Below are 60790 nucleotides of genomic sequence, written 5' to 3' on the forward strand. Positions count from 1 at the left end.
TGCGACATTGCTATGCCCCATAATTCAAATAAGAAATTATTTTATTGCTTGTAATTACAATTTATGCGGCATTGTTGGGGCACAAGAGGGTGTGTTGCAACTTCTTGAATGCAATAGTAAAGAGGGTTCTTGAGATGGGTGTCGTCGTGGGGAATAAGTATATGCATATAAAAAATACGATATGAGGATCCGTCATTTTGAGTGCCGTTATTCGTAGATTCCTCAAAAATAAGTTGAAGGTAGTTTTGCTTCATAATAGCAACAAGAGGCCCTCTAAGCAGTTGTCATGAAAGAAACATTCAATAAACAGTAATGCTTACAAGTGGAATATATGTGGTGACCTAAAGGTCATAGGATTGTTACTACGGCTTCAGAGTGGTTTTAGTAAGTAAAACAGTTCGATTCAATCCAGGCCAGGCTAACGTGAAGAACCTCTCCTTGATCCCAAAAAAGTTTTGTTGCTTCCATTGCAAATTCAGCTTGCATTGATTATAAACTTTGTAAAAGCATTAGATAAAAAAGGAGTAGTATTAAAATAACTAAAACAATTTTTTCCTAAGCTAAGGATAAGGTTACGCCAATATTGATATCATCGGAAGCAACAACCGCATCGTTAGTTCTGCTTTCTCCAGACTGAAAAGTAAGCGAAGCGTATGGGTCTGGTGGTGAATGAGGACAAGACGAAATATCGCCTGTCATCAAACAAACAGTCAGCTCACTAGCGTCTTGGCTTCCACGTCACTTTTGACATAACTTTGGAGTCGTAGATAATTTCGTCTACTTGGGAACCAGCATCAATAACACCAACAATGTCAGCCTCGAAATCCAAAGCAGAATTACTCTTGCCAACAGATGCTAGTTTGAACTGAGTAGGCAAACTCTACAAGTCCCCGTCCTGATGTATGGCGCTGAAGCTTGGACGATGACAACATCTGATGAGTCGAGAGAAAGGTTTTACGCAAGATTTATGGTCCTTTAAACATAGGTAACGCGAATACCGCAGACGATGGAACGATGATAGGTCAAGAGGCCGACCTGAACTCCGCTGGAAAGACCAAGTGGAAAGTGACCTGGCAGCACTTGGAATTGCTAAATGGCGCCAAATTGCAAAACGTAGAGATGCATGGCGCACTCTAGTGGATTCGGCTATAATCGTTTAAGCGGTTCCTACTTATTAAACATTATGTAATGTTGAATTTGCATTGTTTTGGGCCGGACTCACCTTAACTTTCCGTCACTCGCACTTAAAAATGTTAAACTCCGAACTTTTTAAATTTATTTAATGTTTTAAAGTGGAAACACTTTTATTTTCTTTAATTTCTTTAGCTTTTTTGATTACAGGCGAAAATGGTAAGTATAATACGGTAAGTTAACAAATGCGAAAAAAATTCACGCTTGGTTGCTGAAAATCGAAGACAGATGGACTGATGCGTGATCTCGGATCGACTTAAAAATGAAGAAGGTAATCAGCGGGATACTTCATCTTTCCTTTTGGGGTGGTGTCATCATGGGTAATCTAGTGATGTGGTGAGTCTGGTGAATGTTGTTTATCGGTGTTGTGCATTTGGATAAATGTTGTGTGCTAGTGTGGTGTGTTGATGTTTGGTGACTCGTTAAAACAATTGTTTCTGAGATTTTATAAAACAGAAAAATAGAAACCCACCAAAAACTTGTAAAATATTTGGTCGAGCATTATGGGAAAATGGGCTGTCGCCTGTCCCTTAAAAATCACTTCCTCCACGCTTATTTAAACTTCTTTCCCGAAAATTGTTGGAGTTAGCGAGGAGCAAGGAGAAAGGTTTCACCAGAACATTCTAACAATGGAGCAACGATACCAAAGCAAATGGTATCCGGCAATGACAATGAGGGGAGATTTCTGTTGGTTCCTTATGAGGAAAAGCGGGAAATTTTTTAACACATCAGTCGCAAATTTTCAGTTTTGTTGAGTAGTGTAATTATGTGATACCACTTTTTGGATCTCAGTGTTTTTACTTAGCAACATTGGTGTCTTTCAAAATTCGTTTTTATTGTTCGTAACAATTGGTATCATTGTTTGAAGCCTACTTCGTAGTTTTCGAGAATTTCCATGGGGTTTACGATCGGAAAAAATAACCAGGAGGCAGACGGGGTGAAAGCTTACGCAATTCGGAGCAATCTTGCCATCGCTTTCACGAACGATATCTACACCACGTGCCTTTCATTGTCTCGTAGTCTCATTAAGACTGTCTTAATATCGGAAAGATAGATGTAACAACTTTTTTGACAATAAAGCTACCCTAGCCAAGAGCTATTTCATACAGTACTGACTAAAATTATACGGAATAGATGGAGGTCACCTCAATGTTGAAGCTTTTTGCTTGCGAACATTGAAAATCATGATCGCTATAATGATTTAGGTGGAAATAACTTCTAATCTATAAGTCCGTATGTTCACCGAATGTGAAAACACAGCGGGACGGCTGGAAAAACCGACAGGGTCTTCGAATAATTTGGTACAGGAAAGATTTTAGTAGAACATGGCAATTACCAGTTTAAGTTTAACTGAATTATATAGTGTTAAATAAATTTAAATATTTCATTCAACCCAGCAATTTATTTGTTTTGAAGTCCTCTAGTTTAGCGTAAGCATGCTCACAGATTAATTTAAACTGTCTGTTTTCGGCTTTGCCGCAATCTCACTACACCACGTGAAGTTACTTAGAGCTGATAATATTCCATTATAAATATTCGATTATGTCATCGCGCCGACCTCAATTCTATTTGCCAAACACTTTTCAATTTATTGTTGTTTTCAGAAAAATTTAATTTATTTTCTTGATGTTTGAAATAGATTTGCATACGCTGCCATACACTTTAATTAATATTCATTCAGTAGAAGATGGAATTGATATAATCAATCTGGGTTTCAACATTGCTCAGTCGTCAGTCAGCGTCAACACATCTAGCATCTATCTAGCAATCTATCTATCTACATATGTAAATGCGGTAAAGGCGTACACGCACATTCAATTTCACTGGCACGCACACTGCCACACACACGAATGCGCAGCGCTGAAGCAAAACTATCATCACTTTATGCATCATACATCATGTAATTTACATATACACATGTGTGTGTGTGAATTTACAGTTACTTACGTGCGCCTGAATAGTGTACGTTCCAAACGTGAAGATTACAAATTGAAGTCTTGATAGCCTTGAATCATATTGCTTGACTGATTTTTTAGAACAATTTATTTATTGGCGCCAATATAGCGCACATCACACACACGCAACGCTTGAATTGATCACTCATACATACATATAGACGCACGCACACACACGAAGCTATTGGAGGTTAGCTTCCTGATAAGCCAAGTTTTGTTCTAAATTCAAGAGGGTTAAAGTGCTTTCAATGTTTTTTTGTTGCTTCTAAGTAAGAATAATAAATATATGTAAATAATCTGAATTGGAACGATGCTAGACCATATTAAAAACAAAAAACAATTTGGCAAAACTAAATGAATTAATAAATAAAATAAAGTGACAAGAGTATTAATGAACGGGCTATGCGCGAGTCTCGTACAAACATACTTATAGTTACCTAATATTATTCTGGTATGCTAAGAACGCTTAAGTTCAACACAAATGAAGCCATCTTTTAAAAATAAAATTCGCAAATTTCTTAACCTAAGGTTATCGTTGCGAAGAGTGAATCAAATGAAATAATCATGGTTCTACAAATACTATCGCTTCCGGAAGTATCCGTCCGTATTTCAGAAGTATTTCGCAAAAAATAATGAAATTCAAACCTAATAAATATTTACAATTACATCCCATAGTCCAAATAAAATTAGCTAAATGATAAGGATATTGAGAGGGTTTGCAGCTTTGTTTTCAATTTGTGCATTTTCCTTTTTTTAACGAAAAATGTCTCCGAAATAAAGTAAAACGCAATGTTTAAGGTTTCGTCAATTAGTTATTTTTGTAGGTAAACACAAACCAACAGATAAGAAAATTTACAGTTTAAATCGGTGAAATCGTACTTCCGGTCCAATATGTTCTAACACTTTTCAAATTTGTGGAATCCTGAGATTGATTTGTGATTTAAGAGCTGCCTAGAATGTTGGGGATGGGGTCATACATATGTAGACGTTACGCAAGTTAAGAAAGTTTCTGTCTGTCATTCAATTGGGAATGGCCAGAAACGATTCTTCTGCATGTGGCTCAAGTAGCTCATGACTTCCGGTTTTAACCAAGTAACCTCTGGGTAGCCAAAAGACATCCGTTTGAAGGCGAACCCAAGGCGAAGGCGAAGCCCACTTCTACGGTTGGGCGTAGGGTTTGGGAGCCATCACATACCAAAACATCCCCAATGGAAGACTGTACAGAGTCTCGGACGAGAAACACCCCTTTATTGGAAAAGTGCCTCTGCCCAGCTGATTGATGTCCTCATACAACTAGAGGCTGAGATCACCGCCATGCAAGAAGTGTGGTGGATGGGACAACGACGGAAGTAGATGGGTTCTTGTGACATCTACTACAGCGGCCATGTAAAGGAGCGCATATTTGGTGTTGGGTTTGTGGTAGGAGAGAGACTTCGTCGTCTAGTCCTGGCATTCACCCCGGTGGATAAACGTCCAACCACAATCCGCGTCAAAGCGTAAATCAATCAGCATATCGCTGATTTGCGCCCATGAAGATTCTTTCTATGAGCTCCTAGAACGTACCTATGAGCGCTACTCCTGACACGATGTCAAAATCGTGCTTGGCGTTTTAACACTAGGGTGGGCAAAGAAGGTGTCATTGGTTCAACAGTCGGAATCACGAAACATCGCAAAAGGGCTTGAGTCTAATCGATTTCGCTGGGGCTCGAAATATGGTTATGGTTGTCTCCTGATCGATACACGCGCCTTCAAATGATAATGTTATGATAGACGGAAGACATATCTCCTGTGTTTTAGACGTGCGTACTCTCCGAGGACCAAACATTGACTAGGACCATTATCGCCCGTCAATAAACACAAGGAAGGTTCGACGCCGAAAAACTGCAATCGCAACTGAACACTATCAACAAGGTTTCAAGACAAAAAATTATGATAAACACGTTAATTGAAAGTAATGGAAGTTATAGCGTAATTACTGGATCATCAGATATATTCAGCTTTATCCAGAATATTATCACATAACTTATTATGTATTTGAAAACTAAAATTTCTTGTTTTCCAGTAAAAATTATGTTTATTCGGTTTATTTTGTTTCGAAATGCTCAGCCTAATTTCCTGAAAACCAATACAATATACAATGCGGATGAAGGAGGCACTTCACAAAACATTTGCCAACGTGTGAACAACGCGTTATTCGTAGGTATTTCGGTAGCATTTTGACTATTTATGCATTTTCTAACCTCCCATTAAAATTGAGAACTCACCTTGAACTATCCGCACCACATTAGTTGCCTAAACTAAATTATGCATGCGGCAAAAATGTATTCAGTCAATCAAAAGATTACATTTCTTATTTTTGTTTTCCTTTTTATTTTGGTGTTTAATTTGCAAACGCCCTTCAATTTCACGAGCGTTTAATGCAAAACTAAACATAATCTTTGGCATAATTAGCTTTTATATATATTTGCTTGTATGTATGTACATAAATAAAAGTATATATAAATGTAAGTATGTATTAAATATAAAAAATAAACTTGAGAAAGGCTATACAAATGCGCTGTTTCTACTTAAAAAATATTTAAAATAGAAAAAAATTAAAATCTACTTGGCTTGGCTTGAATTAAATGAGTACACCATGACAGCGATTTAAATATGCAATTATGTGCGACTGACTACTTATGCACAAGCTTTGGTACTATACACCTATTTATTTTTCTATGGATGTATGTAAGGCCATTGCATCATGGTGTGTCGATTTTGAGAAAATTATCGAAATTTTTGCAACTTACATTAATTGTTAGCATTTCTACATTTTTATTTATTTTCTATGTTTTAATATTGCACATAATACGGCCTAAAACTAAAGATAAATCAATACTATTTTATTAAAAAAAAAAGAAAGTAAAACAAAAAGCTAAGTTTAAGAGTGATTTTTACAGTTTTGTTTGAAACTTAGCAGAGTTCAACTTTTAAAATTAAAGACTAGACCATCTCGTCCGTTTCAGTGTGAATACAAATATACAATTTTAGAAACTCATAAATACTTACAAAATGAGATAATTAATGTACGTGGTGCCATCGCAATCATATACAGTTAATTAAACAATTAATAATAACATTTTATACTAGCATACATAATTAATAAAAAATAGATTTGGTGCAAAAAGCTGTCTAAAATGTTTACAAGTACGATTATCTATATATAATTAAGATCATTGTGTGTGTGTCTACTTCTAAGATTCATTAATTAATTAATTTTTTTTTTTGGTTTTTTTTGAACGAATAAATATTCATGGAAAGCTACCTCAACGTGTACGTTGCATGAAATACTGTACTGTTGCTTAAAAAATCTTTCAAAAATCGCATGTGAATATTACTTATTCAAAAGTAAAAAAATTAGTTCCCTTTAAAACTAAATCACTATTTTATTCGGGGAAGAATGTGCAATGCCAAAGAGCATTCAAAAATTTACAACAAGAATTAACAACCTGTAGTAGCAACATTGTAGCACAGGGTTGTATTCGCTCTTTAGCCTTCGTGAGATATTTAGAAGCGTTTTTAGGTTAGAGTGTGGGATTTTTTATTGTTTTTTTTTTCTTGTTGTACGAATATATAATATTTGAGTACCTTGCGTATTTTAATTTGCTAAGCAGTAAATATGTTTCAAACGTTAATGCTTTGTGCAATTTTTAGTTGCTGTGTAAGAAAATTTGGTTTCCAATTTATTTTTCTTTGAAATAGATGAGCATTTTTCAATGGTAAATTCATTATTAGATTCACTGGGTTGTTAATCTTATCATAAAACTAGCCCATACATTTGTTCAAATATTTCTAAATTGTATATGTAGCAGCTTAGTATATATACATATTTATTCCAAATTTGACAATAATTTTTAAATAACATAATATATTTATGATTTCAAATATTTTCAGAAATTTGTATTACAATTTCTGCCAATCCAAGGCGATTATCGCATAGCTTTGCTTATTAACTTTTTACTTATGGCATAGTTTGTAATCAACTAAGTCTAATCTTTTTATAATTATCACAATCAGTTTTCTACTAAACTACCAGTGTAAAATTGTTTTCATTTAAATCATTTTTATTCACTTTGCGTTTGGTCCAATAAGTCTCGCCACTTCAAATGCTTCCAAACTTCTAAGCAAAATATATTATAAATAACGGTTAATAGGGCAAGGAAATTTTGAACTGATAAATTGTCGCGGAAAGTTGACAAAAGAACAAGTCTGAAACTAACGTCAAAACTAAAAGTCACTTTTATCATAGCTGTAGGGAAGGTACGGACTTCTCTGCACCGCTAAAGAAGTCTATTAGTGGTGGTATAAAATTACTTCAGTATACCAATTTTTTCTACATGCCCGCAGATCACTGAGTGATGGTCTTAATTTGCTTAGAACTTTGCTAGTATTTGACTGCGAGCTATAGTATTCCATAAAACTCGAAATTTACTTTTTTGATCAAAATCAATCCGAAACATTCACGTCTTTTCTATGTAAATTTTTTATTAACCCGAATCTTGCCATAATTATAGCGCAGCTTCGGTGTTTTCAAACATACCAACAGTCTAACTTTTTCAAAATTTTCATTGTCTTTTTGAACTATTTTCAACGTTTACATGCCCTGCTTTAAGCCAAGATTGCATAATTACTGGTCAATTCAAAAGGGCTGGTCTTTGTCGAATGTGTAAAATTATTTTTTGGCGAAAAGTCAACCGGCTGATCTTGTACCTGCTGTGGATCACCATTTGCCGTGTTACAATATTGCAGTGGGATGTGCGTTGCCGCATTACCAATGCCGATGGGTCCAATTGTATGGTCGCGGTAGATAATATCACTTGGCGTTGCCGTCTGTATGACACTGATGCGCTTGAAATGCTCATACTCTTCCTGGGACATAGGGCTTGTGAGCATTGTGTATGACTTCTCTTGCGTCACATTCGTCTTCGTTGTGCAGTTAGTGTTATCGGTTAGTGTCAAAATGGTGGTGATTTCAAGTGGCTTATGCATTGACTCCGGCAAAATTTCGCCATAGGCAAGTGTACCGGCCTGACGTCGATCCTTCTCTTTCTGCAACAGTTTTGTGGCCAGCGTGGACTTGGCAGAGTCCGTCAACGAGGTGGTCACGCTTTTGGCAGTTGCGGCGTTCGTTGAATTTGTTAAGTTTCTGACTGGGCGTGTCTCACCGCGTTCGCCATTGCGTTGGTGGTTTTTCATACACGAGGACTCTTCGTGCTTGTACAGATACGACTTCAGTGCAAACGCCTTACCACAACGAGCACAGGTATGTGGCTTCGTGTTTGAATGGGTTTGTATGTGAGCGCGCAGATTCGATTTATCCGCGAAGGCTTTGTTGCAAACACTGCACTTGAAGGGTTTCTCGCCTAATCGATTAAAGAGGGAAGGTGAGGTGAATGCTTATTAGACAGGGTTTTCTAGCAATTGCATGTTTTCAAGACCTACCGGTATGTGTTCGTATGTGACCTTGCAACAACCAGGGTCGAGAGAAGCATTTACCACAGTATTGGCATTCGCAACCCTGGTTGTGTGTACGCACATGCATGCTGAAGGCGGGCATTGAGACGTAGACTTTCTCGCAGTACGGACATCGTCGCGCCTTCTTGTCCATTATTGACCTGTAGGGGAGAATATTCCTTAATTTAACTACGGTTTATATGGTTATTGGAAATATTTTGTAATACCTGTGAGTTTGTCGATGCCTAGCTAAATTGGACGATGTCGAGTACTTCTTGCCGCATTCTGGACATATGTGTTCGTCGTCGAGCAAATTAGCACCATGGCTACTGCCCTCAGTGCCATCGCTCAGCTTGCTGCCCTCTGAATTGCTCGAATTACTTGAAGAGCCCATGAAATGTTCGTCGCTACTACAGCTAGGTAAGCTGCTGCATGAGTGCTCATCGTAACGTGAATGATCGGAAATTGTGGAACGACGCAACTTTTTTCGATCAAATACCTTGTGGCTGTAGTAGTTGGAATCGTCATCGGAGGAAGAGTAGAACGCTGTACGCGGCACCGTTAATGAGGTGTTGCAATTACGAAGGTCCGTTTGGTTATTTTGAAATTCTGTGTTGCCGTAAGGAACATTTTTGGCGCTCAACTCCTGGCTTTTGTGCCACAAGCCATTAGTGGATTCAGGTTTTGTTACATTTGTACGTCTATAGCAGGGGTCTGACATTTGTACGTCTATTGCAGGGGATGGGATATTTGTCTCATCAGCGAGATATTCCAAAGTCTTGTGACGTTTTATGTAGTCTTTAATTTCTGTAATGTTTGTTGTGCTAAGTCTCCCGGCAGCCAGAGTGACCTCAGCCAACTGTGTGAGATTGTACAGCTCCTCGGGTATTGCGGTTGCTTGTTCCTTCGTCATTTTAGCTTTGCTTTTGAGATTCGTATTGTTCTGAAAATAAAAACAAAGACATTGATATAAATACTTCTTAAGGATGGTTTGATTTTAATAAAATCTTAACTCGTGAAAATGTGAAAACTTAAAAGCAGATACGTGAACTCCAGTTTAAATTCTTTTATTTCTATTAAGACGCTTTTTTGATATTTGTCAGTTCAGGACTCTCATATAACTATTATTTTTGATATTTTAGTTTAGATTCGGCTAGGTTCATAGGCTGGAACTCGCGATATGTGTCGCTAAGGTACCTACTTGGACAGCTGAAGATGCCGGTCCATTGAGATGCCAAAAGATTCCTAAGTATGGATCGCAAAGAAGGCCTTCTTAAGTATCGCCGAAGCGCTTTGAACCTATCACAAGTTCGCATCAGCAAGTTCGCATGGTTCACCAAAAATAACGGTCTAAGTGGATACATTTTGTAGACCCCAATGGGTTTTAGTATCAAAAGTGAAGGAAATTGGATTCGATCTTGGTATAAGCCCACATTTATTTTAAAGTTTTACGGACTCCTGAAGATATGTTTTCTGCTCGTAATCTATACATTATTTTTGTTATAATTTAGTATAGTTAAAGATAATTCAAGGGTAGTGGCGTTATCTGATTTGGATTACTAATAAACTATTCGATGTTGAATTCATCCTACATATACTATAGCATATCTGTTTTGTGTTCATGTACGGATTAATCCCACAAGCTATAATTACTATTTTCATTTTACAGAAAATGCGTTTTGCCCCTTTATTGTCTATGGAAGTGTTCATAAAAGTGAGTATGTGGTTCAATTGCATCTATAAATCAAATCAATTTTCATTCGCCTCAAATATTTCTTTCAACAACAATAACATATTATTTTTTATGAAAACATACACAAGCCACATGGGGTCTTGGTGAAGCCATACTGAATGAGCGACCAGAAGCAAAGCCATTTGAATTTCACAATGTACAATACTTGTGTACGTACTAAAGTGTGATACCGAACCACTTGTACATGGACCCCCTTAAAGACTACATGTCCAAAATGAATATTGCTTTTGCCACAAAGCTCGAAACCCCGACCATAGTCACACCATAACCAACGGATGTGCACATACATACATACATATCTACACACAGTTGACCAATAGTGATCACCACTTTGCCACTTGGTCCACAACACGTTGCTTCTCGCGAGTGTGCCCAAACAACCGCATTGCCAAATTGCTAAGTAGCGAATTTTGTTTTTGTGCGCAATCAAAAATTCACAAGAAGCACATGACGCAGTCAACGCGGTTCAGCTGTTCTGCCGATGCTTTAGCCAACGCTTGGCGAGAGATATGTGAAACAACCTGCTAAATACGAAAAGTGCGTCATTTTCCTTTAGACGCCCATAATTTAATGAGTTGAATTGAGGCCAAATCGGTGAGACGACGGCAACCAAAAACAACAAAAAAACTGATCAACCCTGCACACGACAAGTCGGCGATAGACGAAACATACACAGTGGGCGGCTCGACTGAGCCTTTTCGGCGAAACGACGAGTGTGGGAAAAACCAAAACAAGAAAAGTTCCCCGTGCGTTCATCCACACTTCGCACACTCATAAATACATTTGTGTATCTTCGCAGACTCTAACAAATTGAATGCTTATAAACAACACACCATTAAATATAAAGATCTGTGGTCACTCTGCTGATGATTGGAACTTACATACAGAGGATTCGTGGAAATTTCACTTCCGACACATTTCATCCAAATAAAAGGTGCTTAAATTTATTTGTATTTCATTTGTGTGGTGATAATAAAAGGTGTGCTGTTTTTTATGCTGAAAGATATTGTGGTATATATATGTGCGTCTATTAGAAATTAAAATATTTGCTGTCGGCACAAAAATAATTTAATCGTTTATAATTAGCTCTCAATTTTTTTTTTAGATTTCCAAAAATATGTTTCAAAACATAAATGTATAAGTTTATCGAGGCAGAGCTATCAAAATGTTTTAGGGAAGATTTACTAAGAAATGGCGCTATAGTTAGACGTTACCAATAACTTTCCCCCAATTCAGCTGTAACTGAATATTTGTAGTGACTTCTTGATTGTAGTTAGAGGATTTAAAGATTTTGATTAAAGAAAGTATAAGTTATTAGTCCATTATAAACCACTAGGAACATTTTTTTCCAAAAAACATCACCATAATGATTAAATAATTTTCCTAAGTCGAGTTTATATCACAATTGGTATTTTATAACTATATGGTGCCGAGAGTGGGAGAGTTAAAACCATATATCAGATCTTTAGTTTCATGCATCAGAATTCCTTATCATGGTATCAAACATGAAGATATATTTACTACTAATGCCTTCCTATTATAGTCTATTCGATTAAGTATGGAGTCCTTAGCAGCCTCTTCGCACAGCAGTTAATTCATCAATTAAAGTGACCTTTACTCGATTAGAGCGCTGATTTATATTTACCATTCAAAAGAACAGGGAAAAGAATTACAAATACGGTCTTTGTCGCAGAGTTGCATTTCATTTTCAAGTTGATTAAAACTCAATTAAAAATTAATGTTGATTGTTATTTTTTAATCGAGCAGAGACCGGTTAATTGATCAATTAGCTCCTGTGTGAAAAGGCTATTACCAACTTCTTATGAAAAATAAATCCAAAACGTTTAACAGCTGATCGGTAATCGAGTAGCCGGCTGTGCGGAAGGCATGGTTTATCAATTAAAATCTCAATATATTAAATTAATTTGGCTGTGCGAAAAGGCTATTAAACGAAGCTGGAATATAAAATAACAGATTACTGCCTAGAATTATGCTGAAGTATAGCGAAGAAGAATTATTCTGCAGTGAGAACTTTGCTGGATTGATAAAATAAAATGAGAAAGAAAATGATTGACAAAATAAATATGAAAGAATTGAGTAATAATATACATAAATAGCACCGATTTCAGAAAATATTTTTCTACATTTTAATTAAAAAATGTTTCAAGTAAAAAGGTGAACGAGAGGGCACCCTAATGAATTGGCATTTGTTTAAAAAGGCTTTAATTTGATTTTTGTTATTTATTTCGCATTTATTTATATACACACGAGACACGCGTGTATGTATGTGTGCACATTTGTATGTATATTAAAATAGTATGTTTTTAAAAGCTTTCACACCACTTCGCATACCTGTTCGATTTTGTTGGCAACACTTTTTGGAACATACATATTTCTACTAATTATTTGTGTTATTGTTATTGTTTTATTTTTTTTTGCTCGTATTTTGCTTTTAAGACGCAAACCGGGAAACACACGCGGTACACACGCTGTCAAATTTTCCTCAGCTACCCTCCCACTAGCATCTACGACATACTTATGGTGTGTACACGCGCATATCTCAGCGCACAACGACTGGTAGCAACAGCTGACATCTGGGAAATTTCTAAGACACATTCGAATTTACATATATCTTATATAAATATAGTATAATATATGGATGGTTCTTTGTGACCATGTCCATTTTGCTATCTACATACGTGAATATCGTTGGGGGCGGCATAGTTTTTGTTGGAGTCCGGTAATCTATTTGATGTATGGCAGCGATTCGCATGTTTCTCTGACAGCAAAATTATTAATTAGATTTGTCATGAAGACGAATTATTAAGTGAACATGAAACAAATGTGTGTAGGTATGTATGAACATATGGACTCACACAGTGAGGTTTCGAAAAGAATTACAGCCTATGTTTCTCGCTTTGCTTAACCTCAAATTATATTGCGCGAGTTTAAATATAGCTTTTGAAATTCTAGGAAAAAGAAGTTATCAAGGCCCCAGATATCGAAAATGAGGACCTCTAAGTTTTTGGCTAAATTTTTATTGAAATTAACGGTAAATCTCACAGATATTCTAAAGAAATTCCAAGAAGCTATGCTTCTTCTTATGCCAAAAATGGCAAAATCGAGTCAATCTTTCCTCTAACCCCCATATATATCTTATACGGATTTTCAAACTTCCGGTACATTACTTCCGGTACTTTATGCTGAATATGTGGAACAAGTTGTGAGTTATCCTAATAAAATGACCTAAATAAATTGCGAGAGTATAAAAAATAAACTCTTCGAAACTAATTAGAATTCCGGCAGGGTATGCACTGCAATAAATATGTATGTACGTAAGTATATTATCCATATGAAACATCTTTATATACGTATATATGTAAGAAAGCTTGACCAATAGTAGGAAGTGCGATTTCAAAAAAAAATTATACATACAAAAATACATATGTATGAATTTGCAGAAATGAAATTTAATAAATTTATAATATTAATTAATTTGCTTCTAGGAAATTTGTCTTTGTTTGCTTCGCATTCAACAAGAATATATTTTAATCACCAGCACATATGCAAATATACATAAATGAAACGGTACTTCTTGGAAAGGCTACAACAAAGCCATTAATTGATTTCCGTGCTTTGTTTACATTTGAATTGAAGACACCTTTCCTTACCAATCTACCATTCAAGCAACTAAATTGTTGTTGTTCTTTGTATGTATTGCTACTAGTTGCAGCAAAGCAATGCAAACAGTGTAAATGGAGAAAAACAAAAACACAAAACAGTTAAGCAAATAGAGCGACATAAGTTCAAAATCCTTTTAATGAGTATAAACAAATGTAAACGACTTGCAGGCCACCAGCGCTTGAGAAAGCAATAAACACGTATATATAACAACAACAACAACAACATAATAAAATACATGCGTATTTCTTCTGTGCATGCCGTGCTACTGTTTGCTTGTTGGTGGTGTTGCCGATCGGCGACTTCGTTGCAGTCTATTTTTAGCAATTGTTAATTTACATTTTAGTTCAAACTTGAAAAACATTGAAATCGAATTAAACAGAGCCGCTACCGTTATACGCAATGCACACGCACACACACACATTTCAATAGATGTATGTGTATGTGAATGCAAGCGCATGTTTTCCAACACAGACATGGTTTTAAATATGTATGAATGTATATGCATAAATGTGTGCTTGTAATAAGAGCAGCGGCACTTGGACGATCTCAGCTACACGGCCACCGCGGCCAATGTGACCACCTTGGACCGCCTGGAGCGTTTAATGCGCACAGACTAAAAACCGACTTTTTCACTTCTACTTGTGCAACTATGTACACATGTATATTTGTATGTACGTACATAGCCTGCATTAACCACTGTAAACTGGTAGTTGAACCCTGAACTATTTGTTTACACAATTTCCATTATAAACCAAAGTCAGCACGACTTCTGTTTTGTGTTTTAAGAAGGAATATGTTTTTTCATACGATAATTATCCTTTTAGTTTTTCCCTGACATTGACCTCAACAATGCTTAGATGTTAGTTTTGCTTGGTACGTTGGAATATATGAATGTACATACATATAGTATAAGACTACATGTATTTGCGCCAAAAAGTATGCCTTTCTAATATATTAATGCTTGATAATGGAAGCACGCCGAATTTAGAGTGCAATTTGAAATTTAGTGCAAATTCTATTCTAAAATCTTATATAGCAAACTACAATATTTATAGCTATATGCCAAATAATGCACTAAACGCCTTAAAATATGCAAGCCAGCAAATTATTTTCTTGTTTTCATCCACTGACGGATTAAAACTCTGTGATAAATTAAACTAAATACTTTTAGATTCACAAAGAATAACACACACGTTTATTGCGCTTTGTTATTAGAAAGCATTCGTTACATATTCACATGCGCAAAATCATTAATTATCTACACAGGTATCCACATTTATTTACATACATACATACATACATATGTGTGAACAAACATATAGTGGGCATACAAAATCGTAAAATACAATTGAAATTTCATTTGCGAAAATCTGCTTTCAACGCATTTGGTTAATTATTATGAGTCGAATAATTTAAAGACGCAATCACATTTATTACACTTGACATTAATTGCGGCAACGTAAATGCAGCTGCAGGCGTATATGCAACAACAATCGCATATATGTACATATATACATAAATATTCGCGAGTATACCTATAAATGTACATTTTTCAAACGACAAGCGACCGTTGTGATTAGGATTTACAATATGAGTACTTTAAGCTTAAAATGAGGCAAGTGTAGTACGAATTGTATGTACATATATACCACCAAACCATTTAGAAAGCAATCAAAATCACAAATTGTTTGCAATTGTCCGAACAATGGTTATGTGATATCTGTCTGATCGACTATATGATATATAAAAAATATATGCCAATTTAGGTTAAATGTATATATTTCATAAACAACTGGAGTTATATTAACCAAATCTATGAAAATACTCGGCATTTTAACCATAACTAATAACAATTACTACTCCTTACATAACAGTGTATCATAAAATCTCGATCCACTAACTAATTTCATGAATAATGGAGAGTATGATATCCATGCCTACTTTCCTTGCAACGATCTACATATTTAATTCCGCCAGTTCACTTGAACTTATTAAAATGCTAAGAATGAAACTGCAAGGAAGCTTTATATATTATATTTCATATCTTTTACAAATTTCAGGATTCCTTTAATGAATAAACAGCGTTTCTAATATCCAGTTTACTAAAAAAAATAGAAATCGAAAAATCGACAGAAAAAATATTAAAATTTAACTGCTCTAACAGCGAAATATTTGGTACCAAAATTAAGTATCAAAAATAAGTATCTTCTATTCGATAAAAATTAATAATAAGCGAGGTATCTTAATATACTCTGACCGAATTCATGAAGGTTCAGTCCAAAAATCTACCGAGGTCGATTGGAAATAATCGATAGATTAGTATATGTCTCCTGTTGGGTCCGCTCGAACTTAACCCTTCCTTACACATAGTTATTGAAATATTTCAAAATGTCAAAATATTTAGCACAGCACCGAAATGTCAACCAACATACACTCTGTATGAATATATATAAATATATGTATATATATATATACTATATGTATATATATATGTATTTATGTATCACATAGTATTTAAAACATTCATTATTCTATAAAACAAATATTCATAATTCACTAGACAAGTGCGGAGGTCGCAATTTGAATTTGAAATTGCTTCCTATATTTTGTCTTTGGCTGCAATTAGGACACTACTTTATGTGCCTCTTACATTTAAATACAAACCCGTGTACTATATACAATTGAAAGTGGGGCACTATAACCGAAACATATTTACATACATACATATATGTATGCAGAATAGCACATTTTCAAATTAAATTGTATCGGCAATTGCAACAGCTGATGACAATTGTAGAACATCTGCAGATAATTTATCTGATAAAAGATGATTACGGTGCAACATTGAAGTGATCTGAATACAATAATATATTCTTTTTATTCATATTATAATATATATACATATATAAGGGAGCTTGAGAAAGGGTACAATGGGAGCATAGACAGAGAGTATTATTTCTGAGTATGCAGTATATTGAGTAGCGTCCCTTTTTCCAGAAGTACTGCTCCCTGTGGGCCTGTGATAATTTTGAATTTCAAGGCAGCTTTATGTAAAGTCAGAAACTCTTTCTGTATAGTTCTAGTACCCTGTACGACGTTAGCATCAAGTGGTGACGACAAGTTGTATTTATTATTTTTTGGTTTTTACTCACTATATATGTATGAAAGTTTATGTTTTTTAAATAGACATAGATAGATAGCAGACACTATAATCTTTCGGGAAGAGAATATTTACACTTTATTTTCAGAACAAACTTAAGCTTGCATTAGAAAAATTAACTTTTAGAATAAATAGTTAGGAGCCAAGTTGAAGGGATATTTACAGGATAACCTAATATAATATAATCTCCTAGTCACCAAAGTAGGAAAAGTGAATACTTCGGTGAAGGTATCCAAAATTAATTATGACTAATCATGTTTTCTCAGTTTATGATTTAATAATTACTCATTTTACTTTTTTTAATTTTTTTTTTTTAACAGGAATAAGAATGTATGTATTGCATTCGCTCGATTCTCAGTACATCAAATACGTACGATAACAGTTGTAGTCAAACTAATGTAAAGATTCTTGATTAAGACCTTTTAAGTCAAATTAGTCAACCAGTGCGAACAGATCTTGTCAAAATTGTACTATTTATACAATTTGTTGTAATCGGAAATTCGGAAAGTCTATCAACACCTTGTAAGAAGCATTCTACGTGAACATACAGTTGAACTACCATAACTCCTCAACTCGAACTGTTGAATTGGCAATATAAGTTGAATTTCATACAATTTACCTTCTCTAACTCGACATTTTTTTTAGGATTATACGGTGATTTGAGTTAAGGAAGTTCAACTGTATTTGAATGACTCGCGTCCGGTGTCATCTATCGATATACATTTGTATGTATTTATGAGCAGATTTCTTTGGTCGATCGTCATTAAAATCGGTTTATTTCGAATGACTTTTTAAAAAGCATTATATATGCTCTACAAGGATAGTCATACAAGTCTACAATAAAATCTCTAAGGCACAATACAGTAGATGAAATTGAAATTTGTCAATATAACTTCATAGCCTTAATGGACTTCAACCGTAAAAAACTTTGAAATGCATTTAATTAAAACCAATTTTATGACCGCACACCACAAAAATAATCAGTTTTATGGCCACCTCAATTCCCTAGCCAGTGATAACTAATTTCACAACAATTCCTAAAAATCGATGCGCTGCTTCCAACCATTACCGAGAAAAAATATTTGACCACTACAAGCGTATAAACGTGCCTATACTCAGTGTTTGTGTGTGTGTGCGCATTAGCGTGAAGATTTAGCAAAACATTTATGATAAATATTTACAAATTTAGATATTTACGAATATAATGTTATGCAAAGCGATATTATTGCCAAATCATCGTCGCGATAAACAGCGTGTTGTTTGCTTGCTGTGGAAAAAACGAAGAAAATTGCTACTCAAAAACGCATAAAGACACTTACCTGTATAATGGAGACAAAATATGTCGGAAATTATTTGAACTGATTTTCAAATTATAATTTGCGATTTCAATAAATATTTCTGCGAAAATGCGCTGCGCACACAGGCAGAATTTAGACGGATGATTCAGCGGCGTGGACGGGAAGTGGCCAACGCGGCGAAAGTGTGAGACCGCGTGTGCCAAAGCGTTGACACTCCGAGACACCACCAGCACAACACACGTCTGCGAAAATCACAATGTCACAATTCAAGTTTTTTTTCACTTTGTACTTTATAATTTTTTTTGTGTTTTTATTAAAAGAAGAGTTTAGTTCTGTTAAGAGGTCTTTTATTTGCTTTTGGAAAGAATAAATCGCACTGAGGTTGTTGTAGGTCGAGAAGTTCCACTGAATTATGAAAATCTAAAATCGCCACACACAGGCATTGTCAAAATGTTCGCAATACACAAACATGCATGTACTGAAATTCACTACTTCGTCGCACTTTTATTGGAAAATATTTTCTAATTTCCACCGGTTTCGCACAAAAAATAATATTTTTTAAATCTATATTTATTTGGTCTGTTTTGCCTTAGCTCAGTATTGGACTGATCGCTGCTGGTCGTCGTCTGGTTGGTGATTTGATTGTGTGCACACGTTTAATCACTTGGAAATCTCGAAAAGTACTGAAATGTTTTTGAAAATACCACTTACATTTTTACATCTCGAAAATGTTTCCGCCGCGTCCGTCCCCCGACGTGCCGCAGGCTGCAGGCTGCAGGGGGATGCTGATGATGGCGTTGGTGTTGACGCTTAACTATGCCACGAATGACGGTGGTCGATCGCCGTTGTCTTCGTCGCCGTCGTCGTTGCTGGCAGCAATTGGCGGTGGTGGCAATGTGGATGACGGCAACGCCGATCATTGCTAACGATACGGTAGCAGCTGCGCAGCGCACTTAGTATCCTAAGAAAAGGCCTCCCTCGTGCTTCTGTCTTGCGGGAGACAGCTGAGAGGATCGTGCGCTGCCAAACAAGTGTGATATTTTAAAAATAAATCCGAGTCAGTTTTGCTCGAGAGAAAGCAATTCTCAAGCATGTATATATTTTCATAATATTCGTGTGTATGTGTGTGCGCGAGTGAAGGAAGTGCTGTTGAAGAGGTGGAACAATCGGGGAATTTATGCATGTAAAAGAAGTCAAAGCACAACAAAGACATGTCTTGGAAACGATCATGTAAATATGTTTATACAAACATGTGATCTTCTAGGAGCACAGCTATTTCACCACGAATCATGACACCCTTATGCCGCAAGTAATGGCATAGGCGTTGGGTTGTATATGCATTCCTCGCCCTCCCTCGCCAACTGTTCATTTGCTCAGTTGGCGGATCGCCTCTTTTGTCTGACACTCAGTACATGGTACGTGCCACGACTCAACGGCAGTGAGTAAGACATCGCAAAAGGAGCAGTGCGCAGAATCAATGCGAGCAAAAAATGTGGGGGAACTGAGCTAAGGTTGTTCTGGCAATTGATTGCCGATCGCAAGCTAATGCATCTCTTTTAGCGCTCATCGTGTCCGCGAGCGTCAACAGTGTCGAAAAACTCAGAAAAACATTCCAAACAATCGAGGAAAGGTGAAAACTCGCCGGTCTCTGATCTTCGAAAAGCATTTCCAAGCATTTTTGTTATTGCTGTTTTCATTCGTGTGTCTTTCATTTCGTCTAGAGGTAGTTGGCTTCATTTTTCACTCATTTTATTTGCAAGTTTTCACATTGCTTGCTCATTTTGCCAATAGCTTGTAGTTAGGTGGTTATAAGCCAAGTGCCAAATGTTGTTCTTTTTTTTTGTTATGATTTTCTTTGAGGCAAAAAATATGCGCAGCACGCGTTTTTGACGGTTTCCACATTAGCGGGTTTAGATTATTCGGCGCAATGTAAATTATGCGAGCCAAAATTTTAAAATTCAATTTTGGTCGCAAAGGGTCATCCGGTTGCAAGTAGTAAAAGTAGAGCAAAATTAAGATATACGTTTATTAATAAGTTTAATAAAAAAATTCAAAATTAAAGCATGAAAAGCCTTCTTCAACTTGACACTCTTACGGGCAAATAAATACTTCCACAATCAGAGAAGGTTCAAAGGAGACCTTTGACTTCTTCCACTTACATTTGTTAGAACCACATCAAAACAGACCATCCACGAATTTAATCAAAATACAATCACAACGCATATTGATTGGGAACGCGTAATATATGATAATAGGTTAGGTCCATGGGTAGATCACCGCAACTTCAAAAAGTCACAGCTTCGACTGTACTCACCCAAGTACTCCTGACGAATCGACAAACCTTTATGATTCGACAAAACGCTTGGACTCCAAATAAGCGTTGGTTTAGGAAGTGGGATGTTGAATTTCAAAACAGGAATTTTTTACAGCTTGTTTCAAGTGAGATGAAGCTACTGCCAATTTTATTACTGTCACCAAGGATTGGAGATCCTAAGATGGATTTGAATAGTCACCAAATTTTGAGACGAAATTTCCCCAAAATTTTCAAAACAAAATCGACGAACCACCCTGTAGACATTATACACAAACGCTTCTAACAATTTGATCACAGGTGTGTGCCACTCATATAGAGACGTGAGAGTCTGAGCTTTCTGCCAGTATGGTATAATGAACTTTATGTCACTATTTGTCAGGTGCGAAAGACATGCTTGTATATATGTATGTGAGTACTATTAATTTTCCACACTTTGTTCTATAAATAAATAAATATTTGGTTTAGGAGCTTAGTTTGCTTTGGTTAATCAATAAGGCGATCTGTACGAGTTTCATGGGCTCATTTCAAATTTTTCTTGTTCTTGTTCTTGCCATTGACGCACATATATGCATATATATGGATGTATATATGTACGGATATATATGCAAGTATGTGCGTAAGTGTGCATGTACTTATTGAACAAAGAAATAATCTAAAGAAAGGCAAAATAGAACAAAGTTTTGGCAATGCTTGCGGACAAAAATAAATGCATATATTTTTGTATTTTTTTTCTAATAGATTTTGAAAGATTTGTCAAAAAGTGCATACACACACTTGCAAACTCGGAAATGTATGTATGTAAGTATGTATGCAAATTATGCAATATTCGTGCAGAATAAGGAAGATATAAATCGATGGCATTAAGCGGGAGCACCTGTTGCTGTTGACAAATCTACTAATTGCAGAGACAAATTACTATATAAAATTTAATCGAAAACAGAATGTGCAAGGTTTATATACATAAGTTCATAAAATGTAGGAAAAGCAAATAATTGAAAGCCTAAGAACATACTGAAATATTTTTTTTTACCAATTCAGGATAACTTTTATTAAATAATTATGAATTTAATATTTAAAATTTAAATAAATCAAACGATTTACCATACAAAAGAAAAACCATATTTTACCATATAAATTTTTAATCGAATACAAATCGAGTTGAAATTGGAATGTAGCCCTGCGCATTGTTGTGCGAAAGGCAAAAACTGGTTTCTCATTATAATCTTAATGTTTTAACTTAATTTGGCTGTGCGAAAGGCTATAAAACATTCCACTTACTTAAAAATTGATTTTCTCTCTCTCTTTCCAGCGCTATATTAGTCAACTTTAGGCACGAGATTTTTCGTATTGTTAAAGTTGTTCTGCAGTTTTGCATTTTATAATATCAAAGCCAAAAAAAATCAGACCATAATCCAGCAAGAAGTTCGAATACAAACATAAAGTCTTACTGCTATTATTTTTGAGATTCAAGAAAATAAGAGAAAGATATTTCCAAAATTTTGATGTAGACTGCCATTGATAGCATTTATGTTTGAAATTTAGTTTACGAGTCGTGAAAATTGTTGTTCTCAGAAGAAATAGTGTCCTTTCTTATTGATATTTCTATATTCCCTTAAAAAGATCTCAAAGATCAAATTTTTAAAATTTCTACTACACAGACTGAAATGTATTTTGTCTAATATATTGCCACAAACGAAAAAGCTCTCACCTAGACTTAGAGTACTATTCTTATCTTCAATAATGTCAGTCTCAACACTGCTTAAAATCGAAGAAAATGATTTTAGTATTGTGATTGGTCGGAAAACAAGCGCAGTCATCTCAAAAAATGCATACAATTTTGTTGAGTGACTTCAATTTGCTTATGAAATGAATGTCCTTTCATAGTTAAGTCAACGACTTTTCAGTCTATGGAATTGAATTAAATATGCCTATGGCTTTGAATATATTTCAGAAGAGAAAAATCTGAAAAATAGGTGAAAATAGAATAGAAATGGAAAATTTTGGAAAATTCTTTCGGTATTTTTTACACAAACAAGATTTGAAAGCCCCGGTATGATTTTTGAGGTCTGCAGAATACATTGGATTGGCAGAACATTTAAGTGATTGAAGTGCTAAATTGGATACAGCTTAATTCAAAAGTCAAATTAATATTTCAGAGAATATTTCATTGTGTGCGCATTCGCGACAGTCACAGCAATAAAAGTGAGGTGTATGGAATTGGAAATTAATCGCCCACTAGTCGAGACACACATACCCGATTACAAGTAGACTAGACGCACTACGGCACGCTCGACATCCTTTCTTTGTGCGGCAAATAAGAGAAACCGTCTTTAAATGGTACTTTAAATGCCAACAACGCAGAAGACAAGCAAATGCAATTTAAAAGAAAGGTCAAAGCATTTCACAGCCTCTCTAGGCACATCATTGGACATGAAATGCGTACAATAAACAACAACTGCAGACTCTATGTGCGTGGAACAAAGAAAGTAAGGCGGTGAACAGTGATGTGGCACAATGCGACTTCCATGTTGATGGCAAAATTTATTGCGTTGTGGTCTTCGGCGGATGGTTGGGTTGTTGGATCGTTGGATGGCTGATGGCTGGTGGCTGCCAACTGGCGTCTGACGAACAGGCATGCGTGACACATGTGCCACAAGTATTTAGACGGCGTATTTGCGATGCCAACGCACCAGCGCTCCAACACCAACAACCACTTCCGTTTCCGCGCTGGACCCACCTTTAACACACCGTACCGCGCGACTCGCAACGCACCACATGCTTGTTGTGGAACATTTTTTTAATTGCAAATCATTAATAAATTTTACAGCGAAAGCGAATTGCAAAAAGGCGAAAATAGTGTTGAACGTGATGTCAGGGGCGGTCATTGAGCACGCGTGCTCGTGGCTGTCAAAGGCAGGGAGAGGCGGACGGCGCTGCAGTGGCTGGAGTCGTGTATTAGTATTGGAATCAGAAAGCGAATGAATGTATATGTGTGCGTGTGCTTGTGTTGGTGCCCTCCGTTGAGTTTGTCTGCGTTTCGCTTAAAAATAGCCATTGGCATCTGTTGAGCTGCTGCTGCATTGGGCAAACTGCAGACACTCACCGCGTCGGCTGAACTGTGCGGTGCGCAGCCAAATGGTGCAATACTGCACTGGAATGCAGCTCCAGCGGCAGCGGCCACTGCACGACCGCTGAACGTCAGCCTGAAATGCACTGCGCTCTCTCCGTTTGGGGTTGTTGCTGTTTGCTGTTGTTGGCGCATAGCCATTCACTGCCACACAGCAAATGTTGCCGGTAATAAATCTATTTTCGTCCTGGCTTCCTATGCATTGCAACAACAACAGCGATGCATCACATGCGGAGGGCAATAAGACGCGACGCCTCGGCTTTGAAGCAACCTTCGTTTATGTTGTGCGCACACACACATTGGTGTAGGTGCATTAATCGCTGGCAACAGCCACACTTGATGTTTTTGCTGTTGTTGTTGTGTTGTATCTTCTTGGCTGCCACTGCAATGCCACTGCACCCCAACCAGCGTACAGTGACACGTCGCATTCGCGGTGGCAGCAACTAGTGGTGGTGGTGGTGGTGGCGGCGTTGGTGCTGATGGCAATCTTACTGGTGGCAGTGGCGTTCTTGTTGCTCCGACGGTGGTGGGGGTGCATTGCGTTTTTATTTTCGGATTCATAATTTCATGAACAACTTTGCGTAGGTATATCTACACTCTTTTGCCGCCGTTCACAAATTACAATCACGAATGCCAGCACACACACATACACACACACTTGTATAATATATTGTACAAATATATATGTATATGTTAATGTACAGTTACAGTTGCCTGTCGTGCATTTACATTATTTCTCGATTTATTTACAATATTTAGTTCAATGATCAAAATCAGTTCACCCCGCTGCGCTCCACGCGTGCATGTGTGTGTGCGCTTTATGACATTTATATGCCAATTCGTGCCGATGTGTGCGTGCTTTCGCCTATTTGCCGTATGGGCTGCGCCGCGAGTGCAATGCCACAAATTTTTAGCAGCCAATTCCGCCAAATGTATACAGGTCATACGCAAATTGGATGAAAATAAATGCAGAGCCGTTAAAATCACCGCACTTGCCAACAGATAATTACATCGTAAAAATATTTAATTTTTGATTTATTTAAAAGCGCTTATTGCACCCAAGTGCTTGTGTGAACTTGTGTGTGCAAGTTATGAATGTCATCGCTAAGACTTCACTTCGGACAGTCGGAATTAGCAGTAAAGTTAGGTCTTTAAAAAATTAATTACACTGTTTTTTATTTAAAAACTACAACACAAAAAAGGAAAAAAATAGTTTAGTTTGAAAACATTCGAAAGCACAAGCACTCTAAATACGATTTTTGTGGACCACCTCATCTAACATATTTCAAGTGGGACAATACAAGAAAATTCTAAGTAATTAGTAAATAAATTAAAATTTAGTTCTGAAAGAAACCCCAATCTATACATACGTGTTCAAAATCGTAAAATAATGTGATTATTCCAGCCTAAAAATCTGCATTATCTGATTGATTGACAATGACATGTTTATGACATCAGATACCACGATATCATACTATTTTCACCCTATCAAACCAAAAAAATTGCAAGTACCTTGGTTGTCAGATCAATGAAAATTCGGATTGACCCAAAGAAACAAAATGTCGAATTTAATTTGTGCAATCCATTTTTCTCAAATATAAAAACATATTACCATGACCTCAACATCACGATCAAAATCAATTTTTGTGTACATACTACGTTTGATCAGTGCTTCTCTATGCCATGAAAACGAAAATGGACTCTGAAAATCGTAGATATCAATAAGCTAGGCCCTTTCGAGCTATGACTTCTTAGAAGAATCCCAAAAATTCAATGGACAGATAGAGGCACTAACAGTGAAGTTTTATGAAGAGTGAACCGCAACAGAGGGTTGCTGAAGACTATAAAAGAAACAAAAGTAGCCTCCCTAGGACAAATTCTTAGGCATCCTAAATACGAACTCCTTCAATTAATCTTATTATGAACAGCGACATTAATTTCGTCAACAAATGGTGCAACGGCTGTTAACCCTGAGACCTGGGGAAATGTATGCAGAGGAAAAAGAAGAGCATCCGAAGAACGGAGATATAGTACCTACTTTGGGAAGTAAAGTGGTATCCTAGGTTGTCCCAACTAGAGAAGAAAAGCCTATCGGGTGTTCTACAATGAACTTCGTCGCTTAGTTGGTTACAGTGCATATTAGGAAGAAGAATATTTCCAATTATGATGATGTATCATGGGTCTAGTAAAAATTAACATATTTTGCATCAAATAGATGATTTGTATTTATCATAGTTAGAATGATCGGATTTATGTAGATCAATTATGCACCGTTCTTGTTGACATTTTAAGGCTAATTAAATAATGACACTTTCAATGAAATCATTGCTTATATTAGGAAAAAACTAGGACAGATGCCCCCACATGATTCCCATCAGGTGAATTTTTCACCAGCGAACTCATTCGCCATAGACAAAAACAGGTAGTATACACCTGTTGTCAAGTCCGAACTCTAAAGAGGATGCATAAGGATCTCCCAGAGTTTCTGGCGAGTCACTAACGTTGTGTGTTGCATAGCCTTGTCCTGATGGAACACAACTCCTATTCTATTGGCAATTGGTTCTTTCAGACAGTACAATGGTTGACGAATTACGAGTTTGACCGCAGATTAACTGCATATAGTAGATGATACCCTGCCAAACCCACCAAACACATAACAAAACATTTCTGACCGTCAATTCTTACTTGGTCACCGTTTACGTCGGCTCACAGCGATTCCACCACAACCGTTTTTGCTTGACATTGACATTGTGAGCAACTTTTCACCACACACCAGTAATCATCCGTTTCAGAAATGTATAGATTTTGTTGCGATTCGGCAGTGATTTGCAGATGGAAATACGGTCCATGAAGATGTTTGATTTAACTCCAGAAACCAGCATTATTCAAATAGTTCGAAAAGGTTTCTGGCAATGTATAGAGTTTTCGCCTTTGTCGACGAAAAACTGCGAAATGTGCAGTCATTTATTTTCGCTGATGGACATCAGGATCTTCGACGACAAAGCACTACATCAAGCAGTGGCAAAACTTTCTGATAAGTCCCGTAACCAGATCCCACTTATACAACGCGAGATACAGATTACAGAACCCATATATTGAAGAAATAATGGATTTATTTTTACTAGACCTAATACATCACCACAACATATACATATGCATATATGTTAGAAAGTCCATATTATCTATAATATGATTATTTTTGAAAGAAGATTCTCAAATATTAAATAGGTTAAGCATGAAGGTTACGCTTTTTCTAACATCTCTTTTATACAACTCAAGTAATTGATTAAAAATAGAAAATTAAGCATGGTAAGTCAATAATGAGAATAGCAAGCTCCGAATTTGGTTAAAAATAATCACTTATTGGGCGATTTTTCTTAAGAGTGTGGCATTACTCTGATTCAAAAACTAATATTTGATTTAGAAATCCTTGTATCGTCAACACCACTGACATTTCACACAACGCTCGTTGCATGCAAACTGAAGGTAACCAAACATTTCTGAAAATTTGTTGGTGCAATCACCTTTGTTATAGCTATGTGGCTCTTTAATGCGTATGTGCATACGAGTATATAAACATCCATAATTGTATAAATCAGTTTGTTCAAAACAATTTTTGTTTGGAAAATTTTCACACTACGCACTTGAAAACAAGCTTCGGTTGCTTGTCTGGACTGCGGTGTCGTTGCACCTGAATTTTATTTACAATTGCCGACAGAAATTTTTCTCAATTGGCAGATAAAAAAGGAAACCGGCGTTGCAGTGGTTAACGGGTAGTACAAACGACTTTTGAGAAACAAGTGCCTGCTACGAGATTGTATACAAACATTGAGATACATACATACATGTGTTTTTATGTTTTCATAAAAGTACAAATCATTCGTCATGTGTCTTCATTTCCAACTTCCTTTGACTTGTGGCAAATTGGCTATGCACCCACATTCATATGAATATAGAGAAACACATCTTGGTTTGTATGTATGTGTACCTAGAAACTTAAATGCACTAGAGTCCAAGTGTAAATTTTTTAGTCGATCCATTTGTGAGCTTGAACGGATATGGTGGTGATTTTTCTCAGATCATTTCAAAGAAAATAACACCATAAACGTCTATTTTTAACAAGTAGTCTTTCAAGCGGCATACAAGTGATAAAAACCAAACAACGGAAGGCCTGCATCTTCCGTAGGGTGTGTTCCAGACTCTATGCCGTTCGTCAAGAGTGACTAATAGAGAGTGCACAATAGAAACTACATATGACGCGCGATTGCCGTCACCTCAGCCATTTAATAACCGAGGGACTAAAAGCCAAAACACAATGCCTAAAGAGGGGGCTTTCGACAGAACATTGAATAACTTCTGCTTTTCCATTTTTTTTAACCTAATTCCATTATTGTTTTATTTTCTACAATCTCATTTGTGTTCAAAGCGCCTGCCAACTAAATGGACAAGTGCCATTCACGAAACAAGTGCACAACTTCGAGAATATTACGGATCACCAAGCACCGAGCAATGATCAGTAAGTCATTCGTCATTTTTGGTGGCAATCAGTCTTCCACTCGGATGGAGAACAGAAGGCGATTTGTAAAGCGCTGTCAATATAGGAAACTAATTCTAAAATGAGAAAAAATTATGGTCTACATACAGTCGACAATACATACATATACACATATAATACAGTATATTCTTCCATTAGGGTGTGCCAAGCGAAGTCAGCTTCAGAAAGTACACAAATTATTACATTATGTTCCTGTTAAATAATTTTGAACAGATTGTATTAATTCATATATATATCCTGGATTTACGTTATGACTTCCACGATGAAATTCTAAGTTTATCACAAGTCTTTCACAAACGTGGACAGATCCAAAAAAAATTTTTTAGATAAAATGGAACTCATCATAGGCCATTTATTTCTGAGTATTTACTGCAGGAAATCAGGACTAATACCGTAGAATATAACCCCTACAAGTACCCCTTTTAGCCGATTGAGACGAATTATATTCCACAATGGTTAAAGTTCCATTTTCAAAGAAATTAGACCAATATATTTGACAAATGAGTAAGTTGGGCGTCTCCGACTCAATATTTATTTTCCACCTATAAATCAACCGTTAGAAGGTTGTAAGTTTGTATATGCTGGTATAAAGCGTGAAAAACTAGGGTAACATTATTAAATTGATGTCAGCACGAGTTAATAAAATGACACCCCTAATGTCAATTAGAACGCTTCTAGACAGAAGAAAAATAATTTACTTAAGTATACATATGTACATTCACACATGTATCCCACCTAGAAGCACTCAAACAAGAAAAACAACAACGCCGAAAGCACGGACAATTTAAAGCAAAGACCGCAAACTTCTTCAAAAAGCGGAAACGCAAGGACCTGCAAGACGGGCGATGGGGGTGGGTAAGTTGGTAGGAAAATATTTCTGCGTTTCATTCGAACGTGGCCATTGAACTTTTCTCATACATATGTACATGCCAACACACTTTGTAAATTATATTTTTGTCTTATTGCTTTCTCGCGGCACTCCACCCCTCGGACCGCCTCCACGGCTCTGCGCCTAATCTGCTTCGTTTAACTCATGCGGTCTGTGGTGATTTTACTGTTGGCGCAATGGCGTACACAAAAAGAGATATGACAACAAATGGAAAATCAAAATAACGCGGTTGCTTCGACTGAGGCGGTTTGCTGACAGGTGCTATAATGTGCGCACATCTCAGTGTTCTCACTTATGAATAAAAAAATGCAATGTTTATATTTAAGATATTAATTTTTGTGGGTTCGACTGTTTCTTGAAGTTACCACAATCTTTAAAAGTAATAGACGAGCCCACATTCACGACTCGTAAATTATCAGGTGGGGACTAAATGAGTAGCTCCTCTAACTATTTGAAACCTCTACTCTGGTATGAGTGAACTCTGGTTAATTGGCATGGAACAGCTGAAAGATATTTTACCTAAAAGGCGTCAGGCGTCAGGCGTCACCTGCGTTCAGTGGATAAGAGGTTCATGGCGTAATTGCCAGAACAATATCATCAAAATGCTTTTAATCCATCTGTGTTATATAGGATGTGTTTATTGTACTACTACTGAAACCTTTTATACCCGCCAAACAGCTCGTTTCCTGAGCCTCCCGGTAAAAGACCTCGATGACAACAAGACTTTTACTTCCCCTCCAATGGGGGTATGGAGAATCATTACTATAATATGGGAACCGGTTTATGCTACATAACCGAAACAGACCTGTATTTTTGTCCGACCGAAGTCTGGCAACCAGGCAACATTTCTAAAGAATTAAGGGAGAAAAATTTTATGCAGCTAAAAAAATCATTACTATGAAGACCAATAGATCGAGATAAGATATGGGAAAGATACATAATGCCGCTTCCAAAAGAGCCATATGACTTTGGACGCATCTTAAAGATCATTTACAGAGAAGGAGGCAAGGATGATACGTGTTAAAAATCATGAGAAATTTAACTTTAATCAACATCAATTACGTATAAAAACTTGAACCTGAAACCTGAATTCATAAGCTGTCAACTAATACTTTACAAGTTCATTTATATATTAATACTAGTGACTAGTGACGCGTTGCGGTCGATAGGGTATACGTTGATCTACATATATTCTCGTTAACCATATGAAATAGGGAAATTATTTAGGAAGTCACTAATTATTTAAAAATATAGACAAAAGCGTTATAACCGGTTTAAATTTTTACTTGATTTCATGAAAATTAAATAAAAAATTTGGTAGAGTTGATAAGAGTATTAGGCACAAATCACCGTGTAGTCAAGTTTGTAAGAATTAATCATTATAAAGTAATTGAACATTTCATTTTCTAAATGAGGTAGGTAGGTCAGATAATAATTTATTTTTAACAATAATATTTAATATTTTGAATTAGAAAATCAATTAAACTCTTATTAACTTGGCTCTAATCGGTGAAAAATATTCTTGGTTAACCTGTCTACAAATAGATTCAAAGGTTTTCCCACACGTGAGGATACAATAGTGCTTTTCGCTTAATTGCACAACAAAATTCACGTTCAACACGGGGAATCAATTAACAGATACAATGATAACAGATGAACAATTCGTTCAATTAAAAAATCCTGTTTAAATGAACAGTTTGTTCAATTACAGGAATTACAATTTATTGGATAACCTGGTGAATTAACGGAAAATGCATAAATATATGGATTTAAAGTTTTTCAAATATTTAAATATTAAAACGAAAAAATGCAAGTAACAGAATTTCTGTTACAGAAACAGTTTATATGAATTTACATAAAAAATTAAAGAAAGAATTCACAAATAAAAACAAAATAATTTTTGATGACACATATTTTGAACCAAGTAAGCGGGAAACACAATTAACCGGGTTTAATTATGCGAGGAAATTTAGATGTGCTTTCACATGTTATATTCTTTTGTCCGATCACGTGGTTCAATCGAACGAAAATTACTGTATATATGCACATAAATATGTATTTACCCATGAGAAAATCACACTTTCTCTAATTTAAATCCAAAAGAACATTAAACAAATTGGAAACTGCAGTCTTCTGAAGAGTAATGTGCTGAACACATAGAAGACGACAAGCGACGAGCGACATCTGTCAAATATTAAAATACACGCGTTCTTATGGGCACAGATTTTTTCACAACAGCACGACTACGCGACAATAGGCTTGGAGTTGTCGATGTCGCAAAATTAGAAATGTTTCTAATTTTGCCGACGACAATGGCCGCTGTAGAGCTGCCACTAAGATGTGAAATATAAAATTATTCAATGTTCAATATATTATTATTCAATAACAATCTACTATTTAAAACAAATAAATCGTCAATTTTTACATTTTTTGCGTAAATAATTTTACTTTACACTAAATATGTAAATTTTATTGAAGTGAAAGATTTTAGTACGGCAACAATGAAAATGCTGTTTGATATGTCGCTGCCGTCTTCAAAATGTTCAAGACGCTGGCTTCAACGCGACATTTGTGATCAGCCGTCGCTACGTCGTGTCGTGTCGTCGTCTTTGTGTTCAGCACTTAACATATTCTGACGGTATCATTGAACTCGACTCTATTTTTCTCTAATCCTTAAAATTAAAATTGTTGTTTCAATAATATTTCCGGTGATTTTATTGAAGAACAAACGTGAACCGTTGCATAATCAAGAATTCAGAAAACTAAAAGGTGACCCAATCTTTAATCGAATTTAATAAAATCATTAATCAACACTGTCGATTAATTTAAAGGACACTAGATCTCCTGACGACAACTGTTGCAGCTTGACGTTAATGTCATAAACATCCAAATTTTTAGCTGTCAATGTAGCCTCATTATTGAACCGGTAATTTTACGGTGAATGGAAATCACCAGGCAGTAGCAAAACACCACCACCGAAAAGTTTATCGTTGACGATAAATTAATATGCAAATGCTTATCAAGGTTTATCCGGATATTTTCATTGGTGCTGACAGAAGTTAAAGTTATGTTCTATTGGAAGATGTAGTTGTAGATGTTTCGCCCATTGTAACTCAAGAAATTGGGTCAAATAGGTCAAAGAGTAATAGGAAATGCCACGGCCATTGTTTATTTTTGAGTAAATGCCTTCTTTACTATTTTTATACCCTTGCAACAGAGTTGCTAAGAGAGTATTATAGTTTTGTTCACATAACGGTTGTTTGTAAATCATAAAACTAAATGAGTTAGATATAGCATTATATATATCAAAATTATCAGGATGTCTGTCTGTCCGTCCGTCTGTGCAACGGATAACTTGAGTAAAAATTAAGATATCTTGATGAAACTTGGTACCGGGAGAGGGTTGCTGTTGAAAACGGGCCACAACCACAACCACTACCACTACCACAACCACAAAATATGAAAACACATAAAGTGGCATAACTAATTTGGTACAAAGGATCGCATGAAGGAGGGGCATATTTTGATGAAATTTTTGTTTTTGGGGAGTGGACGTATCCCCCTCAAATAGTTTTTTGTATATATATCGCAAACCAATAAAGCTTTATAAACCAAACTTTCTGCAGTCGTTTCCCTTACTTACCCCATCACACAAAGAAAATATACATAGTTGAAATCGTAAAATAACCACACCCACCTCCCATACAAAAATGATGTTGAAAATTACTAAAAGTGAGTTAACTCACTAATGAAAAACGCCTGACACACTAAATTTTACAAAAGAAATGACAGAGAGAAGCTGTACTCAGATTTTTTTTACAAAATGGAAAATGGGAGTGGCGTTGCCAAAACCACCACCACGCTGTCAAAAACCATATCTCAGAAACTAGTCGACCGATTTCAATGAAATTCGATATATAATATTTTCTTGACACCCTGATAACACGGCGAAAAATGGGCGAAGTGGGTTCACAACTACGCCTATTTCTCATATAACTCAATTGTGAATTTCATCTGATTGCTTCACTTTATAATAGTATATACATTAGGAACCAATGAAGATTTTTCGAAATCGGACTGTAACTTTTAAATGCCCCGGATATCGAACATGAAGAACTCAGTGCGTAAGGGTAATTTTTCAGCGCATATATCGATAAATCTCTCAGATATTTTAATTTTATTCAGAGGCCTCTATAGTGATCCATAGCGTGTCTCTGTACTAAAAATGTTTAAAACCGGGTGATAACTTCCCTAGCTCCTATATATCTTATGTTCGGATTATCAATCTTCCAGCGGGCTTATATCGCATATATCGGTAAATATGTGAGATATCTTAACAAAATTTAAAGAGCATATAGTTTTGGATATAGTGTACTTTGGTGGTGAAAATCAGTTAAATTGGTTTAGGAATTACCTTAACCGTATATACAATATATGATGATTTTCGTTTTTCTATGGACTTTATGTCGAATATATTGGTCAATCTAAAAATTGCGAGAGTATTAAATATTCGGTTACACCCGAACTTGGCCTTTCCTTACTTTTTTCATTATACAATTTACTTATATCAAAGATTTTCGTTAACTTTGGTACAAATTCTTTACCGCATGAACCCTCTCGTACCATTCTATCTCTCAAGTAGATATCGACACTTATTATTCCAGATCTGTTATTTAATTAATCGATTATTGTCACTGTAACAAATTGGTACTATCACTATATGTAAACAGATGATTTTAAGTGCTGCCTTTGTAATGCAAAATGCATTGCTGGTTGGCAAAAATTGATTGGGAGCACTTGTGAGAATACATGACGCGTAAACATGGAAAAGAAATCAGTGAGGAATTTGCAAAAACATAATTAAATAAACAAATATTTGTAAAATATGCATTTGGCGTCGATTAAGTAAAAATGGACACGCCAGACGAGAAAGTGGATGCAGTAGTATCCGAAGTGCATAAAGCAGACAATATTACTGAACAAGGAACCCAAAGTAACGCAAGGGTTGAAGTGGAGGAAATACAATCAAAATTGCAGTTTGAAAGTGTTGCACAAGACGTGGCCATATCAAAGGTCGAACACCCCGTTCAAGAGCTAATTGATGCAGTGCTGACACAAAAATCGATTCCAGTAGAGCAACTGGTTGGAACAGCTGTTACAAATGAAAATGAGAAAACTGAACAAATGTTCTCTGTGGAAGCTGAAGTTGCTTTGGAAGCAACCGACAAACAAGTAGTCAATTTCGAAAATCTGCCAGAAACGAATAGTTCAACGCCACCTTCCACGGGAGGCACTCCAAGCTCACCATGTACACCTAGGTCGCAAGTTGACACTTTATCACATATTGAGTGCTTAGCGCAAATTGAGCGACAACGGCTGAATTATGAGCAGCAACTGGAACAATTGCAAACAGCACTAGCGCAAAAAGATAATATGATCACACTCTACCAACGAGAGAACGCAATACTTGATAAGGAAAAAAATGCGGTGAATATAATATTTCAAAGTTATATTGTACATTTTAAATATTTTCTACTTCATTATAGTTTCGAAAAGAAAAAGAGCTCGCAAATAAGGAAAAGGAATCGACGGTAATTAAGTTTGCTATGAAAGAAAAGCTATTACTAGATGCCAAGAAGGAAAAAGAAGCGGTTGAAAAACAACTTGCTGACGCCAAAAAAGAAGTGAAAAATGTGTCCATACGCTTTCAAGCGGTTAATGAAGAGAAGTCGCGCATGTCATACATAATCGATGAAAAGGTTTAAAAATTTTAAAACAAAATAATCATAAATCATATATTTTATAATCTATTTCTGCAGTGCAACGAAGTTCGCAAGTATCAACGTGAGTGTGAGAAACTAAAGACGGATTACTCTCATTTGGAATCGAAGCTTAAGTACCACGCGAATAAATTAAATATTGAAATTGAGCAACGAATGGTGCGTAATTAATATAATTTTAATATTTATATTAACTTGTACATTTCTTTAATATTTAGGCTGTAGAAAGAAAGCTTGAGGAAGAACGGAATGCGCCCAATAAATTGGAAGAAAAGGCTAATGGTAAGTGTAAATACGAATCACCGAAATAATATTTATAATTGTACTTTGTAATTTTAGAAAATCTTAAAATGGAGTATGAGGCTAATACCATTTTACTCAAACATGAAATTAAAAGTAAATCAGATCAAATTGAGCAATTGCACAGAGAATTAAATAAGTCCAAAGATGAAGTTAAATCGTTACAAGAGCAATGTAGCAAAGAGATTTTGGAGGTACCATTTTAATAATATATTTATAGAATAATAATTTACGAGATATATCCTTTTCTATATAGAGAACTGAACTTTATACTGCGTTGGAAAAGTTGCAAGAGGAACACAATTCACTGCAAAATGCTTATAGCGAAGAAATGTTGCACACTGCGAAATTACGTTGCCAATTGGATGAGCTTCAAGTGCTGAAAACGCAAAATACTTTGTAAGACCTTGTCATACAGTATGTGTATTAAATGTATACATTTATTTTGAAACTTATATTTTCTAGAAACGAAGAAAAAATTATCACACTCACTAAGTCGGCAGATGAAATGAATGAAAAGTTGCAAGATAACGAACAGGATTTATCCCAGTTGCATGAACGCGAAAGGGAGCTGTTGAGTATTAATAAGGAAATTAGTGAATCAATTGTTGCCTTACAAAACGAGATTTGTTTGCTAAAGTCTGAGGTGAGTAAATTTAAAGTTATCATTAGAATACATTCTCAATATGTTTGTGATATGGCAAGGTAGCATAAGTTTATTTATTCGATTCTTAATTTTGTATTTTTTATGGTTATATCTTGACTTTTAAAATTTTAAAAATTTTCCTGTAAAACACACTCACACATTCAAAACTTTGAAAAGTAATTTAACTTAAAAAATGTAAAAATTAATGCCCCGGGTGAGGCTCGAACTCACGACCTTAAGATTATGAGACTTACGCGCTGCCTACTGCGCCACCGAGGCTATATCAACCGTGTGTCAATTGGCTTTGTTCTACTACATGTGCTAATATGTATAATTGTGGTTAGAACATAATTGAAATAGACTAAAAAAGTTTTTTTTTCAGGTTCAAGGCGTGCGGGCAGAAAATGATATTTTAAGGAAAGAGAAATTAGAGTATGATAACAAGTATAGAAAATTGCATGAGGATTTGAAAAATGAAGTCGAGAAAAAATTAGAAGAAAGGCAATTGTTAGCTAAGCATCTTTCAGAAAAAACTAAGCTTTATGAAATTACGAAAAGTAAATTAGAAAACGTTGAAGGCGATTTCGAGGCAACTAAGCATAAACATGCGACTGTTGTAAAGGTAAAGTCATTCAAAATAAATATTTGTTTCCCTTAAATCACCATTGTTTTTTTTTGCAAAAAGGAACTCCAACGTGAATTACAAAAGTACAAAAAGTCTATGGAACACTCATCAACTTCAGAATATGCCCCTGCTCGCCAATATTGCACACAATGTAAGTGTATTATTAGTAGTAGCGAAGCCAGTGTGCCATTAACTAATGGGTTTGAGGAAAATGGTACGATGTTACCCGCCAAGCAACATCGCACGCATAGCCGTACTAGCAGTCAAAGTAGTCAGCCCAGCACAAGTCGTCGGCCAAGCGAAACATCCGAGTCGGAAACAATGGCCAGCAGCGTCACCACCATACAACAAGATTTACAGGTACATATCTGGATTAATGTTCTTACCTCTCTTAATAATTATACTCTTGTCTTTAGGGTCCTTCCAAAAAACACTTAGTTGATCGCATATTACGTCTACAACAAGCATCAGCACGACAAACAGAGAAAATTGATTTCCTGGAAAATCACACGCTTTCTCTTGTTGCAGAGCTTCAGAAAAAGTCCAAAGTAGTGCAGTATTACATGCTGCGCGATCAAGCAGGTGCACTTACCTCAACAAGGAGTGATCAAAACAAGTCCGAGTTGGCTAAATACGGTAATGGTGTAATGTCCGCTATATACAATGGAATTAAGGGCGACACCAAGAGTATGACATTAGAATTGTCACTGGAAATAAATAAGAAACTGCAGGCAGTACTAGAGGACACTTTGCTCAAAAATATAACATTAAAGGTAGGAAAATGTGAAATGAATCAGTTGGAATTTTTGTAAATATAATTTGGTGTATTCTACAGGAAAATTTAGATGTATTAGGTTTGGAAGTGGATAACCTAACCCGAAAACTCAGGCTTATGGAGTCCAGAGAATGACACAGACCTATGTTTTAAATAAGGAAGACTGCGACATACAAGAGCCACAAATGTATGAAATTCTGTTTAGTATTAGCATAAATTAGAACAATTCAAGCAGTCATTTTGTAAAACTACATACATATATACATAGTTCAAATTCAATAACATTCCATTTTGTAAGGTAGTTTTATATACTTACTAAAAGAGACATTTTGGTTGAATGTATGAACAAACAAAGTTGTGCAAAGAGAATAAATAAGATAATATATTTATGAATAAAAAATGTTATTTGGGCGTTTTTAATACTTTAACGAAACTATTTTGTCTACGATGTATTCTTTTAAGTTCAATTACTTAAAGTTCCAACAGACGTTTACAATTTTAATAAATGATTAAACAATTTCAAATCATATTTAATTTAAATTGAATTTATATATTCAGAATTCAATTGCAGTGTATAGAAAATTAAAACAAAATTTTCATTTGGGAAATAAGTGGCAGCACCATCCACATAGAATTTGAGTGTGTTCAAGCAGTTGAATGTCAAACAGCTGTTTCACATCTCCGTGCAGATATTTTAATTCATAATCACAACTTTTAATTATTGCTATATAAATTAAAAATACCAAAGTAAAGAGAAATGAGTGCAGTTAAATATATAGGACGTACAACTGATTTTCGTGGCAGGAGTCTGTGGGAAATTTTAGGCAATCTGCGCGACTATGGTGTTGGCCGGCTAATAATACGTAACAAGTTCCAGCGATATGAAGAGCCTTGCTATATGCGCATACTGAAAGTGGAGGTTACACCACATGATGTGAGTAAAATAACAACGGCAATTAACTTATAATGTAATGAAAATAGAAATATTTGTATTATAGCCTGCTAAGGATCCTATACGTAAAGTGGCAGTAACTGTAGAAAAGACGTGGAGAGGTGTAATAAATCCGAAACCTGTCACCATATACAGCACCAGCTATAAGCCGGATTACGAATTAATCCCCAAAGAAGAGGAAACGAAATACATTAATAATTCTAAAAAAGTATCTGAGCAAATATTAGCTACTAGTATAGAGTTTCCTCCATTGTTGCGCGAATTCATACGACAGGAAACTGGTGTTGAAGCACCGATAATGAAAGTTCATCATAAGTCTACTCACAACAAACTGGCACGATTGGCAAAGGAGGGTGAAAAGCCGACTATTGAATGTACAATGGGGCTAGGTACTCCAATCAGTCCGAAACTATATGAAGATGTTTTATAAGCATATTTTCTGTACTTCATTACTAAAATATATTAAGTTGTAAAAAACATAAATAGTATATTGTTTGATTGTTTGACAAAAATACAAATATGGGATTGCTCAAAGTGTATTCAACACACACACACACACTTTGGGATTTCTTAGGAAAGCCTACATTCTCAGGGTGTGCTAGATTTTGACGAAGTTCGATGTGAAGAAAAAATTCAATTAGTCTATTTTTCACCATTTCAATTCAGTTGTATGTTTATTCAAATTCATTAAAACTTCCAAAAGTAATTAAACCAAAAGCAGGTTTAAATATGTAAAATTCATCGAATTAAAAAAAAAAATATTTTGATGAATCAATTTATAATTAAAGATGAAATCTTTTTAATACTTATAAACGTAAAAAACTGTTATAACTAATGACTCGCTATTTAGATTAATAAGTTTAATTCACTGGCATTTTGTCCATTTTGCGCTACTGACTTCCTCTGGAATTGATGATTGAGAACAGCTCCTTTTTGAACCATAACTTTGACCACTAAATTTTTCTTTAGAGAATGCTGGATATTTCTGAATTTGCTCTTTAGGAAAATTCTGAGAGTCACAAAGTTCATCCGTTTCTTCCTCATCGATGTAATCATCAAAATTATCTTCAAAGTTAGTTTGATTTCGGTTAAGTACTGCACATTCTTGAACTTCAGCGTCTTCTCTGGCTTTTCTCTTTTTCTCCCGCTGTTTAGCTTCTTCTGGCGACATTCCTCCTGCAATCATCTTCCTTATTCTTCTCTTTTGAGCAACTGACCAATATACATAGTTATATTCACTTGCAGTCTTTGAGTTTCGCAAAAGCTTTTCTTCTTCGGTTTCCGGAATAAGCATGAAATCAGATAAGTAGCTAGTACTTTGTATATTAACTGGTCGAGGGAAAATTACTCCCCGCAATTTCCTTTCGACTGTTACAGGTATCTTTATATTGTTGGGTTTGTTGGGATTTTTTATCTAGTAAAAAGAACATAAATGTTAACAAAAAATCCCATTAACAAAACCAACTCACAGTCTTTGTTGCCATATCTACAGCAAGTATGCGCATATAGCTGGGTTGTTTTTCGTCCTGTTGGAAGGAGCTACGAATGATTAGGCGGCCAACACCATGATTTGGCAAATTTTTCAAAAGTTGCCAAAGTGGTTTCCCTTTATAATATGGTTTAGGATGACATCTTCGTTTATTCCTTTTGCCCATATGTAACAGATTTTATAAATGTCTTCAAACAAATCAATTGTATCAAACCAGCGGATGCAAACTGCAATTGTCTGCTTTGAATATCTGCATAACTCTTTTTAAAATTGTTAAAATTTTCATAAAAAATTTCATATAAATAAAATCACATTTTTATGATGTTTCACAAAATTTTTGTTTCCAAATAGGCCAAGAATCATAATTAAAGATCAAATTAAGTTCACCTTAAGTTTTATCGATCATAATCGAAAACGAATTGTACTCACGCCGAAAGACGCTTCAACTGGAGCTAACTGTACAATTCTTCAAAGGTTTCAATGTGTCTGACTCATATATACAGTGGAACTTCTCTAACTCGAATCACCATAATCCGCAAAAAACTTCGAGTTAGAGAGAGTTATAGGATATTCATTAAAATATACACTTTTTCAAAAATCTGTAAAATATAGATTTAAATACAGTTTTATTTATTTAATTCGCAAAAAGTTTTATGTTCATACGTTAAAACATGTATTCTAAATTTTGTTTGTTGCAGTTTGCTATTGTTTGGCTCTTGACGTCTGTATCCCATTCCTTTTTTACTTGATTTATGCAACCCATAAGTGTAATATCATATTATTTGTTCGCCTTAATAAGATATAGAGGAACTCTTTTAAAATCCAGCCTCGATTGTAAATTTTTTAATTTTGTTTATGCCGTGGTCGAAAAGTTCGATTTATGGCAGAAAATTGGTAAGAAAGTTAACTTCAATTGCCAATTTAAGAAATCGAGTTATGGACAACTTCGAGTTAAGGAAGTTTGAGTTAAGGAAGGAAATTTATACGAATCTTGATTTCTAAACGCTATTGCCAATACAAAAATTTGAGTTATGGATATCTTCGAGTTATGGAAGTTCCACAGTAATATATTAAATTAGTGAAATGACAACCATAAACTTAGCTGCATACAATAGAAGCCAAGGAGGTGACGAAGCCGATAAATTGCTAGGTATGGTAGTTTCTTGATTAGATGGTTGTTGTAATGATTATCTAAACCTGTCTAAAAGGCAAGCACAATTAATTGTCATTGAAGTCATCTAATGGACCCAGGAAAGGAGCTTTTTCGACAATGTCGGAAAAAATGGAAAGGAGTGTTAGAGGTGTCGGATTTATTCGGCATGCAAAGAGATTTTGTGTAATGCGGGGACTCTTTGCATGCAGGACATATGTTGGGTATGTCGGATTTCAATCTGGATAAGTAGGGGTAGATTAAACTGAGAACGAAGTTTCTCTAGTTTTGGAAGACAACTCGAGCTCGATGTGTGCGATGGATAGGGATTTAGGTACGTCATTCACTGGTAGGGAGGCAAAGAAGCTACTCTGCACTTCGGGGGTGCTCACAGTCGGAATTTTAATGCCATTGATTGAAATATTTAGGTACTCCTTCGTCCAGTTGGTGAATCCCTGGTTGCTAAAGTTTTAGTAGCTCCTGTATAAAAGCGAGAAAGTATGCGCTATTCCATTGGTCGACGTGAATAGCGTACAATCGACAGCGCAAGAGTGGACAGAGACTCCTGTTGGTGATAGGGAGAGTTTCGAGATGTAAAAGTTAAACAGAAGGGGGTTCCACCATGTAGAACTCCATTTTTAATTCTTCAAATTTTTGATGATTTGCCTCGAAACATTGCGGGTTATTGACGACCGGAAGCGAAGATTGTTCGATATCCGTCGATGGATTTGGACGATTTGACTTTTTTGATGATAACTGCGACCTCTTCACAGGTGAAAGCAGTCAGCGACAGGCAGTCTTTTGACATATTGCGCAGTCTACAATACACATTTTTCCTAAGAAATAAGAAAAAGAAAAGTGTTTGGCGATTTTTCAACTGAGTTAGTTCATAGCTCGTTTAGTTTAGTGTATGTATATAATTGGCGTAGAAACCGTTTAACCGGTTATAACCGAGTCGACAACAACACGCCTTTCGCGTTTCCTTCGCAATTCGGCACCAGTTGGAAATTCCAAGGGTAACCAGGTCGGCGTAGTCGCTGTCCTTTTATTCGCTGAACTATGTCAATGTCGTCGTATAACTCGTACAGCTCCTCGTTCCATCGTCTGCGATATTCACCGTTGCCAATGTTGAGAGGTCCATAAATATTCCGCAAAACCTTTCGCTCGAAGACTAATATTGATGCTGGTTTCCAGGTATACGAAATTATCTACGACTTCAAAGTTATGACTGTCAACAGTGACATGGGAGCCAAAACGCGAATGCGCTGACTGTTTGTTTGATGACAGGAGATATTTTTTTTCTTGTCCACATTCACCTCCAGACCCATTCGCTTCGCTTCCTTATCCGGACGGGAAAAAGCGGAATTAACGGCGCGGTTGTTGCTTCCGATGATATCAATATTATCGGCGTACGCCAGCAGCTGTACACTCTTATAGAAGATTGTACCTTCTCTATTTATCTCTGCAGCTCGTATTATATTTTCCAGCTAGTGATAGTGAGTCACCTTGTCTGAAATCTCGTTTGATATCGAACGTAGACCTGTTGCTCAACGGCAGCTTACACAACCGTATTCGTTTTGCGGGGATTCCAAAATGAGGTATCGCAGATCCTTTTCGTGCTATCGTGTGTCGATCCTATTTTCACGGGTCTTCTCCAAGATTTGGTGCATGGTGAATATCTGGTCCATGGTGGACTCGATAGAACCTTATAGGCGATATTTAGGAGGCTTATCCCACGGTAATTGGCACATATTGTGGGGTCTCCCTTTCTATGGATTGGGCAGAGCACACTGATATTCCAATCGTCAGGCATGCTTTCTTCCGACCATATTCTGCAAATGCATGCACCTTATTAGTAGGCTAATTGGCTAAGATTCACCAATTGCAAGGGCACCGAACGTAAATCCAGTCCTGTCCTGTCATCGGAGACTGCCCACTTCTATGTATGAGGTTGCGCCAGTAAAAAAAAATATCTCCCAAGCGCCTAAAATCAGAGTCGATGGACATTCTCCCATTAAAATGGATTTATTAACTTCTGAAATATTTCAGTTCACATTATGAGGAGCTACCCACTAATGAAAGTTCAAAGAGAGGGAGACTCTCTATTATAGTTTACTATTTTTCAAAATTGTTTGCACTAGGTAGTGAAATGAAAGCTGGAGTTTGGTATGTTTTATTTATTATCTTAATTAAGAAATGTTTAGCTCAAGGTCAAATAAACCTAACTGGCTGCTGCAATAATCGCATGCATGTTTATTGTTAAACTCCATTATTTCTTCCTATGGTCGTCATGTGTCTCATACTGTATCTCTTGACCGTGCGCAGTGGTTTCTATGTCATACGACGAATCATCGCCTTCCGCACTTGGAGGATTGTGATTGGTACTCTCGTGCAAACCGATGGTGGCGTGCGCTCCCGCCTTGGATGCATTCACCTGAGCTTCGGCGGCAGAAGATGCGGCTTTCAGTGTCGCCTCCTTGGTAGCCTCGTAATCGATGCGTGCCTGCTTCAGCTGCTCCTCCACTTGTTCCACTCGACTTTTTGCCTGACCGACCATTGACGATTGCGAAGCCAACTGATTTGCCACCTCACTTGAAGCTTGTTCGGCCTGTTCAGCCAGCGATTTTGCGTTATTCACCGCCGCTATCAGCACAGAGACATGATGATTGGCAGACTGTGCCGTTTGCTGAGCCAGCTGCGCGGCAATCTTAGCGGATTTCAATTGTTCCAGCTCACGTGAGAGGGAACGTTGCGATTCGGCTGCCTGTTGCTCCAACTCCTGCAGAATCACCTTTTTGCCGGCCAGCGCTGCCTGTGCCGTGGCAGCTGCTTGTGAGGCAGCCTGTGCCAAAGTGTTTTTGGCTATGAAAGCAGCCTGTTTGGCCGCGGCATGTTGATTGGCCACCGCAGTGTATGCCTGGTTGGCCGATCCTTGCGCGATGGAACGCAAACCACTTCCAATGCTGTAGCCGGACTTGCCACCGCCGCCGCCGCCTCCATGAGAATGCACACTCTGCAGCGACGGTTTGTACTCGTAATATGGACCGCTGGGTGGCTCATGAGATGGACCTGACGGACCGGACGGCAACTCATGTGGGTGCAGTGTGTTGCTACTCTCATAAAATCCATGTGGGGCATGCGGTGGTCCAGCTGGCTGCTTGTAGATGTAGCCGCTGCGTTTATTAAGGCGTCCAATTGTGGTGGAACAACTGAGCGCTGCGCAAAGAAACACCAAACCAATATGAGTGAGTATTAAAATTTCCATATTGCAGGATTTGAATACCTACCCAATAGAAGTAGCGGTACAGCGAGTGTATTTGCTAAGTTGCACTTGATCATGTTTGCTGCGAATTCAGTAATGAGCATTTGAATATCCTGCACATTGATTTTATACACAGCAAATCGCTTGTAAATACCGTTAAGGTAAGCACCTACAAAAACAATACGCACACAGAAGCAAACCCAAAGCGATTTTCTTGTGGCAAGTGTCTGTAGGAGGCCAGGCAGAGGCGGCGACGGCAGCGGTCGCGGCGTGCAGCCACTTGTAACGGCCACAAAATACGGTATGATCGCAATTTTGTCCAACAGCGGCAACTTTGTTAGCTGCCAAGTTTATTAGTTGGCCGCTTGTTTAGGTACTAGGTGTAAGCAATGCGGCACTAGCCAAGCAAATATGTGCCGATGTGAGAGTGCGCGTGTGTGTGCTCATTACTTTGTACTCTTACTTTTCACAAAGGTACTTAGTGGACGCGATTATTCTTTTTACTTGAACATTTTAGTTTTACTACACTCGTTTCGCTTAGTTTAGACCACACATTGTGGCATATTGCTATGGTTGAGGAAGTGAAATTTTCAACTGGCATTTATCACGCTTGCTGCTGCTCAGGTATTATGCGCATATGGGCTCAGGTGAATTGGTATGTGAGTGCGCTTATGATTAAAAATAGTAAAAGAAATTTAATGAGCTGTTGCATATGGTCAGTTCATAAAAAATAAATATTAAGAAAAGCAATCAAAAGTGGCAAATTTCGCAAGCGAGCTCTTTCAACGCAAGTAAAATCATAAACAGATGCAACCACGCGCCATCTGCTTTGGGAGCCGTTAATATTCGTTTATATAATTGTTTATTTAATTTAGATATTACTTTTGTAAACACCCGCTTCCGCTAAGCAGCGACCCAATTGCACTCGTAAAGCAAATCTTGAAAGAAAAGCCTAAGCAACCTTGAAAATTTTAAAGATTCATTGATTCTAATTTTATAACGTTATATTGACAAATTCGTTAAAAATTGTTGAGTATTTATTCCGAGCAATAACCAGACTAACGTCACAAGGAAGTATAGGTAAACCTAATTTGTTTTTCATATTATGTCGGAGGAAGCTTTAGGTCCATATAACTTCATTTTTTATTTGTCTGTTTTGGGATTCGATATGTATATTAGAAACGCAAACATAGTGGCTGCACAATTCACTGGGCTTAAGGAATGTCTAAACGCTGTAATTTCATTGGAAGCAAACTAAAGAGGTCAAGAAATATGTTACTTAATTTTACTAGGCTATGTAAAGATTTTATTCACAGCATCAATATGTATATTGTCGTTCCGAAAACATGATTGGCATTTATGTTATAAGGTCAATCAGAGCCAAAGAGGTCGCTATTGGTCATTGAAAACGATATTTTAGATGAGAGTTTGACAGGCCAAATTTATTTCGACATATTTATTGATTCTTGGCTTATCCTATTGTGCAGTCATGATCCGACGGAATTTCGATGTCATACATATTACTGTTGTGGTTGCTTTCAATTACGAATTGTGGTATTGATATAAAATATAAGGCATAACTGAAGAACAGTATTCCCACAAACGCTGTTAGTTTACTGAGCGTTATATTCTTGTTTTGTTTTTACACATAATGCCGGTTTGTGGGCTCCTCAGAGTGCCAAGGAATGGGTGTGAAAAACTCCCTTAGAGTTTTATATACCAAAGTGAACAGAGTGTAGAGTAGAGTCTAAATACGGATGTATTTCAATGTCTGTTCGTCTTTCTGTGCAAATGATAACTTGAGTTCCTTGACTCCCTGAGAAAGTTGGTATCTAGTATTGAAATATTGCAAGCTAAATCGGGTCATTGCCGCCCACGAAATTGCGTCAACCAAAAAGCTATAAAGTGCTATAACTAAGCTTTACATAAAGCGATAAAAACAAAATTCGGAGGTTCACTATAAGAGGGAATGACATTTTTTGGCAAATTATGTTTGTCCGCTCTCCTAATAATTTTTTTTATGTCGTCAACTGCTAAAGCTGTATTAACCAACATTTCTGGAAATCGACAAGAAATCGAATTATAACCACGCCCACCTTCCATATAAAGCTTATGTTGAATATTAATAAAAGTGTTTTAAATTGGTAATAAAAGACACCAAATACAATCAAATTGATAGAAAAACTGCAAAATGGGTGTGGCACTGGTCACTTTTGGTTCAATACACCATGGACTACTCTACCTATTTCAACCAAATTCGGTACATATCACTTTCTTCATATCCTGTTATGTTTGAAAATTGGAAATCGGTTTATAACCATACCTATTTCCCCACAAAGATAGCGGAAAGAAATTTGCACAAATTTAGTATATTTGATTGAAATTTAATCAACCGTCAACAAATTGTAATCTTCCAAATCTCATATTTATTATAAATAAAGACATATGTACACATGTATGTAAGTACGTTTACAAAATCTTTGAATCATCCCGAGAACCTTTTGAATGATGTCCACATCGGATATCATCGGATAATTCGTAGTAATAGTAGCTCTACTTTCTTTACGATAAATAACTATGCGAAACAAATGGATATTTCCATTTTTAACACTTTGATGTCTAATTCGATGCGATGAGCCCATTCACGGGCACGGAATAACACTGTCGTTGGAATGGATGCAAAATCTCTAGTCCTGGAAATATTCAATGTGGTATCGCTTAATTATAGCTTGGTAAGTGAGAGACCTCCTTTAATTTTGATGGACAAAGTTTATGATGTGAAATGCCACTAAGTCGAGAAGAAAAGAAATAACTGCTATAATATTTCTGAATTTGGACAAACTTACTTTTTTTTAGAATTATTACAAAAGTTTTGGGAATGCTGATGGTTACAATGATTCATATAATGTAAAGCAAAGTCCAACTGCAATAAACAAGAGTAATTTTTTAGCTTCTGTTTAAATAGAGTTGAACTTCCATAACTCGAACATATATAACTCGAAGTTCTCCATAACTCGAACTCTGAATTGGCAATAGAAGTCAAGTTTCATACAAATTACCTTCCATAAGTCGGAAGTCTCTCTAACTCGAATTTTTTTGGGGATTATGGTGATTCGAGTTAGAGAAGTTCAACTGTATTTAAATTAAAAGAGAACATTTTCACAGAAGTAAAAGAAGTGGAGACTACCCCTGGAAATGGATTCAGGAAGAGTTGTCGCGAAGTCAATATACTCCTTGGGTATTTAAAAAAAATAAAATGCATCTAATTTTATTATAAATATTTTATTTTCTGAAAGTTTTATAAAAGTTATGACAATTTAGTGTCGTACAAGTAATTAAATATAATAATTTAACAGTGTTGGAAAGTTGTCGCCGCAGCAGCCTCAGTAGCACTAAGGCGAGCGTAAAATAATTTAACAAATGTAGAAGAAGGCAATAAATATTTACACAAACAAAAACAAAAACAATAATTGACAAAAACAAGAAGTCGCACTGAAGAGCACTTAAATACTTACATATGTGCCTACACTTACAACACTAACAAAAATAAATAATATCATTATCATATACTCATACAAGTCGTATTACTCATAAAAAATGGCTTATCGAAAGTGAAAGTGGAACACATCTCGGTCTTGCGACTGACAGCTGTGATAGGCTGTTGCTGTTGCGGTTGCCCGCACAGGCGTCGTCGCCACTGGTGCCACTACTCATTTATAGTATTGCGTAATTTGGCGAATCCAGTCCAAATAGTGCGAGACGCGCACATACACGCCGGGCACATTGGCTTGACCGCAACCGATGCCCCAGGACACAACACCGACCACATTCCAGATGCCGTTGCGTTCACATACCAATGGGCCGCCGCCGTCACCCTTGCATGCATCCTTGCCCTCTTCACCGCCAGCGCAAACGAAACCGGGATTGAGTTTGTAGCTGTAGCCGAGACGAGTTTGACGCAATTGCGATTCGCATTGGTGATGGGACAAGATTGGCACATCGACCTCCTTCAGGATATTCTGGTATTTGCCATGATCGCCGAAAGCATCTTTGCCCCAACCAGTGGTCCAGCAACGGGCACCGGTAAAGTCGGAGAATTTGTCAGGCAAACAAGCGGGACTGATGTGTGGGTTCTTGGTGAAGTCAACGGGATGGTCCAGTTTCAGTACGGCTAAATCATTGTCCAAAGTACCAGCATAGTATTCGGGATGAATATGTACTGAGACAACATCACGTTCAATGTATGGGAAGAATTCGACATCGTGGTTAACATCCCATTCACCTAGACGAGCACGCAAGTCAAAACCATTTTGCCTATAATTTTCAAACAAAAAATTTGTTAAAATTATTATTCAGGCTTGTGAAGATTTAGTAATGCTTACGATTTAATGCAATGAGCAGCAGTGATTACGTGTTGTGCATCAACCAATGTACCGCCGCAAGCGTAAATTGATTCCTTGGGGTCCTTCTTCAAAATAGCCACGTGCCACGGGTACTCGCCGAACTCACTGTCGCCGTCGATGTAGGATGGGTTCTTAATGCGACCGGTGATGCCGGCAGCGTTGCGTGTGCCACAGCGACCGAGTTGTTGTTGTGGCGCTGGACGTAATGGACGACGACAGCACACTTCGTTGACGCGGCAAGTCTTCTCAACTGGACGGTTGCCATAATAGGCGCGCTAGGAGGAAGGTAAATTGATTAGTTTATCTATACGACACAATATACACAAATACAGTTGTTTTATTAATTTTGCCCTCGTCTCATGCTGTAATATAAATCTTTTCGGATTCACGCGTTTACCTCTTCTGTCTTTACCGTTCGTGCCAAAACACTCTCTCTACGTTCCGCAGCTTCCTCGTGTTCAACCACATCGCGACGTCGTCGATCGCGTGGAAATGTCACATAGTCGCTACCTTCTGCCGCACCAGGCGCTTGTGCGGGTATTGGACGTAAGCTTTTACCTCTCCGATTGTCCAATGCATTCAAATGATGCTGTTTACGGCTATGCTCAACTGGCCCCCTAAATGCTACGCTGAGATTGGAACTACGTTCCTCGTATTCATTGTAATGCCCACCAGCGAAAATCTCACCAGCGTGGCCGTTAGAGCCATAGCCAGTTGGGTAACCAGACTGCGGTGAGGCGCCGCCATAATAATTCGCGCCATGGCCGCTTGCGCCAAAGCCACTGGGAATTGAACCACCAAAATTAGCGGAGCCATGACTACTAATTGCACAAATTTAGTATATTTGATTGAAATTTAATCAACCGTCAACAAATTGTAATCTTCCAAATCTCATATTTATTATAAATAAAGACATATGTACACATGTATGTAAGTACGTTTACAAAATCTTTGAATCATCCCGAGAACCTTTTGAATGATGTCCACATCGGATATCATCGGATAATTCGTAGTAATAGTAGCTCTACTTTCTTTACGATAAATAACTATGCGAAACAAATGGATATTTCCATTTTTAACACTTTGATGTCTAATTCGATGCGATGAGCCCATTCACGGGCACGGAATAACACTGTCGTTGGAATGGATGCAAAATCTCTAGTCCTGGAAATATTCAATGTGGTATCGCTTAATTATAGCTTGGTAAGTGAGAGACCTCCTTTAATTTTGATGGACAAAGTTTATGATGTGAAATGCCACTAAGTCGAGAAGAAAAGAAATAACTGCTATAATATTTCTGAATTTGGACAAACTTACTTTTTTTTAGAATTATTACAAAAGTTTTGGGAATGCTGATGGTTACAATGATTCATATAATGTAAAGCAAAGTCCAACTGCAATAAACAAGAGTAATTTTTTAGCTTCTGTTTAAATAGAGTTGAACTTCCATAACTCGAACATATATAACTCGAAGTTCTCCATAACTCGAACTCTGAATTGGCAATAGAAGTCAAGTTTCATACAAATTACCTTCCATAAGTCGGAAGTCTCTCTAACTCGAATTTTTTTGGGGATTATGGTGATTCGAGTTAGAGAAGTTCAACTGTATTTAAATTAAAAGAGAACATTTTCACAGAAGTAAAAGAAGTGGAGACTACCCCTGGAAATGGATTCAGGAAGAGTTGTCGCGAAGTCAATATACTCCTTGGGTATTTAAAAAAAATAAAATGCATCTAATTTTATTATAAATATTTTATTTTCTGAAAGTTTTATAAAAGTTATGACAATTTAGTGTCGTACAAGTAATTAAATATAATAATTTAACAGTGTTGGAAAGTTGTCGCCGCAGCAGCCTCAGTAGCACTAAGGCGAGCGTAAAATAATTTAACAAATGTAGAAGAAGGCAATAAATATTTACACAAACAAAAACAAAAACAATAATTGACAAAAACAAGAAGTCGCACTGAAGAGCACTTAAATACTTACATATGTGCCTACACTTACAACACTAACAAAAATAAATAATATCATTATCATATACTCATACAAGTCGTATTACTCATAAAAAATGGCTTATCGAAAGTGAAAGTGGAACACATCTCGGTCTTGCGACTGACAGCTGTGATAGGCTGTTGCTGTTGCGGTTGCCCGCACAGGCGTCGTCGCCACTGGTGCCACTACTCATTTATAGTATTGCGTAATTTGGCGAATCCAGTCCAAATAGTGCGAGACGCGCACATACACGCCGGGCACATTGGCTTGACCGCAACCGATGCCCCAGGACACAACACCGACCACATTCCAGATGCCGTTGCGTTCACATACCAATGGGCCGCCGCCGTCACCCTTGCATGCATCCTTGCCCTCTTCACCGCCAGCGCAAACGAAACCGGGATTGAGTTTGTAGCTGTAGCCGAGACGAGTTTGACGCAATTGCGATTCGCATTGGTGATGGGACAAGATTGGCACATCGACCTCCTTCAGGATATTCTGGTATTTGCCATGATCGCCGAAAGCATCTTTGCCCCAACCAGTGGTCCAGCAACGGGCACCGGTAAAGTCGGAGAATTTGTCAGGCAAACAAGCGGGACTGATGTGTGGGTTCTTGGTGAAGTCAACGGGATGGTCCAGTTTCAGTACGGCTAAATCATTGTCCAAAGTACCAGCATAGTATTCGGGATGAATATGTACTGAGACAACATCACGTTCAATGTATGGGAAGAATTCGACATCGTGGTTAACATCCCATTCACCTAGACGAGCACGCAAGTCAAAACCATTTTGCCTATAATTTTCAAACAAAAAATTTGTTAAAATTATTATTCAGGCTTGTGAAGATTTAGTAATGCTTACGATTTAATGCAATGAGCAGCAGTGATTACGTGTTGTGCATCAACCAATGTACCGCCGCAAGCGTAAATTGATTCCTTGGGGTCCTTCTTCAAAATAGCCACGTGCCACGGGTACTCGCCGAACTCACTGTCGCCGTCGATGTAGGATGGGTTCTTAATGCGACCGGTGATGCCGGCAGCGTTGCGTGTGCCACAGCGACCGAGTTGTTGTTGTGGCGCTGGACGTAATGGACGACGACAGCACACTTCGTTGACGCGGCAAGTCTTCTCAACTGGACGGTTGCCATAATAGGCGCGCTAGGAGGAAGGTAAATTGATTAGTTTATCTATACGACACAATATACACAAATACAGTTGTTTTATTAATTTTGCCCTCGTCTCATGCTGTAATATAAATCTTTTCGGATTCACGCGTTTACCTCTTCTGTCTTTACCGTTCGTGCCAAAACACTCTCTCTACGTTCCGCAGCTTCCTCGTGTTCAACCACATCGCGACGTCGTCGATCGCGTGGAAATGTCACATAGTCGCTACCTTCTGCCGCACCAGGCGCTTGTGCGGGTATTGGACGTAAGCTTTTACCTCTCCGATTGTCCAATGCATTCAAATGATGCTGTTTACGGCTATGCTCAACTGGCCCCCTAAATGCTACGCTGAGATTGGAACTACGTTCCTCGTATTCATTGTAATGCCCACCAGCGAAAATCTCACCAGCGTGGCCGTTAGAGCCATAGCCAGTTGGGTAACCAGACTGCGGTGAGGCGCCGCCATAATAATTCGCGCCATGGCCGCTTGCGCCAAAGCCACTGGGAATTGAACCACCAAAATTAGCGGAGCCATGACTACTAGCGCCGAAGCCACTTGGTATTGAGCCTCCGAAATGAGCGTTACCCGTGGTGGGATATGATGTGTGCCCAGCGATAGCAGAGGGACCAGGATAAAAGTTCGCTGCGAAGGTTGTGCCGAAAGATGTATGTTGTGTTGTGAAATGTTGCTGTTGGTGGAGGAACCCAGTATTAAATGTAGTGCTTGCAGGCGCAGTTACTGTACTGTGATGCTCGTAAATCGGTTGGCTTGGCACAACATCGTATATGGGGCCAGGCGCGGTAACAGCATGCGGATGTGAATGATGATCATGCTCAAAGTTACTATAATGATCGTGATGATGGTAATGTGTGTTGTGAATGTATTCAGGTTTGGACTTGAATAATTCACCAACTTTTTCAAAAATGTTCGCATTTGGTGTGACATGAAGATTAACTAATGGCTTTACGACTTTATCTCCGAACTCGGTTTTGCTGACCTGTACGGAAACCAATGGATTTACATTTAGAAGACCTAAGTTTAAGCCATTGGGTCCAATCGAACCGAAGTGCGGATTCGGTGCTGGATAAAAATCACCATGCGGATTTGCGGGATAACCACCACCACCTGTGGGGTATGGCAAGCCAAATGATACACCATAGGTGGGTAGAATTTTTCGCTTTATGAGCTCGATGGCTGCCAGATCGGGTATGCCAGTGCGCTATACAAGGTAGATGTTTTGGGAAGGGATAAGTGAGAAAGAGGAAATGAATAAAATGGTAAGAAGTTTAGGTCGGATGGCGCGTGTGTGAGGTGTTTGCTTTGGCATGCTAGTATGCGTGCGACTTGAAACCGAATGGAATGAATGGTTTGGCTGTGCAGTTAGAGATGGAGAGTTTTTAGTGAGATTAGTTACATTGAGAGCTCGTCAATTAATATTGGAACCACAAAATTTCAGTTAGGTCCTTAGGTTTTCACTTGTGTTCACTGTTCAATTTGAACAACAGAGTTGTACATATGTCAGTCGACTGTTTGAGCTGCTGGGGACGTGTAGCGCGCAACGCGTCATGTGGTTCATGAGTGTGCTTGTGGAACGTAGTAGAGTGATGCGGCTTTTACCTGTGCTGCCAATTAGTTTGTTATACATTTTTGTTTATTATTGCGTATGTTTATAGACGAAATTAATCGGGTTACAATTATCAAAACAACACGAAGAGTTTAGTAAAATAAGGTTTTCAATTACACTTACCCCTTCAGCATCTAACGGTAGATCGGCTGCACCATCATCGGATTGCTTATCTTCAGCCTTAGCCTGACGCTTGCTGCGTTTATTCTCCTCATCTTTCTTTTCTTCCTTCTTATCTTCTGTTGCGCTGACAGTCGCATTTGTAGCGGTCTCATCACCTAAAGCTTCAATGTCTTTACCCAAATTGCGTGGATCGATCGCCAAAATCAGATCCTCTTTGCGTCCGATACGATCGGCAGCAGGACATTGGTTGAATGGCACACATTGGCAATCGACGATCTGTTGACGTGAGGGATCGTATCCACCTTGGTACTGACCACCCAAATTGTTGCCGATGCCGTTGTAGCCGGCCGAAGTTCCAATACCGCCAAAGTTTTGTAATTCCTTCTTAAAGTAGTCGGGATTCTGGCTGTGATAGCTGCCGCTGGGCTGTCCAAAGTTGTTGGATTGTCCGAAATTGTTCGACGGTGCGAAATTAGTTGATTGTGCAAAACCGCTCTGACCGAAACCACTTGCGCCGGTGTTTTGCTCGTAAATGCCACCTTGACCACCAGATATACCAGATTGTTCGTAAATTCCTTGTGGGCCAGCATTACCAAAGCTACCTAAACCTCCCGCGGGTTTGTAAAGGTCAGTGTTGGGTTTCTCATAGTTGCCGAAACTGTTAGCTGCCGCCTGTGAGAGTAAACCGCCTTGGGAAGCGCCGTTATAACCGGCATTAAATGCATTAGATTCGGTGAAACCACCTTGACTTTGTGGTGTGAAAGTGGCCGATGATTGTGCAAGAGTCGAAAAATCGGTGTTAATCGATTGACCAGCACCAATTGGTATGGGTACTGTAGGCACCTTAGCATTAGCATCGCCGCCCTCGACATGGTGGAAATGGTGGTGCACATGTTGTTGCAAGCCACCGGCAGGTCCTGATACTGGTATAGCATTCAAATTGCCAACAACTACTTTCGAAGACGAAGAGGAAGCTGATGATGCTGAAGATGATTGCTGGGCATAGAAATTTGTTTGTGAAGAACTGGCTGCTTGAATTTTCTCACCAATGGGGTTCTCAAAGGCATACGGTGGTGGTGCACCGGAATTGCCATTGTAAACTGGACCTGGGGGTTTGCTGCCATAAATGATGGCACCGGGTGGAGGTTTGTTAAACGTGTTTGGACCTGTGGCACCAATTGCGGATGGTGGTGGATTTTCCAAGTAGGGACCGTTATATACAGGACCGCCAGGACCCGACGGGCGGAAAGGTGGTTTGTAAGCGCCTTCATAGCCAACCTTACGTGGTGGTCCAAACGAGTTCAACGACGATGGTGGTGGTGGTGGAGGACGGCTATTGAAATGACCGGGTGGTGGCATAGGTCTGGCCGGACCATATGGACCGCCGCCAAATGAAGATGGTGGTGGACCTTGCGCATATATGCTTGAATAGTAAGGACGCTTTTCTTCAACATCGCAGCTCATTAAACCCAATCCGCAAAGCTTATCACGTATCAGATTGCGTGCTTGCATATCGTCACCTTGTTGTAGCGCCTGATCGATATTACCATCAGCATACACTTGGTCGTAGTCGCCTAAAATACGTCCTTCGCGGCGTGAATTGATGATCTGATCGATAATGGCATTGATATCGGTGTTCGTGTCGTTGCTGTAGATCGCTTCATGCACACCATAATTACGGCCCTGTACCTCTGCTGGCTGTACAGCAGCGGCATCTGCTTTCTCAGACTCTACGGAGCGTCTGCTGAGCATTGACGCTTTCGAGGGTTCCCAGCCGCCACCCCAGGATGATTCCTCGGCGTGGATAAATGAAGAGCCAGCCAATAGTATGGCGGCCATAACAGCCAAACGGTGTGTTAATCGCATAGTGTAGGCGTCTGAGCTGTAAAATAATAAATAAACGTGTGATTAGTGATTGCGGCAAAACAGCAATGAGGTAACAACTCAAATGTTTCACAAGTTCAATGATTTTTACTACTCTTTCTCTGCTCCGCGTAGTGTGTTAATTAACCTAAATATTAATGATGGCGCTAGACAGATTTGTGGTCATTGTGCCACTTTAGCGCTGTTGTTGTTGCTGTTGCGCTTTCGTAAAGATCAACAATAAATATTGTACAAGCATTGCGGCAATCGCCAGCAACCGGTTTGCTGACTCTTTGCCGTGGTCGCACTGAAGAGCATAGCGTTCAGAGCATAGCGCTGACAGTGAGTCACGCTCGAGGTAGCAGTTGCTTGAGTCGCAGCAAGGCGCGAAAGACTTTTACTTTCGTTTTAAGGTCGTTAGCTTGAAACGAAAAAAGAAAAACAACAACACCGACAACAAGCAAGAAATAAACAATCAACAGCGCAGCTAACTGGTGTGATGTTGCAAGTCGCAAAAGTGGAGTGCGGATGTACACCAGGTGCGCAGGCGCTGCTGTTCATTTCATGTCTGTATGTACATATATTTTATTTACTATTAGCTTAACCTCGACGCGGAGGAAGCGTTTTACACACTCGGCCTGATGTAAGCGCTTAGGCTTGGTTTGGCGCGGGAAGTTATTTGCATAATAAGCAAAGAAAACATAAAAACACTCACTTTTCGCAAAGCATACATACACACATACAATAACAACAATGACGGTTACGTGTGATTTGTGGATTAACTCCTTAAATGCAACGCAGTGTGACCGCCGTTACATGTGTCAGAGCAAATGAGCGCACGTCAAGCAGAGGAAATGGCATAGGGGAGAGTCGTGACTTTTTAGCTGGCCTTGTTGTCGCTTTTGTGTAAGCCCTTTTCTTTTCGTGTTTTACTTGAATGCGTCGGAGACCTGGATGACTTGTGTTGCTTGACATTTTCGGCTTGTTTCTTTTATGGAGTTGTTATGCAATTGCCAAATGCCCAAGTGTGTGTGTGCCGGAGTGTGGGGGTTCAAGGTATCAGACAGATGGCAGTTTCACTGTTTACTTTTTTGGCTTTGTTGCTTTTGTTGTGGGTTTGAGATTTAATTATGTCTTCTGGAGCGAAAAATGCCACCACTGCTGCAATATTAGCCTCGTAATGTTTATGTGTTTGTATAAAGCTGAATTTTAAGCATCGTTTAATAGTTCATTGTCTGTATACCGTTATTTTAATTTAAACTTTTGTTTTTCACTTTATTATGCAACCACATCCGTTTTAAATATAAAGATACGCATAGATTCAAATATATATATGGATATATAACAGCTTATTTTGCGAAAACAACTTATGGAAATGTTGTAATGGGCGCTGCATCCAGTGAGGGGCCCGTTACGGTTTACGGTTTGTGTAAGTGTGTGTATGCCTACGGAACGAGTAGTGTACAGTTATGTTTTTGGAATTTTGAATTACTGTATTTTATGCACGATTTGAGTTGGTATAAAATTTGATACTAAAAATTGTGCTTGAAATTTTCTAAAATGCATTAATAATTTTTATAATTTTTTTCTTCTTATACACTTTAAATTTATGGTTAAATCAAATATTTTAAAACTAAAAAATATGTATTTTTGTATAAAAAAAATTGGGAAGTACTGAGGAAGTTTAGTTAATGATTTTTGTACTATATAAAATAAATAAATTGAAAGTATTGTTATATTTATTATCGAAGATAAGTTATTATAAAAAAAGATCTCAGCTATATATGCTTATAGAAAAAAAGAAATATTGGTAATTAATTTGTTAATTTTCAAGATCAAAAGCCGGAAAATGATGATTTAAAGATAAACTAGATATTTTAGTTTATGATAGCTGTGATTCAGCTGTTTGAAATTTTTGTAAAATCAATTATTTTTTAAAACCCACCCCCCATTTTTTGTATTCTCCAGATCAGGTTAAAATTTTCGAAATTTTAAACTGAAACAAATATCATTTTGTAAAATAAAAAAAATCGTGCCGTTATCTCGCAACAATACTCCATTTTCAGCGTTGAAATTATACATTTACTAATCACTCGGACAAATAAAACCTTTTAAGTCTATTTATGTCAAGTTGTGACATCTGTGTCCATAAATTTCATAATTCCATTTTGGCTGCCAACAAATGCGCAAAATATACAAAGATGTTTAAACATGGTTTTCGCAACTCTTACATTGTTCAGTTCATTAAACCTACACTATAGTGTGATTGTTGGCAATTCGAATTTCCTTAGTTGGTCTTTCGTTTATCTTTCCCCTTAATAGTGTTCATAATGCATAATACAAATTTATGCACATTTATTTCGCATTTCACACGCGCTTTGCGATTATTTACGCTTTTTTTGTGAATTTGGAGTCAGTCGCCATGCAACGGATGTGAGTAAACTCAAACTCAATGGCAACACCAAATTTCTGACAACTTCGCTTGCACTTATAGAGTAAACTTTTTCTATTTTTGTCTTATTAAAATATTTATTATTTTTCGGATTGTTGCCAGGGTTGATTGACACACCTATTAAATAAAATGTTTTTTTTTTTCACTGCTACAACATCTTTTACCTTCACTGTTGACACAAATTTAACGCTTTTTAGCCGTTTTGCACATTACATAATTTCGTAATTTCTTAAAATTTTGTTTTTGCTTTTGTTTTTAAGTTTTATTTTTCTTTTTGCTTTTTGCAAAACTCACCTTTTTGCTTGTTTCGCCTGAATTTGGTTTAAAAATAAAAATAAATATCACTTAACACTCGTAAATGCTCAATTTGTGCACAATACTGTTATTCGTATCCTTATATAATAATTCACAAAATGAAAAGGTAATCCTTTGCTCCTTTCCTGTTGATCGCGCTGTGCGCTTTGCTGATGTTGGCTGCTTGACTGACTTTGTTTTGGACCTCACACAACATTTTATACCACTACCGCACGTTGCAGCTTGGCAGAGCGCAGTTGCGGTAAGCTAAGCCGGTAAGCTCAGTGAGTAAAACGGCGAAGAGACAAAGCAATTTCAACGAACATAGGTTAAAGCAAAACCAACAATAAAGACAATAGTTTAGTTTCTGCACATTTCAGTTAAAGCCCTTAACAATTGTTGGTTGTTGTCTCTCAAAGACATGTTTTTTTTTCAGCTGAGATATATATGCACTCTATGGAGAGTGACGTCATGAGGACCCTCCAAATGAATTTGGCGAGGCCTTTGCTTAGTAAGTTTTGATAGTTTGCCTGCATGATTTCTGCGAATACTTAGAGGCCGTCACTTATAGCCGATCGTGTACAGACATAAATATGAGTTTCGGGTTTTTTTGACTATTTATGATTAATATTCGATGATTGTTTGAATAAAGTGAATAAAATAAGGCATTTGAAAAAGTTCTACACTTCACACTAATAAAATAAACCAGCTCCGACTTGAAAATAATATTGAATTTAGGGTTAAACTAATCTATTATGATTAAATATGGGATATGCTCGAATCAATGTTATAAATGGTTTCGGGTTTCAGACTTAATGACTCACAACATAATAATTAAGCAATAAAAGCTCGAAACTACACTTTCAAAGTTAAATTTACGGTATACACACATATACATATACACACAAAATAATAAGAACATTCTTAGCCTGCAATCATGGTTAAATTTTGAATTTTGAATGCAACTTTGAGTCCGTTTTAATAAATTCGATATGGGTATGCCTTTTAGAGTGAAAAATATTTAAGTAGGCGTGGAAATCTATTATAGAAGTATATTGTGGTCAAAATAATAAGTACATTGTAAATTATTCTAAGATTTTAACCAAATCAACTGATTTATATCATTTTATAGATGTGTAGAAATAAGCTTTGAAAAGTCTTCGAAACATAGCTGACATGAAGGACATTAATTGTATTTCGTGCAGAATGCCTTAAGGATTAAAAAAACAGAATTGAATATAATTGAAAATCGTTTCGGGGAGCTAAAGGAACGAATTGGGAAGAAATCATTCCAAAATAAGGACCAGTTATGGGATACCAAACAGCATACCAAAACTATTTGTTTGCAAAGTGACGAAATTCATTAGGTGGAGTATATGAAGTGTGCTCGTATATTATTAATTGTCAGTCCATGGTTTCTAATATCATTATTACATTATTACATATTCATTTCTGACCGCATATAGGTGTCTGTTTTTAAATTACTTCATTTATACGACTGTATAAATATTACACTTCCTGTTATTAGGTTGGTCGAAACAGGACCCAGACATAAGCCACCGAACCAAAGGGTCGAGTAGCTGATTGTTACTCAAACTTGGTTGCAGCACAAAGACATTACTCAGTATCCAAACTTGCCTTCGGCCAGATCCATCCTTCATGGTGCCGAATTGACTGATCCAAAGCCTTCAAATCGAAGAAATAATCAGGATTTAGTACTTTGCGAAATTAAAGAGAGATAGAGTTAACGTTGTCCAAAATTTTCTAGGAAACCATAAATAAAAAAATTACCAAGACTTTGAGGTGTCCTTAAAAATACATAGTATGTTGGACTCTCATCTGGATTTCTTTTCGCCAAATTTGAGTGCTGTGAGTGACGACAAGGCGATCAGAACATTTGCGTAATGAATAAGCGCTATCAAGGGAAATAGAGTGCAGGAATGCTAGAAAATTATTGTTGGAGACTATTCCCGTTTCATGAAAATCATAAGCAGTTAAGCAACAATTTTTTATATTTCATTCACATATTATGGTTTAGTGGCACTAGTCATTTGATATAAGTTTTCTTGTGGCAAAAAAGGTTAAAATGTTTTTGTTAATCAATGTTATTGATACCTACATACATATATCTACTTTGAAGTAATCTTATGGAATTTATTATGGTATCATATGGGAAGTAGGTCGTAGTCCATTTCATACCTTACACAAAGATTCAAATTGGTACTGAAGATTTGTCACCTAAAAATGGACTATGACAAGAGGGGTCCATTTTTTAGTGTAGTTATCATTTCGCAGTTACTTAGAACTTGCTATTGTTGCACTGACAAGTTTCCTTTTTAAGTTCTGTTGTGATTAATTAATTCGAAACTCTCTATATGCCCATCACGATTAAAATTTTTAAGATATATTTTTAATAAAATATTGAATTTATTAATCCGTTAATTTGCTAAGGTAAAAATAAAAATTAATCTAATATA

At 37.2% G+C, this 60790-nt stretch overlaps 6 protein-coding genes and 1 non-coding gene across 10 annotated transcripts; 2 read left to right on the plus strand and 5 right to left on the minus strand.

Annotated features, from left to right (window-relative positions):
- Positions 1 to 5949: 5949 nt before the first annotated feature.
- LOC105214418 (zinc finger protein 236) lies at positions 5950 to 19385 on the minus strand. 2 transcript variants are annotated; one of them, XM_029041813.2, is made up of 4 exons: positions 19246 to 19385; positions 8867 to 9582; positions 8628 to 8800; positions 5950 to 8548 (listed from the first exon to the last, which is right to left on the minus strand). In XM_029041813.2, exons 2-4 carry the CDS (start codon positions 9550 to 9552, stop codon positions 7794 to 7796), a joined length of 1614 nt encoding a protein of 537 aa, XP_028897646.1. In that variant the 5' UTR covers positions 9553 to 9582; positions 19246 to 19385; the 3' UTR covers positions 5950 to 7793. The 2 variants fall into 2 exon arrangements, with proteins under 2 accessions (XP_028897646.1, XP_011186146.1); XM_011187844.3 differs by lacking the exon at positions 19246 to 19385 and adding an exon at positions 18556 to 19226.
- A 14806-nt stretch (positions 19386 to 34191) lies between these two features.
- Otg1 (coiled-coil domain-containing protein 186) lies at positions 34192 to 37949 on the plus strand. Its single transcript, XM_011187845.3, has 11 exons — positions 34192 to 34906; positions 34966 to 35178; positions 35239 to 35358; positions 35418 to 35481; positions 35539 to 35693; positions 35756 to 35898; positions 35965 to 36145; positions 36528 to 36767; positions 36831 to 37130; positions 37187 to 37543; positions 37606 to 37949. The coding sequence occupies exons 1-11, from the start codon at positions 34331 to 34333 to the stop codon at positions 37678 to 37680; spliced, it is 2424 nt and encodes an 807-aa protein (XP_011186147.1). The 5' UTR covers positions 34192 to 34330; the 3' UTR covers positions 37681 to 37949.
- On the minus strand, positions 36352 to 36424 carry Trnam-cau (transfer RNA methionine (anticodon CAU)). Its single transcript has one exon. It is a non-coding gene; the product is annotated as a tRNA-Met (tRNA).
- Positions 37950 to 38183: 234 nt separating the features above from the next.
- Positions 38184 to 38980, plus strand: LOC105214421 (uncharacterized). The gene is made up of 2 exons (XM_011187847.3): positions 38184 to 38479; positions 38544 to 38980. The coding sequence occupies exons 1-2, from the start codon at positions 38303 to 38305 to the stop codon at positions 38925 to 38927; spliced, it is 561 nt and encodes a 186-aa protein (XP_011186149.1). The 5' UTR covers positions 38184 to 38302; the 3' UTR covers positions 38928 to 38980.
- A 158-nt stretch (positions 38981 to 39138) lies between these two features.
- LOC105214422 (uncharacterized) lies at positions 39139 to 40403 on the minus strand. Its single transcript, XM_011187848.3, has 2 exons — positions 39967 to 40403; positions 39139 to 39911 (listed from the first exon to the last, which is right to left on the minus strand). The coding sequence occupies exons 1-2, from the start codon at positions 40150 to 40152 to the stop codon at positions 39363 to 39365; spliced, it is 735 nt and encodes a 244-aa protein (XP_011186150.1). The 5' UTR covers positions 40153 to 40403; the 3' UTR covers positions 39139 to 39362.
- A 2895-nt stretch (positions 40404 to 43298) lies between these two features.
- Positions 43299 to 44707, minus strand: LOC105214423 (uncharacterized). Its single transcript, XM_011187850.3, has 2 exons — positions 44424 to 44707; positions 43299 to 44352 (listed from the first exon to the last, which is right to left on the minus strand). The coding sequence occupies exons 1-2, from the start codon at positions 44500 to 44502 to the stop codon at positions 43406 to 43408; spliced, it is 1026 nt and encodes a 341-aa protein (XP_011186152.1). The 5' UTR covers positions 44503 to 44707; the 3' UTR covers positions 43299 to 43405.
- A 2954-nt stretch (positions 44708 to 47661) lies between these two features.
- Sb_16 (uncharacterized) lies at positions 47662 to 58527 on the minus strand. 3 transcript variants are annotated; one of them, XM_054228887.1, is made up of 6 exons: positions 58314 to 58527; positions 53705 to 55586; positions 52404 to 53176; positions 49199 to 49583; positions 48781 to 49076; positions 47662 to 48712 (listed from the first exon to the last, which is right to left on the minus strand). In XM_054228887.1, exons 2-6 carry the CDS (start codon positions 55568 to 55570, stop codon positions 48109 to 48111), a joined length of 3924 nt encoding a protein of 1307 aa, XP_054084862.1. In that variant the 5' UTR covers positions 55571 to 55586; positions 58314 to 58527; the 3' UTR covers positions 47662 to 48108. The 3 variants fall into 3 exon arrangements, with proteins under 3 accessions (XP_054084862.1, XP_054084860.1, XP_054084861.1); XM_054228885.1 differs by lacking the exons at positions 47662 to 48712; positions 48781 to 49076; positions 49199 to 49583 and adding exons at positions 50536 to 51586; positions 51655 to 51950 and having other exon boundaries at positions 52073 to 53176; XM_054228886.1 differs by lacking the exons at positions 47662 to 48712; positions 48781 to 49076; positions 49199 to 49583; positions 52404 to 53176 and adding exons at positions 50536 to 51586; positions 51655 to 51950 and having other exon boundaries at positions 58314 to 58524.
- Positions 58528 to 60790: the final 2263 nt, after the last annotated feature.

This window comes from Zeugodacus cucurbitae, chromosome 4 (genome assembly GCF_028554725.1).
Source record: "Zeugodacus cucurbitae isolate PBARC_wt_2022May chromosome 4, idZeuCucr1.2, whole genome shotgun sequence".
NCBI lineage: Eukaryota > Metazoa > Arthropoda > Insecta > Diptera > Tephritidae > Zeugodacus > Zeugodacus cucurbitae.

Coding starts and splice junctions, on each gene's coding strand:
- LOC105214418 (XM_029041813.2), bottom strand. CDS start 9,552: ATGACGAAGGAACAAGCAACCGCAATACCCGAGGAGCTGTACAATCTC. Junction 8,801..8,866: donor AGGCATCGACAAACTCACAG/GTATTACAAAAT, acceptor TCTCCCCTACAG/GTCAATAATGGACAAGAAGG. Junction 8,549..8,627: donor TCACATACGAACACATACCG/GTAGGTCTTGAA, acceptor TTAATCGATTAG/GCGAGAAACCCTTCAAGTGC.
- LOC105214423 (XM_011187850.3), bottom strand. CDS start 44,502: ATGCTCATTACTGAATTCGCAGCAAACATGATCAAGTGCAACTTAGCA. Junction 44,353..44,423: donor TGTACCGCTACTTCTATTGG/GTAGGTATTCAA, acceptor TTCTTTGCGCAG/CGCTCAGTTGTTCCACCACA.
- LOC105214421 (XM_011187847.3), top strand. CDS start 38,303: ATGAGTGCAGTTAAATATATAGGACGTACAACTGATTTTCGTGGCAGG. Junction 38,480..38,543: donor TGGAGGTTACACCACATGAT/GTGAGTAAAATA, acceptor TTTGTATTATAG/CCTGCTAAGGATCCTATACG.
- Sb_16 (XM_054228887.1), bottom strand. CDS start 55,570: ATGCGATTAACACACCGTTTGGCTGTTATGGCCGCCATACTATTGGCT. Junction 53,177..53,704: donor TACCGTTAGATGCTGAAGGG/GTAAGTGTAATT, acceptor TACCTTGTATAG/CGCACTGGCATACCCGATCT. Junction 49,077..49,198: donor GAACGGTAAAGACAGAAGAG/GTAAACGCGTGA, acceptor CCTTCCTCCTAG/CGCGCCTATTATGGCAACCG.
- LOC105214422 (XM_011187848.3), bottom strand. CDS start 40,152: ATGGGCAAAAGGAATAAACGAAGATGTCATCCTAAACCATATTATAAA. Junction 39,912..39,966: donor TAGATATGGCAACAAAGACT/GTGAGTTGGTTT, acceptor TCTTTTTACTAG/ATAAAAAATCCCAACAAACC.
- Otg1 (XM_011187845.3), top strand. CDS start 34,331: ATGGACACGCCAGACGAGAAAGTGGATGCAGTAGTATCCGAAGTGCAT. Junction 36,146..36,527: donor TTTGTTTGCTAAAGTCTGAG/GTGAGTAAATTT, acceptor TTTTTTTTTCAG/GTTCAAGGCGTGCGGGCAGA. Junction 36,768..36,830: donor AACATGCGACTGTTGTAAAG/GTAAAGTCATTC, acceptor TTTTGCAAAAAG/GAACTCCAACGTGAATTACA.